The following is a 64,702-nucleotide window of genomic DNA, read 5'->3' on the forward strand; positions in this document are numbered from 1 at the left end:
GCCTCCTGTCTGTGGTAGCTACCGGCGAACCCTAACGGGGAAGGATGCAAGAGCTCGAAGAGAGAGATCGGAGATAGAGAGAGAGAGAAGGTGTAGACGTATTGTACCTGTGCGAGAGAGAAACCGACCGACCGATCGAGAGGAGTGAGCGATAGAAATTAGGTGTGGATAGTTTTTTAAGTTAATCTTAGGAGTAGTTTAGTCATTTAACACAAAAAATGGATAATTCTTTAAATTTTTATTTAAATGGGCAAATTTTAAGTTTAATAAAAAAAAATGACTACTTTCCTACATTGACTCTAGATTAAATGTCAATTGGTTTAAATGACTCTAGATTAAATGTCAATTGGTTTAAATTTCTATGGGCCTCTACAGTAATTTACTACAAGATTTTAGGCCAATAAAAAGAATAAGGCCCAATAGAAACCAAACTTAAATTAATAGAGTATCTTTCTTTTAGAAGATTAATAGCTAGACAACTTATAGACTTGATATATAATAAAATTTTCAACGATTTCACAAATTTAAAATTTAAATAATTCAAAATAAATAATTTCAAATAAACAAATTGACTATCACATAATTTAAGTTTATATGAGGGATATAATACGTAAATTAAATTTTGTAAAACAAAATTGTTTTATTATATATATAGGTATTAATTGAAAATATTGAATACTTCCTACGTCCATTAAGAGTGTGCATCACTTTTGATAACACGAGTTTTAATAAATATTAAGTGAGTGGAGAAAATGATTCATTTTATTGTAGTATTATGTGATGAATCAGTATCCAAAAATAAAAAATATATATTTTTATAAAATATATTAAAATGATAAAGAACTGAAGAAGTATAAAATATTGTTGGAGGCAAGGCTAGCTATCTTAAAAGGAGAATTCTAGATCTAGCTGAAACTAATTTATCCATTCTATAACAGCTCATGTATTTATATATATTCAAATCGGTATTTATATATATTCAAAGAACATAGTAGACGACAGGGACGGATCCAGAATTTTTTTGTTACGGGGGCACAAAATAGTTATATACATAAAAAATACATTCAAAACAATTATTTTTTCGTCCCATTACAAATGCCCCACTTTTTATAATGGGATGTTCATTACAAATGTCTCATTTTATTGTTAGTAATATATTCTCTCACTAAACATAATATTTAAATAATTTTCATTAATCCACTTTATCTACTTTCTAGATAATTCTTAATCTACATGTTAAAAAGTAATGAAACATTTATAATGGAATGCAGGGAGTACTACAAAGTACTTGACGTACTACATAGTACTTCAAGTCTATTACAATTCAAAACTATAAAAAATCTCTTAATTTTCTAATATACTCCCTCCGTCAATGAAAAAGAGTCTCATTTGAAGTTCGGCACGGGTTTTAGGTAAGTCGTTAAAGTAGATGTAAGTGGAATAAAAGTACAATTTGTAGAGATAATATTAGTACAAAAAAGTAGAATAAAAGTACATTTTTATTTAAAAAGTGGAATAAAAGTATAATTTATTGTTAAATGTAAGAGAAAATGTATGATATAATAGTTCAAAAAGTTAAATGAAACTCTTTTTCATAGACAAAAAATAGGGTAAGTAGGGCTCTTTTTCGTGGACGGAAGAAATATATAATTAAACTATCATTGATATATGATCTCCCATCTAATTTGAAAGACGCAATCAAATTAATTTATATTACAAATTTATAACATAAATTATTTTTTGATAATCAAGCTTTGATGACGAATTCCTTATTTGATATGAAAACAATTTTTGATTTGATATAATGATATCCCTTACTATTTGATATAAAAATAATTTTTTATTTGATATAATCATATCACTTTTCAAAGTCTGCACTAGTTTTGAGGTTTTTAGGGGATTAGGAATATTATAAAATAAAAAAGGTTAAAGGGCAGTATTATAGTTTGGACTGAATATGGGCTGTGAATTGAGTTTGGGAACATATATAACTAATAAAAAGAAATTAAGTTGTGGGGGCACGTGCCCCCGTACCAGGAAACGTGAGTCCGTCTCTGGTAGACGACATGCTAATGATGCCAGTTGTAGCTCTGCCAATATGATTTTTCTTTTTTCTTGATGGGTGTGACTGCGAGGTGCCTGCTTCGATGGTCTTTGTTCTTTTTTTTTTTGAAAGTTGCTTCAATGGTCTTTTAACAAATACAGCCCATGCAGGATAGCACGAGGCAATATTTTGATTGATTTAATTCTTCGTGATGATCTGCGCTGATTGAATATAATATTATGTTGAATAAGTCATTTAATGACGTTGATGGCACCACAAGACATGTCGGATGGTGTTCCAGCATCCAGGGAAATGAAAACATAAGAAAAGGGAGAAACAAATAACTGGATCAATGGATGCACCAACCTCGGGACCAATATGGGCGCACATATTTTCGTATTTTAAATTGTATGCTTATTATTATTATCAACACTTCAAATTAAGAGCCAATTTTTGAGATAGCCATATTAAACAATATTACTCAATATTTGATCATTCATCTTTAAAATACAAATTTAATTTGATAGTTTTTTGCAATTTTAGACTGTATTGTCCTTAATTTGAATGGATCGAAACGAGTTGGGCGCGCGAGTTCGGATGATACTTTTGGCACTAATTATTAATTTGTGCCAAAAGTATCAAATTACTTAGAACAAATTATAATATTAGTGTCAAAAGTACAAATAGAATTAAAAAATACTAAGTAATTTGGTACTTTTGGCACAAATGATAATATTAGGGCTAAAAGTATTAAATTATTGAGTATTTTTTTGTTCTAAGTAATTTGATATTTTTGGCACAAATGATAACATTAATGTCAAAAATATCACCCGAACTCGCGTCCAATTTGATCCGACCCGTCCAAATTAAGGGTAATACAGTTCGAAATTATAAATAATAATAATTAAAAAATTATATTTTTAAGATGAAGAACTAAATATTGAGTTTCAATCCCCACATAGCCAAAATATGGCTATGTGAGTGGATATTCTCTAAAATAAATGGTTGCACCTAGGGGTGACACCGGGCCAGGAACCGCCGGTTCCAGGCCCAAAAAATTTTGAACTGGAACCGGCCCGATTGTTCTGTTGAAGGGCCAATTTTCGGGTCCAAAACCGCCAGTTCCGAGCTAGGCTGAAACCTGGCGGTTTTCGGGCCAAAACCGACGGTTTCTAGTTTTTTTTTTTTTATGAAATTAAAATATTTGTGTTGAGAAATTTCAATTTTTTTTATTTTATGAGTGTTGAAATTTTTTGAAATTGCTCAACTTAAATAATATTTTAATTTTAATCAAATGTAGCTTCTCTATTTATAGTGTACTACACATTGTAGAGAATCCTACATTTTTCAATGTGAGATAATTTCAACTAAATGTAGTGGTGAATTATAAATGAATAGGTATGGAATTAATCGATGAATTGTTGTTGAATCGTGAACTATACCTAGTATTTGATCGGAAAAGTGAAAGAAAGTAGTTGAATTGCCGAGAGCACGAGAATAAATTGTTGTAGTATTGAAAGTAAAGATAGCGTGTATTACAGAGTGCGTATGCATGGGTATTTATAGATTACATGATAGGGGTGAAATAGTAATTTCGACTACAAAACATGCTCCCCGCGTGGTCGAGGGCATAATGGTAGATTTGCCTCTAGGCGGGCGATTCCTCTGCTCTTTTGGTGATCTCTCTGACGAAGGCCATTCCTCTGGCAAGGGCCATTCCTCTGGCGAGAGCCATTCCTCTGTCGGGTATGACTTCTCTGACGGAAGCCATTTCTCTGGTGAAGACCATTTCTCTGACGACATCCGTTCCTCTGACGAGGTCCGTTCCTTTGATAAAAGTCACTCCTCTGCTCTGCATATATTACTCCTCATCATGTAGCTTCACTAATCTTACATTTTTCAATTTGGGATCATTTGAACTTAATGTAGCTTCACTATTTATAGTGTACTACACATGGTAGAAAATCTTATATTTTTCAATATGGGATCACTCAACTTAAATAATATAATAACTTATAAATATATGTTGTGTTTTTCAACACTTGTAAGTTATTAAAATTTTAACTCTTGTAGGTTATTATATTATTTAAGATTTTTAAGTTGAGTAATTTCAAAATTATTAAAGTTAAGTATATATATATGCAAAATTTAAAAAACACAACTACATTCACAAATTTATATAAGTTATATATTTATAAGTTTTTTTTTTTTTTTGACATTTGGGGGAGGGGGAGCGATGGGGTTTGATCTCTAGACCTTATAAGTTATATATTTATAAGTTATAAGTTATATATTTATAAGTTATATATGGGGAGAGTTCAATGGAGACCACTCCCTTAGATAAAGAATAAAGATCAAATCATGTGCGTCGATCTTGCTTAATCTAACGGTGATAATTCAACTGATTAAGATTATTAATTTTCGGTTATTTGATTTAATAAAGGTTAAGTATATAATTTTCTATTGTGCATATCCGTTTAATGCACTAAATATATCAAATCAAATCTTTTATTTATGAAATATTCATTTGGAGATAAGTTTGTTACATGAATAACGCATTCACAGAAGAGGCTGCGGTATGTTCGTATAAAAAATAAATGAACATACTAATGTTCGTCGATATGTTCGTATAAAAACAAATGAACATACTAATATTCGTTGACATGTTCATCGATTTGTTCGTATAAAAATAAATGAACATACTAATGTTCGTCCATATGTTCGTAGAAAAATAAATGAACATACTAATGTTCACCTATTATGTTCATTGACGGATCAAGTCCCAGAATGAGAAAAGAGGAATTTCCAAAATTTGTTCAACGTGATCCCAGATTTTAGTGGATTTGAGTGAACATATTTGCCCTTTTCGGATTAAATAAATATAATTAATCAATATTTAATTAAATGAAAAATCAAATCAGGAAATTATATGAACCGTTGATTGGAGTGAGATGAATGGCCTTGATTTGGTCTTTATTATTTATCTAAGGGAGTGGTCTCCATTGAATGCGACCCAGTTATATATTACATGAATATAAGTTATATATTTATAAGTTAAGTTGAGTGATTACACATTGAAAAATGTAGGATTCTTTACAATGTGTAGTACACTATAAATAGTGAAGCTACATTAAGTTGAAATTATCACACATTGAAAAATGTAAGATTCTTTATCATGTGCAGTATACTATAAATAGTGAAGCTAGATGAAGTTGAAATTATCCCACATTGAAAAATGTCAGATTTTCTACCATGTGTAGTACACTATAAATAGTGAAGCTACATTAAGTTCAAATTATCCCACATTGAAAAATGTAAGATTCTCTACCATGTATAGTACAATATAAATAGTGAAGCTACATTTAGTTAAAATTATCCACATTGAAAAATGTAGGAGTTGAATTTGAATTTAAAAAAAATTGAAATTTTGGCCAGAACTGACGGTTCAGGGTCGAACCGGCGGGCCAAGGGTTGAGTTTCCATGAAACTTAACCGGCCCTTCAAGTTTGGCGGTCTGGTTCCAGAATCGGCCCGTGGTTAAAGGTCTGGGTCGGAACCATTGACCACCGGGCCGGTTCTGGGCTGAACCGCCAAACTTGAAGGGCCGGTTAAGGTTCATGGAAACTCGAACCTTGGCCCGCCGGTATTTTTTTGAAATTTATTTTTTTATTTTATTTATTTATTTATTTATACCCATAATTTATTTTCGTATTTATATAGTGTTGCATCAAGTAATTTTTAATTGTTTAATAACAATAGTTATCATTACATTTTATATAAAATTGAAAATTACATTTTCAAATTCAAAAGTTTATTTATTAATTGATGTGAATTATTTTATTTTTAATACATATTTTACATTTAATTATATTTTGATTCAATGTAATATTTATATTTATTAATTTAAATATATTGTTTAATTTCAATGCTCGTCATGCAACGCACGGATGGACGAACTAATTTTATTAAAACACGTGTAATTCACAATATGACAATTTTTTTTATAAATGAATCAATGAGTACTTTTTTTACAATTAAATCTTTATTCATCAATTAGTTTTTCTAAGTAAAATACGTGTCATTCACATTATAAAATTCGTATAAATCTTTTAAGCGTGAATCATAACATCTTTTTATCTACGTGGATAAAACATGCACCCTTTTGCTATATATGGGAAGTGTTATAATGGGATATTATCCCCTTTGTTCTACTATTACTGTCTCAAAATTGTTGGACGCGAAATCAAGGATATATATTTTTAAATTGAGAAAATTATTACTCCCTCCGTCCCGCGAGTCTTGACACGTTTGGGTTCGGCACGAAAATTAAGGAGTTGTAGATTAGTGTTTTAAGTGTGTAATTAATAAAGTATAAAATTAATAAAGTAGGAGAGAAGGTAATAAAAGTGATAAAGTAGGAGAGAGAATATAATAAAGGTGATAAAGTAGGAGAGAGAAGGTAATAATTATTGCCAAAAAAGGAAACGTGTCAAGATTCGTGGGACGGCCCAAAAAGGAAAACGTGTCAAGACTTGTGGGACGGAGGGAGTATTTTTAATGAATAATTTTTTGTTTTAATAGAAAAAATGCTTTATTCCTTAATTTGTATGTTAAAAATGCCATACTTTAGTGTAATTTTTTATGCTCAAATTTAAGTGAATAGCCTATTTTACCCTTTGATGTTGATGGTTTTAATTAGTTTTTTGTAAAAATCTTTAACAATTGACCGATTTGACAACTATCAAATATAAATATGTAAGAAAAATATGAAAAATAGAATAATTTGACAACCATTAATCAAGCGTTCGTCTAACCGGTGGGTGGCTAGATTTTTCTTACACATTTATGACTAATAGTTGTCAAATCGATCAAATATATAAGACTTTCACAAAAAATCAAACAAAACCATCAACATCAGGGATATATTTAAATAAGGGTTAATGGCCTGTAAAATCACGAACTTTGAGCGAATTCTGGTTTTAACCTCTAACAAAAGATTCTGCCTGTAAAATCACGAAGTTTGAAATCTTTCTGATTTTGACTACATGATAAATTTCCAGCCAAAAATAGACTGAGTTGGCAGCCTGAAATCCACAGCATGGCTTAATCAACAATGACACAAAAACGACGTCGTTCTTTTAAAAATACAAAACAACGTCATTTAACTTAAAGACAAGCAAGAAGCAATAAGATGATGTTATTGATTCCACCGAATGCCAAAATAATTTAGAAATAAATAGAGCTATTATAATAATAGGATGAAAGCTAAGAAAGCAATTTGAGGAAATGTCCAAAATGATTCTTACTAATGACCTAAGCAATTGCCCAAGGATTCCACCGAATAGTTGAGGATTTCTTACTTGAATGCTTCCTTCAACTCTGGGGAGATTTTGGGGGAAATTACTAAAGGAAATATATTTTGAGAATAAGGGCATTTAATTAAAAGATTTTGGGGGAAATGACTAAAGAAAATTGATTAAAATGTCACATAAGCCGTTTGAAATTTATCCCGTAGTCAAAATCAAAAAGATTTCAAAGTCCGTGGTTTTATCGGTAGAATCTTTTGTTAAAGGTTAAAACTAGAATTCGCTCAAAGTTCGTGGTTTTACAGGTCATTAACCCTTTAAATAATAGGGCATAGAAAACTTGTATTTATAAAAATAATATTACTATAACTTAAAAAATAAGATATTTTAAATTTTCGCTCTAACTTATTACATGACGTGAATTATACATTGTCATCCAATTCTCTAGAGCGCATCGAGTATCATCGGTGACGGTGAGTGACTTCCACGATGATTTTTGTGACTGAATTACCCGACAACTACCAGAATATCAGCCATAGGAAAACAAGAGGATGCGCACCAATTTAGAGATAGAAAAAACAGAGCCACAACTTCTCATATGTTAGAGCATAGAGTAGTAGCTACACTCAAGTGATAGATTGTAGTGAGTAGGTCTACGTAACCTTCAATAAGCAATTTATTTATATTTTTCATGCCTTTCTCCTGATTATTATATCTTTGAAAGGAAAATACATAAAAAAAAGAGTAAAATTTTGAAGTAGCCAAAATGAAGCATAAAACACAATTTATGACCACACATTGAAAAAATATAAAATTTAGCCATTTTTATTAAATTGGATGTTTTTACCCTTAATGAGGCGGACCGGGTAGGATCAGGCACGCGGGTCACGTGCCGGGTCAGGTTAGACACTTATGGCACTAATAGTGTCATAAGTGCCAAGATTTTACTTTGGTTTTATTTTGGATTTCCGTTGGCACTTATAGCACTAATAGTGTCAAAAAAAAAAAAACAACGGAAATCCAAAATAAAACCAAGTAAAATAGTCATTTTGGCACTTATTGCACTAATAGTGCCATTAGTGTCATACATGCAACAGAAACAATAGCAATAGAATCAAGAAATCATAAATGGATAATCTAAACTCTAAGTGAATAATCTAGACCCTAAATCGAACATCTAAACCCTAAATGGAACATCTAAACCCTACGGGAAAGTATTTAAAATGATCATTTTGACACTTGTGGCACTAATAGTGCCATTGTCAACAAAAATCCAAAATAAAACCAAGTAATAAAATGATGCGTATGACACTTATGGCACTATTAGTGTCATAAGTTCCATACGCGCAGCGAGCGCTGGCTTTTTTCCGCGAGCGCGCAACTTACCCATAAGCTTCCAGCGGCCGCGCAATCATCCAGCAGTCGCGCAATCACCCAGCGGCCGAGTAAAAATGGCAAATTAAGCATACCACCTAATTAATGACCATATTTTGATGTTTTAAGATTAGGGGCTAAAATTGATTTCCAATCTTCATTATGGTCATTTGACTACATTGTTTCTAAAAAAATTCAACAAATTCCTCTACTAAGACTGCTATAGATTGTATTTCACATTTATTGCGACGTTGAAATAAATAAATCAAAAGATTAGAATCAACTCCCATATTTATTATCCATTGTTTGTAAATAAATATAAAAATCAATCAAGGGCCAGTACCCCATTCAAAGATGATAATATGAAAATCAATCGAATAATTCATGTTAAATTAATTAAATATCGAGTCACGTTTATCTCCACCACCAAAGACGCATCAATATTACCTTTCATGTAATATGAAAATCAATCGAATAATTCATGTTAAATTAATTAAATATCGAGTCACGTTTATCTCCACCACCAAAGACGCATCTATATTACCTTTCATGGGACACATATATGTCCCCACAATTTTTTTATTTTTTATTAATATATATATAATTAAAGTATATAATAAATAAGTAAACTTTTAAGTTTTCAATTCCCAATAAGTATATACTCTCCGTCCACTAATTCAAGAACTACTTTTTTTTTTGGTCCGTCCACCAACTCAAGGCCTATCTATTTTTAGAAAGTTTTTATTCATATTTTAATTGGTGGGTCCCAATAATCAATACACTTTTTCTCCACTCAATTAATAAATAATACACTTTGTGGGTCCCTTTCTCCACTCAATCAATAAATAATACATTTTGTGGGTCTCTTTCTCCACTCAATTAATAAAAATACATTTTTTCTTAAAACCCGTGTTTTTTCATGTAGGCCTTGAATTAGTGGACGGAGGGAGTACTTGGTTTGAAGGGTATTTTCTGCAATGAATATCATAAAGAACCGTCTACACAATGAGAGAAAAATAGATAATTGATAAATTATTGTATATATTAAGAAAGACATTTTAAATAGCCGGTCATGAAAATATTTCAATCAATGCAAAAAAAAAAAATCATTCTGTCCAGAATTCGAACGCAAATAATTCATTCATCCATAAAAATGATGCATCCACCGTAGATCTTCATGATTAATTTAAGGGTTAAGATTTTTTTTAAAAAAAGAGGATCAATAATGGTTCCTTATTTCTGGCTATGGTGACCCGAAACCCCGATCTATTAGTTAACGGGAAAACGTCTTATCAATTGAACTGAACTTTGTTGTCCAAGAGTTAAGAATGATTCTTGGTTCTCCTTTTATAATTCATCACTTTACAAACTACATTTTCCTTCCATCACACACAAGGCAGCAAGCTACCGTCGAAATGACGACGATCTCATGCTGAGTCAATACACCATACTTCATTACTAGGGCTGTCTAAACGGTTCGGTTACTCGAATTGAAATTTTTGGTTACCCGAATCTGAAATATGCCCTATTTTACTAACTGTTTTCGAACTATTTTGGGTGATCGGTTACCCAATAATCGATACGGCTACCCAATTCGGTTATTTGGGCATCCGAACAACCGTTTAAAAAATTAAAATTCAAAAAAATCAACTGCTTAAAAAGATCGAACTCTAGTCTTCAACAATACAAAGAGCAACTTATCCACTAAACCAAAGCACATTCTTAAACAACTAATACAACATAATTTTATTTTACCAGAAATTCAATTTTTTTTAATTTTTAAAAAATGATTATAATTAAAATAATTATATAATAATTTTAATTTTTAAAATATATAATAAATTATGTTAATTAAATATTTATCGATTAACCCGAATAACCGATTGGGTTAACCGATACCCAAATTTCTGAAAAATTGATCACCGAACCCAAACCAATACCCAAATTTTTTTATTATTAGATAATTAAAATGATTATAATTAAAATGTTTTCTCCCTCATTGTGTTTGAACGGTATGTGCCTCCCCCTGCTCATTTGTTCCAACACTTGAGACAAAGTCTTCTGTGACCAGTGCTGAAGTGAGTCAAGAAGGCTGCTATATAACGAGTCCTGATGGATCAACCGTGAAGACGGCCGCTATATAACAAGCTAGAAATATCACATCATATTCAAGAAAATAACGCTCCACAACTAAAAAATCTTATAGCCATGTGTATGATCTTTGAGATGAAAATCGCATCAAACTAGAAGAAACTTATCATTCAATAAGTTTTGCAAAAGTAAGCTCCCAAAGAGTAATCATAGAGTAAAGAACTCAATAGGTTAGCCATTGTTGATCATCAATAGCTGACTTTGTCTCAGTGGCCCTAATCGATGCATATCTGCCCAAGAGCTCAAATTCCAGCAGAATTAATCAGCAAGTGAGAAATAAATGGGCCTTCAATTAATCGAGAAACACTACAAAAAAAGGCTAAAATACTGGTGAAAATTGCCGGCGGCAACACCGTCGCCGGTGATTACTGGCGGCCGACCGACGATGTTTGAGGCGACCCGCCTTTTTCAAATTATTAACGACATTACCGGCGGCGGCCGCCGGCGATTGTGCCGTCGGTATTGTCTTAAATTAATGGAAATATGTAATTATATTTATTACCGGTGGCCAAGCCACCAATATTTACCGACGGGAGCAACGCCGCCGGTAATTAAGAAGAAGGGTCGGCATTAGCGGCAGCAAAATGCCGCCCGTATTTTTGAATTAAAATTAGGTCTCTTCTTCCCCATTTCAGCCTACCCCGCGCCTTACCAGCCTCCCCTGCCCCAGCCTAACCAGTCGTCGGAACCGCGCCCCACCTACCGGCAGCTGTCGCCGTCACGCCGCCAGCCAGCCACCGCCCCAGGTCCACTTTCTCTCTTTCACATCTCACACTCTCGTTCTCTCTCTTTCTCGTCTCAGTTCGATTGACGACGCCGCTGCCTAGACGACGCTCCGCCGCCGACCACCATCGTACGCTCTCGCCATTTTATTTATTTACTATTATTTTGTTAGATTAAAATTAATGTTAATTTGATTAATTTTAATTAATTTATAGTATGATTAATTATGAAGTATGATAAATTTGATGATTAATTTTAATTAGTTAGATTAATTTTAAATTTGTTTACTATTATTTTGTTAGATTAAAATTAATGTTAATTAGATTAATTTTAATTATGTTATAGTTTAACTAATTATGAAGCATGATTAATTTTAATTAATTAGATTAATTTGTTAGTTTATAAAGTATGATTAAGTATGAATTTGTTAGATTAATTTATTTATGTTAGATAATTTTGCTAAATTAAGTATGATTAAGGATTTCTCCAAACTTGTGCTCACGTTACCGGCCGCATAAGGCACCGGGTATGCCCAGATTGTATTGGAATCTGGCCTAATGCTTCAGGAACACACATGCACAACTGCTTTGCCCAGATACAACCTCACAATTTCACATGCTCATTACTTAACTGAATTTTGCCCAAAACAGGAAGAAAAACTTAACTAGACATAATAAAGTAAACAAAGGCAAAGGAGATAACTCCTAAGAATGGCTCCCTATGATCCACCTATCTCCGTCAGGTCTCAAGGTTAAAATCATATCATACATTCCTGAATCCGCTAAACAGTTATCTCCGTCAGGTCTCAAACCGAATAGCTACATATGCAAACTATTGATCAAGTAATTCGCAAGACCTTAAGCACCAGGAATTATAAATCATAAACTGGAAGACAAATAGATATTAACAAATTAATCACATGAATCTAATTAACTATTTACAAACCCTAGAAACAGATTAAAAACTTAGCCAAACATAGTAAAAGAAAATATAAACATAATTAATAAGAAAGCAAACGTAAAAACTGAATTATATAAAAACCTATAGTAAAACAAATGTAACAATCTTGAATCTTCAATCCTTGCAGAAATCCAATCCAAGCTCTAAAAACTGGAAAACAATGAAAACTAAAACTAAAGAACTGAAAAACTAAAGTTGGGAACCCTAGATAGGTCAAAAGAAGACCTATATATAGTGTCAGGGTAAAACATAGTACAAAAATCGGAAAATAACTGATAAAAACGTGCATAACTGAAAAAAATGGGGGTATCGGCGCCCTGATCGGCTGTCGTCGATCAGGTCGACGAAAACCACCAAAATCCAGCACAAACTCGGCGACCGCTAAATTTTTCCGTTAAAAGAGTAAAACTCATCTAGGGATTTCGGCGACCTGCTCGGCAGTCGCCGAGTGGCTCGTATAACCCCTTCTTCAAAACAACCTATTTCGGCGACCTACTGGGCCAGGTCACCGTTTCCTTCTTTTCTCGCACTTAGCACCTTTTTGTTCGTCTTTTCTCGATATACGGGCTCATTTCTCTTTCAACTCTTCCCTTAAACACATTCATTTGATTCCCAAATGCTCCAAAAACACTCATTCCTGCATCAAATTAGCTAAAACTATACCCAAGCATGAAATCATGAAATGATATGAAATAAACTCTAAACGATCACACAATGGGCACAAGTTTGACGTAATTCACAAGATACAAGCCATAAAAACTATACAAAATGAGTGTTTATCAGTAAGTAGATATTCACCTTCTTATTTCCTTATGTTGATGGGTGCACCGCTTTGCCCTTGCACGCCTGGTTTTGCCCCAAAGTCGGCATCATATTTCTGCTCAGTTTTTGCTCGACCTCTAACCTGCGGCTTTGCCCTTGAACACCAGTTTTTTCTGCTTTGCCTTTGAACACCAACTTTTGGCTCAAAGTCTGCATCAAGTCTTTGCTCGGTTCCTGCTCAAAGTTTGGCTCGTCACTTTACCCTGGATTTCGCACGATACTTGGGCAAATGAGTACGACTCCTATGCCCATGAATGATCTAAAATCTTTGCCTCTTTTGCGGAATGTTGTCTGCTTTGCTCAAGATCATGTCCACCTATCCTTTTGCCCAAAATGTGTCCTCCCAAACACAAAAGACACAAAACACACAAAAAGAAGACTCGATTTAGACCTAAACAACACACAAAAAGAGCACGAAAAATGGGCTCGTCACCTGCTCATTCGCTTGCTTTGCTGCTGGGGCCGACGCCTAGTGTTGCCAGCGAAGGTGGCGCGCTTAGCTTCTGGCTTTTCTTTGGCAGCGGTATTTCTACAAACATGTGGCGGGCATGCTCTTTTTCCTTAACACGCGCTAATTGTGCTTTTCTTTTAGCTCGGCTTTCCGTTTTCATGTTTCTTTGGGTAGGTGGAAGCCGGGGCTACTTGGGGGTGATGGTATGGCCGGAGCTTCTGAAGTAGTTACAATTCCACTCTCACGCCCTTGTTTTTTGTGTTGTTGTGATTAGACGGGTACTCTTTTTTTCTTTTTAAGTTTTTTTCCCTTTGGGTTTTCCATAAAAAGGTTTTAACGAGGTTAGACTCTTAGTTTGCTAGCTGTGTTCTCAAGGGTTCTTTATGTTTTTTTTCGTCCTTTTTTTTAAAATAAAATTCCAATTAAGTTCTCATACAATTGTGTATATAACACTCTTGATGATCATATTACTGAAAAACCTCTTTCAACTGTAACAATAATAATTGATAAATGGATTAATGCCCAAGACCAAAAGGTTTTGGGTTCGAGTCCCCTGTAGCGCGACCTTCAAATTCTTTATTTAATAGTGTTAATTTACCAAAAAATAAAAAAATAATAATAACTGATAAAGTTAACAACAACTTAACTAAAAAATACACCAATATAAAACATCATGTTTCCTTGCAAGGCTAATTAGCTTTTCAATATCATTCAAGAAAATATCAATTACTCATATTAAACTCATCTCGATATATAGGGTGATTCTAGCATGCATGTAAACCGCGGAGAAGCAAGTGCCTGATAATTATTTATTGCCATCTTACATTGATATTTTATGTTTAGGTAAGAGTTAATGGGCTCAATTAGCCCTTCTTGTATAAAAAAAGGAAAAAGTGTCAACTTAAATAAAAATATGGGAAAACTAGCATTTTTTAATGTAAATGTACAATTATATCCTTAATACAGTTACACACGTAAAAGTGTCTAATTGCTAAAAAGTGTGTAACAGTGTAAAATATACTGTTACATACTTTTCAAAAATCGTGTAATAATCGCAAAAATCGTGTAATAGTGTATGTTATACTGTTACTTTTTTCATAAAAGTGTGTAATAACGTAAAAGTGTGCAACACTTTTTCGCTTCTAAAAAGTGTGTAATAGTGTCCTCAAGGGGACACCAAGCGGTGCGACCTCCTGTCTATGAACAGTGAGGTCTCGGATTCAAACCCCACTGCTCCCCTCCCCAACCCTCCCAAGTCAAAAAACAGAAAAAAAAAAAAAAAAAAAAAAGATTTTGGCTAGTGCTGCCTCTTTAATTAACCCCATTTTTCACCTTGAATATGATGGCGGTGAGGTGTAAAGTTTAAAGTACACAGTCTCTATACTGTACGAAGTGACCACCATACTCGGGACGACCACTGTTAGTAAAGGAAATGATTCCTCGTAGTGGGGAACCGATTTGCCAATCTTATTCACGTAAAGTTTAAAGTACACAGATCAAATTCACGTGGTGGGGAACCGATTTATCAATGGCGGCCTTTATAATTTGGAAATACCAGCCAGAAATGAATCCAACAATTAACAAATAATTATCTCGATTTTCAACAGATCAAATTCACGTATTTGCCAATCTTATTACAAGATTCTACGTTTTAGTAAAGGGTTAATTAATTAGATCGAAACTCAGATTTTTAATACCATGCAGGCAGGCAGGCAATCCTGCGACAGATTTTTAATCTTGATTGGATTTTTATATGTGTACTTATGTGTTTGACTTTGCGGTTTTAATGTTGTTTGGGTTTGAGTATGAACTCAGCAGCATGAGATCGACGGTAGCTTGTTGCCTTGTGTGTGATGGAAGGAAAATGTAGTTTGTTTTTTGTAAAGTCATGAATTATAAAAGGAGAACCAAATCATTCTCAACTCGACAAGTTGATACAATCAAACAATGGATAATAATAATATATGGGAGTTGATTCTTATCTTTTGATTTATTTATTTCAACTTCGCAATCAATGTGAAATACACTATGCTGTTGAAATTTTTTAATGTACGTTTTCCATTCAAAGATATACTAATAATCAGGAGAAAGGCATGACAAATATAAATAAATTGCTATATTTATGAAAAATATTTCTTTCGCAGTAAATATTTATTTAAATATGTTATCCTTTAGACATATGAGAAGTTGGGGCTCCGTTTTTTCTTCGTAAATTGGTGCGCATTTACATGCTTATTGAAGGTTAGGTATACCTACTCACTAATTAAAATCTATCAGTTGAGTATTAATTAGGTGTGGCTACTACTCTATTCTCTAACATATGAGATGTTGGGACTCTATTTTCTAATTCTATAAGGAGGTGATTGGTATGATAGAATGGAATGAGAGTCAAATAGAATGAAAGTAGGACTGAAATGAAGATGAGAATAGAATGATAAACCTTAGGTGATTTCTATGCTTGATAAGGAATACCAAAAGAATGGAAGGGTGATAAAGTTTATGAATGTATGAAATTATTTTATTTTACTAATTTACCTTTTACATCACTTTGAAAGTATAAAAATTATAAATATAATTGAGTAGATAAAAATTTTAAGTTTTATTTTTAAAAAAATATATATTTATTCAAAAAAATACTTTATATATTTTGATCAGTAAAAAAATGAATAAGTAATAATAATAATAATAATAATAATAATAATAATAATAATAATAATAATAATAATAATAATATATGTTTCATACAAATATACATGTCAAAACTTAAATTTAGAAGGATTAAGAATGTAATGGAATGACTAATACCATGGTTGGTGGAAGGAATGGTGATTCTCATGTATGTACAAATGGTGATTCCTACAAAGAAAATATATCAAGCAAATGAATGAAATCAAGGTAAGAATCATGACACGCACCCCTCATGTGGTACGATCAAAGTACTTGTGTTGTCCAAGACGGACAGAACACTCTCCTATGCCCACAACCAAAGATTAGTCTTAGTAGTAAGTATAGGGTCGAATCCCACAGGGAGTGAGAAACCACTTTGTTCTCCAACGACAAACTGAGGTGTCACAAGTCTCAATCTGTATAACCTGCTCAAATAAGATAAACGGAAATCAAATATAACAAGGGGTAAGGTTTTCGGTTAGGTCATAACCATTGTCGATAATTGCATTGGTCATAGGCATACTGATGATCCATCCATGATCCATATAATCTCAAGACGTGGCCCAAAGACATTGGGGCATTGCAAGAGATCATACTTCACACTTACGATGGTTGAGTCCATTGTTATCACTTGGTTCGAAGATCACGGTTTTTCTCCGGTCACAAGGTTGTGCTTCACTTCCCTTTAGATAGTAGTTATACCCGTTATTCACCAAATATGACCCTCACCAACCTTCTCTCCTGAGGTCCACGGTTCCGCACCTTCGGAAGGCGTACCATCATGGAATATTCATTTTCGGAACTGCGTCCAACCAATCATGTGATACTCTTACGGATGCGTTGTGCTTCCATCGATCGATAACCATGGCTTTATGCCTCGTCACAGTTGATGGGTAGTCGCTAGAGAAGCCCAAGATCGAGAAGGGACAATGTATCCCATCAATCATTTCCTCGCCTTCCGGATCTACAACATCTTTTGTTGATGTTGTTCAGCTACTCGGTCATAGGCATATTGGTTGTCACGCCCAAGTATGCCTGGCCTTTGCTTGACATGGACAACCTTTTACCGAACGGAGATCACCCATTAGGCCCTTACTGTCCACGGTTTGGCACAGATCCATTTGGAATTACTAGACTCAACCGAAAGCACAAATGCCTCACAATAGATTTACACATCGACAATAATTATTTACACCCCTTAACCTTTGTTAGGTCCGGGGGGTCTCGAATAGGTGTATGGGGGGGGGAATACACCTATAGGCTATTTTTACAACAATCTACTGACCTCAATCAGAGGGATCTCAGTCAGAGATCAAAACGAAACTTTACACGCAAACAAGGACTCCTGTTTTATTGAAATCAGTTTTGACCAACAGGGTTGATGACTGATACTGAAAGCTCTTCAGTAATGAGTTATCAGTTAAGTTGCTGGAACTTAACTGATCCAAGTAAGGGCTTCAGTCGTGTTTGCTAAGATAGAGATGATATCACTCTTCCTTACTATCAGAGGATAGTTTAGTCAGATTGATATCATACGCAGCGGAAATTAAACTTCGTTTTGTAATAGCCTCGGTGGAGCAGATAGTTTGATTAAGGTTTCTCTTTGCTGTTAGTCAGTGTTCAGTTTTATCAAAAGAAAAAGCACAAGTAAGAATGTAAAACTGAAAGCTGTAAACAACACAGAGATTTTTACGTGGTTCGGAAAAACCCTTTTCTACATCCACGGCTGGTTGATCAGACCAACAATCCACTCCGCAAGTGCTTCACTGGTGCACTGCAAAACCGTACCCGTGTGCTTGCCTAGTGCACAAAACCGTAAACTGAAGAAAACCCTTCTTCAGCACCCACACACCTCGCGTAGGATTTCCCTACTAAGCACACCTCGTGCTCAGACTTTTCACTCAGAGTTCAGAGTACCTTCCTGAACTCCGAACCACTCAAACACTCTTATGTGGGGGAGGTTTGAACGAGTGCCAACTATACTTACAAAGAACAAGTTCTTTGAAGCAAGTTTGACCTTTGGCTTCTGGGTAAACAGATATATGCCTAGGGTCTAAGAGAATGTATGTAATCAGCAGTGATTGATTTTGGCTTTGGAATTCTCTTCTTCGATTCAAGCTTTGGGGCGGTTAAGCTTTGGGCTGAGTAGCAATTTCGGCAGAGCTTCAGCTTATGTCTTTGAATCGGTGAAGGTTGAAGTGATCCTCGAGCGCTATTTGTAGGAGAACTCTTGAATAGATCCGTTGGCGTAAATCGTCCTCAAGATTTCTTCCGTTGGAGAGCAATTCGAATTTGGGCTGAGGCTTCAATCTTCGAGGTTCCTTGTCTGTGTGGAAACGGCTCTCTTTGATGGACATGAGATGTGACATCTCTGAAAAGTAACCACCAGATAGGAATGACCTCTGCAGAGATAAGATATTCTGAGATCTCTGCATTTAATGCGGCTGTACTTGTGCGTACGTGGCTTCCTCTGAACGTTGGAAGATCAGTCCTAGGAGGAATGTTCAACTGATACTTGACTTTAGTATCACTCCTTTGCGCGCATTAAATAATCAGTCTTCAACTGATACTTCAGTTGGTAACTGCAGTCTTCAGTCTTCAGTCTTCAGTCTTCGTTCTTCAGTCTTCAGTCTTCAGTCTTCGACACCGCAACTAAACTAGAAACGAACTCTAACACTTGAGTTCAAAACGATTCTAGTCTATTACATATAAGTCCTATGAATTTTGGTATCATCAAAACAAGGGTTAGGATATTCCACAAGGTTCCCAACAACCTTACCAAAAGGACTACTCACATATATTGATAAACATAAATACGAAATAACATAAACACAATATGAAGTATAAGATAAATACTTGAATTAATAAAAGTACCTAAAGTAAAGGTCTTGTTCGTGTTCCTTGTAACCGATCGAAATACTAAGAAAGCAATAAAATGTTTGAACGAAATTAAAACAACTCAAATGTAAATTGTTTCTGGAACTAAATTGCCACACGTTGGCCAAAAGATTGAAAGTTCTAAGTACGAGCAAAAAGTTCTTGATAGTTGGGGCTTTTTCTTCTTTTATACTTGCGTCTGGTGGAGGGCTAACCCTAGCTGCGCCAGTCTTCAAATCTCCATCAGGATCTTCTTTTCTTTTCTGGCTCCATCCTTGATTGATATGATTGAAGATCCGATTGATCCTTTCCTCTAGCTACAGATTAGGTCAACTCTCCATCCTTCTGGATTCTTCTACCTCTTTCTCTTGTCTTCCACGATCATCCCTCATATATCCCTGCATTAGGTTCTAAATCCTGACAATGGCTGGCTGCTTCTAATTGTAGTGGTTAGACGGATTGCTGCTTTCAGTTTGACTCATACCAGGTGGGTTTCTTCAGGTTTCCATGCCCCAAGTAACATTTGAGAGGTACTGCGCCTAGGCTCCATGCTGGTAAACATAACATTGTAATCTGGGCTGGTAATGTCCATTCCGACCATATTTCTTCCGTTTGCGCTCTACCGGACTGCTTTCTCTTTACAACCTAGTTTTTTCCCAAAACAACCTGAACTGACACAAACAAAAGGGAAAAATACAGCCAAATGGTCCAAAAGTCGAAAACGCATCAAATCACCATTCCATTCGGACGAGCCCATTTTTTGTGCTCTTTTTGCGTCTGTGTTTAGGTTTAAATCGAGTCTTTTTGCATGTTTGTGTGTGTGTTTGTGCCTGGGAGGGCATGTTTTGGGCACAGGAAGCGTGCAGGAGGCATAAAGAGGGAATAAGCTCCATTCAGCGAAAGAGGCAAGTACCCGACTTCAGACAGAGGCACAACCCACGCTATGCCCATATCGAGTACCACGCGGGATCGGGTCGTGTTTGGGCAACAGGCCCAGATGGAAGCCACATGAGCAGAAAACAAAGGATTGAAGGCAAATGAAAGGAGGCCAAGAGAGAAGTTGAAGTTGGGCACAGCTGGAGTGAATAGGCACAGGAGGGAGAATCTGCCCCTCGGGTCCAGAAAAAGAAGGAAATCCACTTACCTTCCACAACTGAGATTCGTTGCCATACCGAAAGCTCTGTAGATCCTAGGGCACGCCATGGAAGGAAAGAACCAACCATGCAAAATCCTAGCCTAGCCGCCGCCTGTTCTGGGCCAAGCCCTAGCCCATGCATTCTCTATAAATATGGATGCACTACATGCCCACAGGGTCGGCAACAATCCTGAGAGTTGAAGTCCGGCGAGTGCACTGATCTAGTTCCACCCCCCTACACGGCTACTTTCCTTTAATAGCTTTCCTTAGTTTATGTTCATGTGTTGAGTGAATGTGAGGCAGATACACGACCACAGGTCACTTTACTTTTATGTTTTATGTTTTGTTTGTCTATGCCCGGAGTTGGTGCCGGCAAGTACTTTGTTTGATTTTCGCCTAGACAATTTTCAATTCAAGTATGTTTTCTTTTACCTTCTTTGCCTTTATTTTTACGTTTATGAGTAGCTAAGTTCCTTTACCCGGTATGGGATAGTCAAGGTTGATATGGGATAATAATAATTTGTGAGGTCAAAACGGGCACAAGATTTGTGTAGTCACATTCCCGAAGCATTTGGCCTGATACCAACACAACATGGGCAAACCCAGCGCTTTATTTCGGCCGGTACTATTCTACGCACGATCAAGTTACAAACAACAAGTGGATCAAAGTTAGGAGAAATCGGGCTCCACATAGTGCGGCAAATGTGGGTGAGTGGTAGTATATCTTCGGACATGCCTGTTGACCATTTGGGTCCGACAACCCTGATGCGGAGAATCTACATGAAGGGCGCAGATGAGGACGGGGTAGGATGCGCACATGACACCTGAAAGGGGCCCATCCTATTGACGACTGTCCATAGCCAAAGATGTGACCACACAAAGAAAATCCTTGAACCTGTGACCGAAAGAATTATCACATATCACACCAAGACTATGCCCAGACTAGGGTCTTTTTATTACTGATTATTTTCTTGTGTCTTATTTTTCAGTATTTACATATTGCCTATAGATAGATTTCAATTCTGTTTTGGCCACAGACTGGAGAGTGACACCTTTGCTCAAAGACGGGCAACCATTATAAAGCTTGTGACACGAGTACTGTGATACACCGATTCCCTGTGGGTTCGACCCTATTACTTGGCATTAAACTAACCTTAATTGCAGGGCATAGGAAAATATAAATATCATTTGCCCGTAGTCTCAACGACGGCCTCCGGCACATTCCCACCTCCATTCCATCATACCAATCACCTCCTAAGTTGTTGCACATTTCTCTTGTTTTCCTATGGGTGGTCGGGTAATTCAACCACAATAATCATTGTAGAAGTCAGTCACCAATGATAATCGATGCGCTCTACAAAATCGGATGACAAATGTATAATTCATCTCATATAATAAGTTAGAGTGAAAATTTAAAATGCTTTATTTCTTAAGTTATATATGAAAAATGTCATTTTTATACATATAAGCTCCCAATGTCTTATTCTTCAAATACTCTTGATCTTGATGGTTTTGCTTGGTTTTTTGTGAAAGTCCTACATATTTGACCGATTTGACAACTATTAATCATAACATGTGTAAGAAAAATCTAAAAAAGAGAACGATTTGATCGCTCGGGCGGCTAGATGATCTAGCCACCCACCGATTAGATGAACCCTTAACTAATAGTTGTCAAATCGTTCTCTTATTCAAAATTTTCTTACACATTTATGACTGATAACTGTCAAATCGATCAAATGTGAAAGACTTTCACTAAAAATCAAGCAAAATCATCAACATCATTGGATAAAATAGGTCTTCACTTAAATTTGGGCATAAAATGCTTAAATTTATAAAGTACGACATTTTTAACATACAACTTAAGGAGTAGGGCATTTTTTCCTATTAACACAAAAAATTATTCATTAAAATAAAAATATTCTCAATTTAAAAATATATATCCTTGATTTCGTGTCCAACAGTTTTGAGACATTAATAGTGGAACGAAGGGTGTAATATCCGATTATAACATTTCCTACATTGCAAAAGGATATTTTATCCATGTAGATAAAAATATGTTATGATTTTAATGAATAAAGATTTAATTGTAAAAAAAGTACTCATTGATCCATTTACAAAAAAAATGATCATATTGTGAATGATACATGTTTTAATAAAACTAGTACGTCCGCCCGTGCGTTGCACGACGAACATTGAAATTGAACAACATACTCTCTCCCTCCGCCAAAAGTATGTCACTTTGGCTGGGCACGAATTTTAATAAAATGTTTGGTGAGTGGATAAATGGTCCCACCATATATATTGTGAGGGTATTACTAATTGAAGTACTTAATCACTAATTAAGTAAGAGAGAGATAGAGAATCGATAAAGACCGCTGCTAAATTCAAATAAATAAAGCAATTAATTAAATTTTGCAATAATTACACCTCAATAAAAAACTGAAAGTGGGAAACAAATTGAGAATAGGTGCCAACACCTTAAAATTTTCAGTATACATGATAACACTTATTTTTCCATGGTTTTTAGTGTTCATATGATGTCAATTTTATAGGAAATTGAGTGTTTGATGATTGTTTTGTGCTTAAATTGATTTATCTTGTGAAATATGTTACTTGGTTGAACTTTGATGATTTTTACAGAAATATGGAGTTCGAATTTGGACTGTTGGTCTTAATGAAAGTTGTAGTTAGTCTCAATACTAGTCCGTAGGCGCAAACGGTTCGCAAATCCGAGTTCGGACGAGAAAGATATGGCCGAAACAAGAAAGTCGCGCGCAGCAGTGAATAGTGTCCGACGGGAATTTCCGAATTTTCGGGAATTTTCGGGATTTTCGGATTTTATCTGTATTTTCGAGTTCTACACTGTATTTATCTCATGTGCCTATATATAGGTCCTTTCCCTGACCTATTAGACACATCTTTTCACATCTCTTCACCTCCTTTCTTTTTCTTTTTCTTTTTCTTTTTTTTTCAGTTTTACATTCAGTTTAGATTTATTTATGCAGATTCAAGCTGTTCATCCAGAATTTCTTCTGGGTTTTATCTATTTCATTTATTTTAATTGCTTTCTTTTTATTTATGCTTTTGATTTATTTTAGTATGTCTGACTAGTTCGTTAATCTGAACCTAGGGTTTGTACATAGCTGATTAATTATGTGTGTATGATTTATTGATATCAATTTGTCTTCCAACTTGTGATTCATGATTCCTGGTGCTTAATTTCTTGTGAATTATTTGGCCAATAATTTACATGTCTAGTTGTTCAATTTGAAGACTTGAATGCGATAATTGTTCAGCCGATTCAGGAATGCATGTTATAGTAGTAGCCTTGACACTTGAATGAGATAGGTGAAACTATAGTGAGCTATTCTTTGTGTACGCTTGGGAGTTAATTTATTCCTTGGAGTCTTGAATGTGAAGGGGGGTAAATTAATCTACTTTCATAGATGTTTGTTAGAGAAGCTTGTGAATAGTTCTGTGATCTCTCATCAGGGTTGGATTAAATTGGTAATTGAATCAATAGATTAAATGCATGTAATTAATTAGTAAAAGTACACACCTAGGGTCAGAGTCTTTTAATATTTGATTTATTTATCATTGTTTTTCAGCTGTTTAGATTTTTTATTAAGTTTAGTATTTGATTCACCGTCTTATTTACTTTGCCTGTCTACTGTGAGTGTCTGTTTTGGGAATAGCTAAAGTAATTTCGGTTTTACAGTCTCTGTGGATACGATACTCGATTGCTTATTATTTGCTACAATTGCCTGTGTTAGTTGTAGTTTTTGTTGCTAAGAAATTAGTGATCAATACATTTACGAAAAAGTATAAGGAGGGAAATTAATTCCCACCAAATTCAGACTCCTACTGCACCTGTTCTAGACTTCATAAGTTATTAACTTCAAAAAAACTTCAGTTCATAAAAAATCTACAAAATGACCAACCGAAACAGGCCCGATTTTATGTTGGATGAGAAAAACAAAGTTCTTCAATAGTTGTTACAACACTTGAAGAATGGAGTTCTTACGAGAGGGGCACCAAAGGATGCAGCTGCATTTTTCAGAATCTTAGTGAGGCCAGTCCGAATAATCTGGGCAACTGCAAAACAACAAATAGAGAAAGGTGAAGTTGTGCATTTTGAAAATAAACGAATAGGTAAACAACATGTTGAGAAGATGATGCCTGATGAAGAAAGGATTAAAGCAGTTCCTGTTAGAGAAAAAATGTATAATTAGGAAGATGGCAGCCAAATTAGGAATTTTCAAATCTCTGCTTGGAGAGTGGATTAAAGAGAAACAACTAAGAGCTCACACAAGTGCTGTGAAACCTTTTCTTACTGATGATAATAAGATTGCAAGGCTTAGATTCAGTTTATGCTAACTCAATTGTGCAACAATATTGGATGACAAAATTACATTTAAGAGTATGCATAATGTAGTCCACATTGATGAAAAATGATTTTACATGTCAAACACATCGGAGAGGTATTACTTGTTGCCTGAAGAAGAAGATCCATATAGAAGCTGTAAATCCAAGAGATTTATAAGCAAAGTTATGTTTTTGTGTGTTGTCACCATACCACAAATAAAATCAACAGAGGAGGTTGATTTTGATGGCAAGATAGAGATTTTCCCTTTCACTGAAGTTGTACTGGCACAAAGAAACTCAAAAAATAAAGTTAAAGGCACAATGAAGACTAAGCCTATAAATTCAATTACCAAGTCAGTCGTTAAAGACTGCATTACTAATCGGGTAACATCTTTTAACTGTAATGCATGCATGACTATCAGAATTTGTTTCATCATTTAGTGTTATTGTCCTCTAATGAACAAGTTATACCAGCAATCAAAAGAAAATGGCCAGAGGGTGTGTTAGGTCCGGAGGGTCTTGAATAGGTGTATGGGGGAGGAGAATACATCTATAGGCTATTTTCGATCTTTGCAAGAGATCAAAATGAAACTTCAAACACAAACTCAAACACCTGTTTACTGAAAAGAGTTTTGACCAAAACAGGGTTGACGACTGATACTGAATACTCTTCAGTAAGGAGTTATCAGTTAAGTCATTTTGACTTAACTGATGCACGTAAGACTTCAGTCGAGTTTGATAAAAAGAGATGTTATGAGTCTTACTGACTATCAGAGGATAGATCAGTCAAACTGATAACACATGCAGTGAAAAACTTTTGTTTCGCAATTGCCTGTGAGTTGAGCACGTTGTTAGTCTTAGGTTTCTCTTTGCTATTAAACAGTTTTCAGTTAACGAAAGGAAGAGCACAAATAAGAAAGTAAATACTGAAAGCTGTAAATAACACAGAGATTTTTACGTGGTTCGAAAAATACTTCCTACATCCAGGGTCGGTTGATCAGAGCAACAACTTCACTGAGCAAGTGCTTACGGGTGCACTGCAAACCTGAACATGTGCTTACAGGTGCACACAATCGAAACAACCGAAGATCCAATCTTCAGTACCAACACACCTTGTTGGATTTCTCACTCCTAGCACGCACTGGGCACTAGGATCTCACGGAGACAGAACACCTTTCTGAACACCTTAGCAACACAAACACTCGATTCAAAGACAAACGCACTGGGTACTAGGATCTCAGTCGGTTGAAGGGAGGTTTGAAAACTTGCCAACTAAACTTCAAAGAACAAGTTCTTTGGAGTTAGTTTGACCTAGGCTTTGGATAAACAAGGTTTGCCTAAGGTCTAAAAGAATGTATGTAATCAGCAGTGACTGATTTTTAACTTTGAAATTCTCTTCTTCGATTCAAACTTGGGAGAATCTGGGCTTTAGCTGAGAAACAATTTTGACAGAAGTTCAGCTTATGTCGTTGAATCGGTGAATATTGAAGTGATCCTCGAGCGCTATTTATAGGAGAAGTCTTGAATAGATCCGTTGGCGGAGAAGGTCTTCAAGATTTCTTCTGTTAGAGAGTAATTTGAACTTCGGCTGAGGCTTCAATCTTCGAGGTTCCTTGTTTGGTGAGAACGGCTATGTTGAAGAGTAGGAGATGTGACATCTCTGAAAAGGTAATCACCAAAGAGGAATGACCTCTGCTGAGAAAGGACGATCCTGAGATCTCTGCATTTAATGCGGTTGTACTTCTGGAGTGTGTGGCTTCCTTTGAACATTGGAGGTTCAGTCCGATGAAGAATGTTTAACTGATACTTGACTTTAGTATCAGTCCGCTGATTCCACGTGGCTCGCATTAAGTAATCAGTTAAAAACTGATTCTTCGACTGATGCTTCAGTCGGCAACTTCAGTCTTCAGTCTTCAGAACAACAACTAAACTAGAAAAAGAACTCTAACACTTGAGTTCAAACAGTTCTAGTCTATTACAAACGAAACCTATTGATTTTGGTATCATCAAAACAAGGATTAGGATATTCCATTAAGTTCACAACAAGGTGTAAGTAAGCAAATTCTCATTCAACATGATAATGCAAAACCGCATCTGAAAGCAGATGACACAAATTTATTAGAAGTTGTAAATTCAGATGGTTTTAGCTTTATCTTAATGAGTCAACCACCGAATTCCCCTGACACCAACACAAATGATTTGGATTTTTTTAGAGTGATTCGGTCTTTGAAGGATGAGAAAAGTGCACGTAATGTGGACCAACTAGTGGAGCATGTTCTGATTGCATATGAAGAGCTAAGTACAAATACTTTGAACAACGTATTTCTCACATTGCAGTCTTGTTTGAAAGAAATAATGAAGGACAATGGAGGCAACAACTACAAGATCTCGCACATGAACAAGAATAACTTGCAAAGGATGAGAAGACTTCTAGAATGCATTCATGTAGAGTGGGAGCTTGTGAAAGATTCATTGAAACTTGATGCAAAAAGAACTTGAATCATGCACAAGTTATGATATCAGGCATCTTAAGAATGTTTTTGGATATTAATGGTTTTAGATCCTACATAGTTTTTGCTTGGTTTACAACGTATCCAGCACCGTAGAAATTTCCACTTGTTGTTTAACATGTAAACTTATTTTGCAGATACTTGTGTTAATATTTTGTCTCAACTCTTTATTTATCCAATCTTATTTTGCATCATTGACAAAACTTGCTTATACCTCCAAAACTAGGACAATAAATCCTAGTGGTGGCTCAACCTCTACAAACCAACACATCAAGAATCAGCCCACAATTATTCCAACACAGTAAGAACCAGCCCATAATTAAACTTACACACCAAGATCCAGCCAATATCAAAGAATTAGCCAAAAACTATACCAACACAGCAAGAATCAGCCAAAACTATACCAACACAGCAAGAATTAGCCCAGATTTAACCAACACAGCCAAGAACCAGCCAATATCAAAGAATCAACCAAAATTATACCAACACAACAAGAATCAGAGAAAACCTCATACATGCAACACACAAATCGCATGAGAGAGAATGTATGCACCTGATCAAAGCAATGATAAAACACTGGGACACTAGATCTGTAAGGTTGTAATGTAACTTCACCTCATCTCGGCACAAAGTGGGCAGATCGGAGAATTTGGTCCTTCGTACCATTTCATATGATTGCCTCCCACCAAGAAAGGGATTCCATCAGTTTGTAAAGCCTCGCTGTCAACGCTGTCAACTGAGGTCATCAGAGTTGCGTCGTTCATCCAAGTGGCTGCTTCGTATGTTGACATTTGGAGAATGACGCCGTCAACCGAGATACTCAGAGTTGCGCCAGCGACTACCTTTTTTAGAAAGGCGACTTCAAATGAAGAGATCGAAGGAATTTCCAAATCAATGGCCAGTATGTTGGAATCAGAGTAACCAGTGCCCAGTGAGATGGACAAACATGAGGGAGTATGGATCGATTCAATGTGAGTAGCTATAGGTATGGGTTCCAACTTATCGAGGAACCAAGCCTCGGCTGAATTGAGAGATTCACCCATTTTGGGGGAAGAATTAGGGTGACAGATATGAGCGAAAGATCTAGGGTGAGAGACAGAAGAGAGTGACGCTGTCAATCGAGGTACTCAGAGTTGCTCCAACGACTACCTTTTCGAGAGTGACGGCTTCAAATGAAGATCGAAGGAATTTCCAAATCAGTGGCCAGTATGTTGGAATCAGAGTAACCAGTGCCCAGTGAGATGGACAAACATGAAGGAGTATGGATCGATTCAGTGTGAGTAGCTATAGGTATGGGTTCCAACTCATCGAGGAACCAAGCCTCGACTGAATTGAGAGATTCACCCTTTTGGGGGAAGAATTAGGGCGACAGAGATGAGCGACAGATCTAGGGTGTGAGAGACAGAAGAGATGATTCTTCAATTGGTGCGGCGCCAATTGAAAAAAAAAAGACGAAACTCTAGGGTTTGAGTTCAGCCATGGCGGCGCAAGCAATGAGAATCAGGGTTTCACTCGAAGATGGTAGATATAGGGAGGGTTGCCAATTCATTTAATTCTATGAGTAATTAGATGGCAGGAAGTTTACGATAGGTATTTAATTAAGTTAGTGTTTTGATTAGGTATTTAATTAAGTTAGTGATTTGAAAAATAAATGATGAGTCACCATGGTTTTTTTGTAAATAATTTTAATAGTAGGGATTAAATTAATTTAAAAGTTGATGGTGGGACCATTGCCTAAAAAGAAAAGTGACACAATCTTTGCGAACGTCCAATATGGAACTTGTGACATACTTTTAGCGGACGGAGGGAGTATTTAAATAAATAAAAATTAAATTGAATCAAAATATAATCAAATGTAAAATACTCCCCCGTCCCTGAAATAAGTTCCTCTTTTTTCTTTTTGGGACGTCCCCCAAATAAGTTCCTCTTTCTTTTTTTCTATTTTTGGACAACTATCCCACCACTAATAATACTTTATTTATTCTTACTTTTCGCTTTTTCACCACTCTCAATACTAATTATAACACTTTTTCACATTTTCACCACTCTCAATACTAATTATAACATATTTTTCTCCACTATCAATACACTTTACCACTTTTCCTTAAAACCCGTGCCGTCCCCAAAGAAGAACTTATTTTGGGGACGGAGGGAGTATGTATTTAAAATATAATAATTCGCATTAATTGCTAAATAAAATTTGTAATTTGAAAATGTAAATTAGCATTACACATTTTTATTATAGAGTATTACGTATCATAATAAATAAAGAGATTTTTATACACAAACATAAATAAAAAGTCGTGTTTGAAATTATATTTTTATTATATATAATTAATTAGTCATCTATAAAGTTATCTTAAAATTAATATATATATATATATATATATATATATATATTTTCAAGAAGAGTTATCAAATGAGCCAAAATATTTTTCTTCACCTTTATTACAATCTAAACTTTTATAATTAAAAAAACATGGTATCTAATAATTTTTCATTTAGAATCACACAAAATAAATAAATATATAGAAAAAAGATATAAAATTAATAGTAGAAAAAAAAAAGTAAACATGTCCTTAGAAAGAGAGGACATTTAAAATATATATATATATTAAAGAGAATAGAGAGGAAGGAGAAAAACATTATTTTAAAATTTTAAATTACCACAACTTATTCATTATATGGGAAAATTGCACCTAAATACACAAACTTTGCCAAAAATCCATATTTGACGCGAAGTTAGGATTTTACATTTTAATACACCAACTTTTGTTGTTGTCCAAATTTGACACGACGTAATTCTTAAAAATTCAAAAAACAACACATTTTTGTAAATAATTATACAAAGACCCACTTATGTTATAATTTGAGAAATTTAAACCAAAACAAGATATTTCCTTATGATGTTTTCTTTTAAACCATTTTAGGCGCGGATCAAAGACTAAAAGAAAACATCATAAGGAAATATCTTGTTTTGGTTTAAATGTCCCAAATAAAAACATAAGTGGGTCTTTGTATAATTATTTACAAAGAGGGGCTGTTTTTTTGAAATTTTAAGAATTAAGTCGTGTCAAATTTGGACAACAACGAAAGTTGGTGTATTAAAATGTAAAATCCTAACTTCGCGTCAAATATGGATTTTTGGCAAAGTTTGTGTATTTTCACGCAATTATCCCTTATAAATTTAATTTTTATGATTTTTAAAATTAAAGAATTCTAAAATGAATCAATATAGTTTCTTTTTCTTCAATTGCACTAAAAACTATTGTAATTACAAGAGGCATATCTAATATATAATCAAATAAACAGCCACACAAAGGTGGGAAAACAACCGCATGCAGGCGGAACACTACCCACACAAAAGTGGGAAAATTACTCGCATACAAGCGGGATTTGAACCAAGACCTCTCACAAATGAGAGTTTTTTAGTGCCTCAACTTTGCCACTTGAACTAGGCATTATCAGCAAATAAATGATTGCACTCGATTAATATATGTGATAATTCAAAATTTGACATCAATTTAGCGAGAAATAAATGATTGAAAATTTGTGTTTATATATTATAATATATAGATATAAATTATCAACACAATTAGTATACTTTAAATTTAATGAGTATCGTATCGTATGTAATAGTTAAACTATAAAGATAAATTAGAACATATTTCATTTTTAATATATATAAATGTCAATCTAAAATAAATTTAATTGAAAAAAGATAATAGCAAATATATTTATATAAGTAATAAATAATTTATAGATAACATAAATAACTATTAAAAAAAATTAAACCAAACAAAAAAATTGTTCATTAGAAATTCTACCTTTCTAAATTTAATCTTACTTATCTTAATTGAATTAAATTTTATTATAATTAAAATATAAAAAAAATTAATACGTAACAAACATATAGAAAATGAAGTAAAATCAATTAAAAGAAAATAAAAATAAAAAAAGTCTTATGCTGAACATTAATAGGAAGGAGGGAAAAAATAAAAAATTTAACGAAGAGATAGAAAATAAGATATTATAAATTTTAAATTTTTCATAACTTATTCATTTTAAATTCATTTTCAATATTTTTTATGTAACATTAAAGATCTTGTCACGAACATAAATTTAAAAGAGTCAATATATGAAAGTAATAATTTCCTTTTAGTAAACTTAAAATTTATCCACTTAAATAAAAACTTTAAAAATTACCCACTTTTTGTGTTAAATGACTAAACTACCGTAAGATTCAAAAAACTACTAAATCCCTATATCTCTCTTCTCGGTCTCTCTCTCTCTTTCTCTCCTTCCTCCCCCACCCACGCTCTCACTCTGTCTCTCGTCCTCGTCGCCTTCGTCGTCATTGTCGTCGGCAATAGAGTTGGGCGATTCCGACGACGTGGTGGTTGCAACACCACCGCTGGAGAAGATCTCCCACTTTCTCTCTCTGGCGGACAGATCGAAGCTGCACCGATTCAGAGTGGGGGTGCCATGAGCGAGGGAGATGAGATAGCTCAATGCTTCTTCTCTTTGGTTTTTCCCCCACTTTTTGAAGCTCATAAAGTATCCCCCATGTATATGGAGATGAACCATACTGTGAATGGAAGGATGCTTGAATCCTCCAATTTTCGGATGTCCATTGGAGTGTTAGAGAGAGAGAGACACAGAGAGAGAGAGAATTGTTTGGAGGTTTTGAATCATAAAATCCAGCTTTGTCGATGTCTCAACTTGAGACTCTCAAGTAAAAATTATATATCGATGTTGGTTTTTTATTTTGATTTGGATTTGGATTGATTATATATTGATTTAATTTTCTATTGTGGGGGTAATTGGTTTATGGTGAATGATGGCACATCGAAAATATGATTTTTGAGTTTTTTTACTTTGGTTCAGTCATTTCGTCGAACATGTGGCTTGGAAATTATGGTGAAGCAATGTTTGTGTATATTGTTAAATATGTGACTATGAATTGTGTAATAGTACGTGATTACAAAGTTAGATGTAAATTTATCCTCAATCATTGATTTTACTTTGCGTGCTGATTTGTTCAGCAATAGGGGGATATGAAAATCGAGAATTGTGTGAAAATTGAATTAGTTTGTCTGGTTAATGTTCTTAAATTCACAACTAACTCGATGAATTCACAATTGAATTATGAATTCATAATTGAATTACCAGCATTGGCTGTGAATTCACAACCAACACTATTTATAGTTGTGAATTCACGACTAACACTATTTTTAGTTGTGAATTTAAACTTTAAAATTTGAATTCACAACCAATACTAGCTATTCAGTTGTGAATTCGAGTTTCGAAGCTTGAATTCACAACCAAAATTAATGACAGATGTGAATTTGACTGGTTGTGTTTTTAAAATTTTTATATGCAAGGGTAAAATGGTAAGTGTGGCTAATTTTTAATTTTTTTATCTTAGTGGGTATTTTTTAAATTTACAATTCCAAAGTGGCTATTTTCAAAATTCACACAATTTAAAATGTATATTGAATATTTTTTCATGAATCAAATTTGGCAATACGATTAAAATAAAAAAGAATAATTGACTTGAATTATTTTGTTTTTAAAATATATTTTATATTTATTTAAATATAATGTCAATTTCGATATTCGTGGACGTTTCGTGGACGTTCTAGTGTTAATTAACTTTTACACTGCTTTAAGTGTTGACACCTATCTAAACTATGCATTTTCTTACTATTATATTGTGTTAAATGCCAAAAACACTAGAAAGTGAGCCTTTTTTCTTGGGGTTAATAATCATCCCAACTAAAATATTCGGGGTCGTGACTCGTAATATTGACACGATGCGCGCACACGTGAATCACGTTTCAGAAATAAATGAGAGGAAATGGAAAGATGTAAGCTAGAATCAACATTATAAATACGGAAAAGAGAAAAAGGAAATTCTCCTATCTAAGTAATACATACCAGAAGAGTAGTGGAAAAAATGTTTTCTTATAGGAAGCTTAACGTTTTCATCCTATGCTTCTTAGGTATTATTATGCTCGGAGGCATGGGTCCAGTCCATGCTTTAGTTCATAAGTTTGAGGTATGTTCCCCATCATATCACTAATAATATCAATTGATTTTGTAATTTTCTTATATGTTTTTTAATTTTAGAAAAGCTAGCTAATTGGAAGCCTGGATTTGCAGGTGAGAAGATCTTCACACACCAGGCTATGCAGCACCAAAAGCATGCTAACAGTAAACGGGCAGTTCCCAGGGCCAACTATATATGCTAGAAGGGGAGAATTGGTGGTAATCGATGTTATCAATCGCGCCGATGCAAATATAAGTATCCATTGGTACGTGAAATTAAAGCATATTAGTAGTATATATATGATCATATATAATATAGCATTGTGATTTCAGGCATGGAGTAAAAATGCCGAGATATCCATGGACAGACGGCGTCACCCAAGTGACGCAGTGTCCTATTAGTCCCGGCAAGAGGTTTAGACAACGGATGTTGCTCTCCAACGAAGAAGGCACTTTATTTTGGCACGCACACATCGATTGGACTCGAGCTACTGTGTATGGCGCCATCATCATTCTACCGCCCAAGACACACACTTATCCTTTCCCTAAGCCTCATGCTCAACTTCCCATCTTACTAGGTAGCTTGAATTAAGATTCTCGACCAATGTTAATTGTGTTGGATTTTTATAATTAAATTGGGAATAACATTTCAGGAGAGTGGTGGAATGCTGATGTGCAACAAGTTTTCGAGAAGTCTATAGCCGAAGGAGTAGCTGCCGATTTTTCTGATGCTTTCCTCATGAATGGTCAACCTGGCGACCTGTATCCCTGCTCAAAACAAGGTAGGCTCTCCAGATAAAATCCAAACAAATAGGAAGTTTTAGTAATTGTTTGATATGATGCAGATACATTGAAGTTGAGTGTGGAGCCGGGCAAGACTTACCTGATCAGAATGGTTAACGCAATGATGAACTACATTATGTACTTCAAAATCAAGGACCACAACGTGACGGTGGTGGGCATGGACGGCGCCTACACGAAGCCGCTGAACACCGATCACATTGCGATTGCCCCCGGCCAGACCATGGATTTCCTGCTGGAAGCCAACCAGCCGCCCAGCCGTTATTACATGGCCGGCAGAGTATGGGCCAGCCCCTATTGGCATACTTACATCCCCACCACAGGAATCGTCGAGTACGTTGGTAACTACACCCCCCCCTCGACACCGGTGCTTCCCTCTTTCCCTGGATTCCAAGGCTGGGCGGAGTCCACCCATTTCAGCAAGAGGCTCAGAAGCCTGGCCAACGACAACTATCCCATCAAACTTCCTATGAACATCACACACAACCTCTTCTTCACTCTCACCATTAATGTGGGGCCCTGTTTCTCAAATTCTTGCAAGAATAGCGGCAGGCTGCTGGCCAGCATCAACAACATCTCCATGCTCTACCCGGAAACCCAAACTATTCTTGAGGCCTATTACAAAGGGATCGGAGGAGTTTTCACGACCGATTTCCCGGCCAAGCCATCAACAATATTCGACTTCACGCAAGGTTATAAGCCCGAGGATGAGGGGCACACCCAATTCGGAACGGCTGTGTATATGTTGGACTATAACTCGGAAGTTGAGATCGTGCTTCAAGGCACCAACTTCGGCATCGGAATCGATCATCCCATACATTTACATGGACACAACTTCTACGTTATCGGAACTGGATTCGGGAACTTCGACCCAACCACCGATCCGCCACGCTATAATCTCATTGACCCGCCGTTGATGGACACGGTTTCCGTTCCAAAAAATGGATGGAGCACTATCAGATTTAAGGCTAACAATCCAGGTTTTTTTTATTTTCTCTTTTCATCTCCTTTGTAAAGTTAAGCAAAGAGTCTGATAACTAAGTAAATAAAGTTGCAATATATATCGCAGGAGTGTGGTACATGCACTGCCATTTCGAACGTCATTACACTTGGGGAATGAAGATGGTGTTCATCGTTAAGGACGGAGAAGCCCCCAATGAGAAGATGTTGCCTCCGCCCCCAGATATGCCCCGCTGTGAAGCACCATCTCAACAATTATTGTTTAGGATTTAATTATATCATTTATTAATTTGCTTGGGATTTTATTAGTATTAGTAGTACTTATCTATCAAATAAAAAAAGTCTAGCTTGTCGGCAAAGGGAAAATTCTCCTACTCCCTGTGTTCACTTTCAATTTATCAGTTTAATTAAATTTAAGTGCTATTAAAAGTTAACTTTATTATCTTCTGTTTATGTAATCATTGAAGTCATTTCAATTTTCAATTTTTATCTGCTCAGGATGCAATTATCATTCAATTTACGAGTTTTCATGACATCAGCAAGGGTTTGGCAACATAATTTTTATGCCGACAAATTATATATTTGTCTACGACAGAGATTATTTAAATTTAAATATATATTTAAACTTATAATTATGAGAAATGTTATTTTTAAATTTATGTCTATTAGATGAAATTAATATCGGCACATTCTATTGAATAATTTTCATTATTTTAAAAAAATAATTTTAAGAGTATTTGTCATTCAATTTTCGAGTTTTCATGATATCGGTAGGGAGTTTTGGCAACACAATTTTTATGCTTGGCAAATAATATTTTTGGTCGACAGAGATATATTTAAATATAAATATATACTCCCTTCGTCCCGCCCAAGATGCTACATATTCCTTTCCGGGCCGTCACAACGAAGATGCTACATTTCTATATTTGGCAAAAATAAGAAATTTTAAACACTTAACTAACACTAATTAAGTATTTCTTTATTACTTTCTCTCTCTTACTTTATCACTTTATTATTACACACTTAAAACATTAATCTACAACTCCTTAAATCTCGTGCCGAAAAGCAAATGTAGCGTCTTGGCCGGGACGGAGGGAGTATTTAAATTTATAATTGTGGGAAATATTATTTTTAAAGTTATGTCTACTAGGTAAAATCACATTTCTTTATTAAATTATCATTATTCTAAGTAAAATAATACTCCATCCGTCTCAGCCCAATAGGCTCAGTCTTAAAATAGAAATAATTAGGGGTTGTTTATATTATGATAAGGGCCTAATTTCAGATTAGATGGGGCGGCTAATTAAATATTTCTTCCGATTTTTTTTTACATTTCACTTTTGAAAGTGGCATCTCTCATCTCTCTCTTGCGAAAACCCTAAATCCTCTATTCTCTCTCTAGCGGCGTGAACTGATTCTCCAACCTCCGCCTCTCTCACCTTCGTCGATCAACTGCAACCCACCCTCGTGATTCCCCGTCGTGATGTATACTAAAAAACCCTCGCCGATTCCTGCGGAGTTCGACCGATCCTTGGTCGATTTTGTCGACCAAGAGTCTCTGAGCGGCGGATACGCTTTCGACTCCCAATTTTCTGATGGGGATTCGTCTACTCTCTAGATCTAAGTTTCTCCATTCCATGTCTACCTCGGGAGGTTCGAAGGAAGGCGGTTCGAGAGGCTCGAAGGAAGGTGGTTCGAAAGGGATTAAGAACTCTTGTATCCGATCTGTCGGAGACCTTTGTCCCTGAGACAGAACCACCGAAGGTGGTGGTGGCTGAAGAAGAGGAGGAGGTGGTGCTTGTCCCTGAGACGGGTGAGGACTTTCCTTTTACTATTGTGATGGCATATGTGATGCCCTAATTTCTTTTGTTGGTGATTGTTGGCGGTGATTGTTGTTGCATCTGTGATGCCCTAATTTCGATTGTTGGTGATTTTTGGTGGTGATTGTTGTTGCATCTGTGATGCCCTAATTTCTATTGTTGGTGATTGTTGGTGGTGATTGTTGTTGCATCTGTGATGCCCTAATTTCAGTTTTATTTTTATTCATCCGTCTTTTTCAATTCAGTTTATTTTAATAATTGAGTTAAATTAAATGAAAATGGTATAAATGAGATAAGGAAGCAAATATGATTAACAAAAAATAAAGGAATACTTAAAAGCTTAATCTTTGGTGGACTACACTACTTATCCCTTATAAAGTGAATTTCTTAATCTCCGTGCCTGGTGAATCGTAATTAAGTGGGTAGTGTCTTAACCGGTGAATCATGATCGGATTGTGAATTTTACCTAGTGTCGAACGTGAGAATTGAAAGAGAGTTGAGTGGAATTGAATTGCCAAGAACAAAGAAGAGTTTTTCCGTTGTATTGAGGAAGTGTGCACGTCAAAATACATGGTACAAGTGCATGGGTATTTATAGAATACACTTTAGAGGCAAAATAGTAATTTCAGTCTTGAAGACACGTTCCCCGCGTGGTCAGGGGTACTATGGTAATTTTGCCTGCCTTCGCTCATTCCTCTGTTCAGGGACAGAGAACCGTGTGTAACAGGGAGTTTTGGATTCCTCTACGAACAGATGATTCTTCTGCTCTGACGCTTTTCGGGTAAAGTGGTCATTTCTGCCGTTGACTGTCTGTGAGTGGAGCATTCCTCTGACCTCAGCGATTCCTCTGACCCTAGTGATTCCTCTGTCCAAGCTCATTCCTCTGCTCTGCATATATTACTCCTCATCAGTGTCAAAAGCAACTGAGCATGTTGGGCTTGGACGGAGGGAATAATAGAAATTTCACTTTTTTGAGAATACGATTTTTTTTTTTTTTTATAATTTTGCAGTTTTCTTCATTTGAATCTACGTACAAACGAAAGAAAAGCCGCGTAGTTAGTGTCCTTCATCATTTTCCTGTTCCTCTCGTAATATGTAATGGTTGGCCCTATCCAACAGAGCTATTTTCCTGAATTTTGGAATTCTTAATGTAATATCTAATGGTTGGCCCGTATCTAGGATGAGATTCAGTGTCCCACAATTTTATGTGTGTTACTGTGTTCCATTCTTATATCTATTATTTTAAAAATAATTTTTATAAAAATAAAATTTATTATGATACTATGAATTATATTTAATTTTTATTTTAAAAAATTAAAATTTTTAAAAAGTATATACCATGACTTTGAATTTATTAACCTATTATTAACTAATAAAAGTGAAATTAAATGATAAAAAATAATTATATATCCTAGATTGATGGAATAAACCCTAGTTAATAATCACAAAATTAAACTAAAGCATATAAAGTTGAAATTGAAGAAAAAAATATATAAGAAAATAAATAAAATTGAAAGTGGAACATAAAGTGTGGTACACTGAATCTCATTCCCGATCGAGGTATTCCACAAAACTATCCCTCACAACTAATTTGTATTTTTTTTTAATTAAAGAAAAAGAATTAATCGAGATGGCTTTTGGTGTTTTTGTGTGCGGTTTGATTTGGGATAATTGATCGCAGAAAGGGATTAAGTACCAGTTCGGCGGCTTTTGGTGGCAATTCAGATGAGTTTTAGCTGTCTTCGCAAGCAAGTTCGATGGTTATGTGATGTAATTTTCCTTTTTAATTCCTTCTTTATTGTTCTTTATGGGGGTTAATTGCATAAAATGTTACCAAACTATGCTACTTCTATCAAATTTGTTACCAAACTTTAAAGTTTCAAAACAAATACTAAACTTGTATTTTGTAGTATCATTTAAGTTTTTTAATTCAAGTTTTCAAATAAATTTATTCCACGTGGCAATTTAAATCTACATAGTCATTCCATTTAAGTCAATTAATTAAAATATTTGCCACATCGTTTTTTTATGTAAAATAGAGTTAATAAAAGAAAACCTAATCTCAACCTACGTAAACTTAAACTCCTACTCCTACTCCTACTGCACACTACAACATATTAGCATTGTGGAAACCAGAGCCATTTTCTTCTCCCAAATATCAGAAGTTTTCTTTTGCTAAATTGTCTTCTCTTCTATGCTTCCGATCACAAGGTTTATTTCTCTCTTTTCTTTAGTTATAATATTTCTTCCTTATACTTCATATTAATCCTGCATGCTTTAGAGTCTACAATAGTATTGTTTTCATAATTATCAAGTTTGTCTTATTTTTGGCCTTGTTGATTATACGCTGACATGAAGATGAGTATCATTTATGAGATCATACTTTTATAAGAAAACTTAAAATTTCTTAATACATTACTTGATGAATTGTTTATTGAGAAGATAACATAGGTGATATGTTCTAATGGTTAACGGATGGATGATTTTTTTTCGGTAATATTGTCAGAAAATACTCATAGTTTGCCAATTTTTTGGTTTATAACATGACCTTATAATTTGACCAGAAAATATATCAATTTTCAATTTAATCGTAATTATAACATGACTTTATAACCTGACCAGAAAATATACCAATATGGCAATATTCAACTGTTAAGGTACAAAGAATAGTCAATCAAAGCCACCAACATCCTTCTTTATACAATTCATCTAGCAATCCCTTGTTCCTCCCTTAGTGCGCTAGAATCAGAGAGGAGAATTCATTCATTCTGCCAAACTTCAAGGTAAGCCTATCTTGAATTTCAACCTTCTTCCATAATTTAAGCCTACCAATATTTAAGAGATACAACAATGATTCTATTTCAGTTCCAGCTCATTTTATTCAACAACAACAAACCAACAAAGCATTCAAGGTATTCAAGTTCTTACATGCTTTGCATCCTATCAGCCTATCTTCAGTTTATAAGAAAATGTTAAGAATAAGAGGAAAAGCATGACCATATTATCCACACAGAATCCACAAACTAGATATATGATTTGAACCACATGCTTAGCCTTGAGGGAAGCATGAACTGTGTTAAGAAATAGAACACTTTTAGCAAAAGAGTAGATTTTCTAATATGCGCTAGCCATAGGAATCGAACCTAGATTTCTGTACGCGACTACCCTGTTCCGTCGAACCAGGGGGAGACGTTGAACGATGGCCTCGTCGACTCCGGAGAGGCAGCAATGTCGAACCCACGCGCAGGGCCGGTCCTGACAAAAATGGGGCTCTGGGCGAAACAAAAAAAATGGACCCTCAATATATTATTGTGTGCAATATATTAAAAAATAAAAATATTTCATTACTTATAAAAATGACTTCGTCTAGATGACTTCGTCTAGCGTTTTTGCTTGCAAATTCATCCACAACATCGTCTAAATCTATATTATCTAAAATCTCTTTTTCTATACATAATATTGCCAAGCCATGTGACTATAATCTAATATTTGCCGAAGCCAAAGATATTGAAAATCAACATTAAACGGAACGAAACAAACAAGCTTACTAGAATCCAGAAGACAATGATGGCACATCAACAATTTTTCCCACAAATCCAAACGAAGACAATCTGTAAATTGCAGTGTGAATTTTTTTGCTCAAGAAGGACAATAATCAAAGAGTAAATTGGTGAGAAGAATTAATTCGCCTCATTCTATTTATACAACTACATATGTGACTGATTCAACAGTAAAAATTGAGAAATTGAAGAGATTAATATCTTCCCCATGAAATTGGTGTTTGCAACGGCTTGAAGAAGAAGACGAAGCATGTTTTTTTTTTTTTCCCTAGAAATACGTCTGGCATTGAAACATATGAGATTTATTGTTTGATTTTAGATATTTAAGGATTTGGTATTTATTTGATAACAGAGTCTGGGCCCAAAATTAACAAGGTTAATATTTTTATTGCAGTTGGGCCTATAATTACTAATGAAATATAATAAAACTTTTGGGCCCTCAGATTTTTGGGGCCTTGGGCCGTCGCCCAGGCCCACCCGCCCCAGGGCCGGCCCTGCCCACGCGTGACGACCCTCCTCACCGAATCGAGAGCAACAGCCGCGGCGGCAGCTTTCGCAGAGGGGGGAAATAAGGCGGCGGCTTCGTCTTTGCTTCCAGAAAGAGAGGGACGGCGCCGAACGCCGGCCTCACTGAGTTTCCGACGCCAGAGGTGGCGCGGCGAGTTTCACGAATTTTGAAAAGGGGGGAATGGACTTTTTTTTTTCTTTTCGTCTGGGCATACCAGCGAGAGATCTAGAGGAACAGAGACACGACCATGGTGAGGACCGTGGCGACCGTCGGCCTCACCGGAGGAGGAATACCGGCTGAGCTTGTAAGCGTGTTTCCTGAAATTGGGGGTTGAGGAAGTGAGAGCATGTTCAGCTAAGAAGAGAAATAGAGGAGAGTGGCTAAGGCAGGGCGACGCCGGCATGGATGGTGGCGGCCACGCCGGCCTCGCCGTTAACGAAAGTAGAGCAAGAGATGAGCGTGCGCGTGTGTTTCTGAATAAGAGGCAGCCGTGAGTTTTGAGGATGAGAGATTGGGCCAAATATTTGGGCTCAACACTTTTTTTAGTGGCCGAATTTATGTGGTTATTTGGGCTGGAGTTATTTAGAGTTGGGCTATTTTCATTTTATTATTTTGGGCCCATTTCCCTTATAATTCAGATGGGCCGAATAATGTGGATCCTTATTAATGTTTGGGTTGTCATTGTTATTATTTAAGACCGACTAAAGACTAGTCCTAGATTAATTGAGTGATTAATTGGACTTGGAAGTTTTGATTATGAATTAATTTAGAAAGAAACTTGTTTAATTAGTAAGCGGGTCAAAAGACTCTAAGACGAGTAGATTAATTAAGATTATTAATCTGATCTCATAAGACGAGTTTATTTTATTATTTAATCCTATAGTTTGGGTTATTAATAGAAATTCTTGGATTATTATTTTAGAATAATAATTCTTGAATAAGAGAGTCATGCATAGTTAAATTACGCATTCTCATTAATTAAGAATTTTACTCGAGCAATGTCTTATTTTATATTTTCGCAATTAAGGTCAAGCGCGAGAGTGAAAGCTACTCAAGGAATCACAACACCTTAACAAGCTTTGCTATCAGGTGGGCTTTTCTTACGCATAAAATAAAATGTTAATGAAGAACTAGGAAAGTTTTTATGCTTCAAATGCGAGTTAGGATTTTAAGTGAATAGGCTATGCTATTTACGTTTATTTATGCCTAAATATTTTACGCTTATTTATTTACGCTTTGTTACGCCCAAGTGATCTATGCTTTATGACGCTTAAGTGATTACGCATTGTTACGCTTTATTGTTTACGCAATGATAACGCTTAAATGATTTATGTTATGCTACTTACGTTTTGTTATGCTTAAGTGATTTATGCTTTGTTACGCCTATGTGATTTATGCTTTGTTGCGCTTGAATGCTTTGCACATATTATTAATGCCTATGTGAGTTTGAATCCTGAGAGGATAGCTATCCCTGTCAGGATTTGTATACACAAAGCGACCGTGAGTCAATGAGAGGGTTGGCCGGTCAAACGTCCGTTGAGGAGGCCTCCTTCAACGGTACGATGCTAGCATCTATTGAGGGAGGCCTCACTCAACAGTACGATATGCCGTGTCCGCTGAGGGAGGCCTCCCTGACGGCGCGATGCCTTTGTTCGATGAGGAAGGCCTTCCTCACGACACGATGCTTACTTATATGACTATTAATGATGAAACGCATGCACGCTATCTATGAATATGAAAATGCTTAGTAAGCACAGGATTTGAAAGAAGGCTCCCGTGTCTTGCAGATGCTATAGTTTGTCAATAAAATGTTAAGCTTAAATTTAAGTTTTTGGCAACTGCCCACTAAGTACTTTTGTACTTAGCCCATTATATATTTAATTGTGCAGGTTGAGCTGTGATGGACAATGAAGAGTTGCTGAGCGGAGCTTTTGTCCAACTTAGAATAGGCTCAAAGAGGATACATGTCTTCATACATGTATCCCGGTTATGCCTTCTGCTGCAAACACTGATTATGTTTTAGGTGAGTCTATAACTATTCCAAATACTCTTCAAGAAATATTTAACGTTTACTTGGGTTCATCGAGTATCTTTTTTAATTATATGCGTCGATTCATTAATGTCTTTATTTTTATTTCAGTAATTAATGCTAGTTATTCATGTCTATTATCGAGTAACAAACAAGTCAAACATGCCCCCCTTTCTAACCCTGCTCCTTAATTTCCTTCCCTAGTCACGATTTCTCATATTAGCTATCTTTAGCTAAGTCCGGTCGTGACAAAACACTTCTTAACATATAAAAGTGGAGCTATTTATCTCTCCACTAGGACCACTACACACAAATTCAACATTTTCTTATATCCTCCAAATTAAATCCTCCCATATAGTTATTTATTTCCAACAGTGGAGTTAGACTTTTAATTTAGGGAGATCCATTTTTTTTCAATAAAAATTAAAAATAAATTCCGTCCCAACGAAAGTGGTGCGCTTCTTTTCGACACGGGATTTAAGGAGAATAAGATTGTAGTACTGTAAAAGTGTGTAAAGGCGTGTGGGGCCACATTGTTTGTAGTGTAAAATTATTACCAAAAAAAGAAATGCACCACTTTCGTTGGAACGGCTCAAAAAGGAATACGCACCACTTGACGGAGGGAGTAATTATTAAAAGGGATAATTGCGTGAAAATACACAAACTTTGCCAAAAATCCATATTTGACGCGAAGTTAGGATTTTACATTTTAATACACCAACTTTCGTTGTTGTCCAAATTTGACACGGCTTAATTCTTAAAAATTCAAAAAACAACCACTTTTTGTAAATAATTATACAAAGACCCACTTATGTTATTATTGGGACATTTAAACCAAAACAAGATATTTCTTTATGATGTTTTCTTTTAATCTTTGATCCGCACCTAAAATGGTTTAAAAGAAAACATCATAAGGAAATATCTTGTTTTGGTTTAAATGTCTCAATAATAACATAAGTGGGTCTTTGTATAATTATTTACAAAAAGGGGTTATTTTTTGAATTTTTAAGAATTAAGTCGTGTCAAATTTGGACAACAACGAAAGTTGGTGTATTAAAATGTAAAATCCTAACTTCGCGTCAAATATGGATTTTTGGCAAAGTTTGTGTATTTAGGTGCAATTTTCCCTTATTAAAATAATTATAATATTATTTAAATTACATAAAAATTAAAACAAAATACTCTCTTATTTTTTATATTTTGTAACCTCTGCATCGTAACATTTATAAAGTACATCATTTTCGATGTAAGATGCTAAACAATCATTCAAAAGATTGTCTCTCACACGATTGTGAATAACACTTTTGATCGATGATCATATAGCTGAAAAACTTCTTTCAATTGTAACTGGGACAACTGGTAAAGTCAACGACAACTTAACTAACAAATACACCAATGAGAAAATGTCATGTTTTCTTGCAAGACGAAGTAACTTTTTTATATCATTTTAAAAAATAAAACTCTAGGATCCAAACACGACATACATAAAATTAATTATGTTTTCACTTCATTAAAATGTTGATTCGATTCTAAAGCTTGAACGTCAATCACAATGTAAAATAGCTCAACTTGATATATACTCCCTCTGTCTCATTAGTAGTGTCTCACTTTCCTTTTTGGGTTGTCCCATTAGTAATGTCTCATTCCCTTTATGGCAATATTATCTCTTTCTATACCTAATATTTAAATAATTTTCACCAATCCACTTTGTCTACTTTTTACACACTCCATAATCTCCGTGCCCAAAAAAAATGGGACACTACTAATGGGACGGAGGGAGTAATAATTAAGATTTTTCATTTTCTCCGCTCTACGTCTTCCTCTTCCTCAAGGAGTATATTCATCTTTCAAATAACATTTTTATCCCACTCTATTAACATCATCTCCATATATAGGTGATTCTAGCATGCATGTAAACCGCCGAGCAAAGGTACCGGATAATTATTTATTGCATTCGTAAATTGATATTTTATGTGTAACCCTATTTTTCACCTTGAATGGGTCGTCAAACGAAAATCTGATGTTGGTATATGTTTTGAAGGCCTAAAGTTTAAACGTGAATGTCTCTAAGTGGTCGTTTGGTTCGAGTAGAGGAATGAAAAGGGAATGGAATCAAATAAAGGGGTGGAATGGTAACAATAAGCATTACTTTTAGTGTTGGTTTAACAATGGAAATGAATCATTAGTAAGAGATTCTCTTTCTTTTGTTTCCTTTCTATTTTGAGGGGTAATATATTAGGTGATTGGATTATCCCTAACTCTAAGTAAGGGTAATTGTTATCTTATTATCCAAATCAAACAATGAGCAATGAATTCAATTAATTGATTCTCTTTCCAACCTTCAAAAACACTCAACCAGACATGGGCTAAATATTGAGAGTTTATTTGAACTGTACGAGTGACACCATCTCGATGGGGACCAGTGTTAGTAAATGATTCGTAGCCACTTGATGCACAATAATTAATCATACGTACACATTTGAAAATATCATACCGACGGCTGCATAGTAGAAATATGGGACCGAAAAATCTCAAAACAGATCGGCAGCGATTTCTATACGCTTAATTAAAGTCAGAGAAATACAAGAGATGAGCGAGTTACATTCAAAAGATAACCAAAATTCAACAAAACACGCTTGATTAAAGTCAGAAAATTAAAATACAAGAGCATATCGGATGAGAGTTTTCAGCAGGTCGCGGCAGCGTCTTGTAGTGAAGAGGACTTCTCTTTAATTTTATCAATGGCCTTAATAATTTCGAAATACCAGCCAAAACTATATCCAACAATTAACAAATAATTATCTCGATTTTCAACACATCAAATTCACGTGTAAACAGGGGCGTAGCCAGGGGGCCTAGAGCCCCCCCAAATTTTGATTTTTTTTTTTTTATAATATGTCTAAAAATGTTGTTATTATTATTATTATATTTGTATTTTAGTAAAAAAATGTCTAAAATGTATTGAATGCCCCCAAAAATTTTTTTAGTAAATGTTGAACTATATTATCTATGAAAATGTTGTTATTATTATTATAATATTTGTATTTTAGTAAAAAATGTCTAAATGTATTGAATGCCCCCAAAAAAAAATTTAGTAAATGTTTTGAACTATATTATCTATGAAAATGTTGTTATTATTATTATTATTATATTTGTATTTTAGTAAAAAAATGTCTAAAATGTATTGAATGCCCCCAAAAAAAATTTTAGTAAATGTTTTGAACTATATTATCTATAAAAATGTTGTTATTATTATGATTATATTTGTATTTTAGTAAAAAATGTCTAAAATGTATTGAATGCCCCCAAAAAAAAATTCCCGGGGGCGGCCGTAACAGTTCAGCCCCCCCCAAAAAAATTCCTGGCTCCGCCACTGCGTGTAAAACTCATAGTGGGGAACCGTTTTGGAGTCGTCGTCATATTGACGAGGAACCTACTCTCTGATACCAAAATTGTTGGGGATATTAATTGAAACAATGGTGTCAAATGGCCACATTGAACATGCAAACACAATATTTGGCCACTAATTGAAAAAACACAAATTATGGCCATTAATTAGGCAATATGCCTAATATACCCCTAATTGGGCGGACTGGGTAGGGTCAGGATCGCGGGTCGCGTGCCGGATAGGATCAGGCACGCGGGTCGGGTTAGGCACTTATGGCACTATTAGTGCCATAATGCCAACGAATTTTTTTTTACTCCCCCTGCCCTGCCGGCCCCCCAGACCCCCGACCCCACGCACCCCCAAGCCAAAAGGAACTTTTTAAACACTTCCCCTAGGGTTTAGATATTTCATTTAGGGTTTAGATTATCCATTTAGGGTTTAAATGTTCCATTTAGGGTTTAGATGATGCTGTTTGTAGTAGCCCGCTCTTTTAATTATGATTAAAACTAGTAAATGCAAAAAAAAAAAATTTATAAATGAATCCAGTTTATGGTCCTGATTTTTTTTTTTTTATCAGAAACGGAGTTATTATTTTAGCTTTATACTTTATAACGTATGAGAAAAATGCGACGAGGATTATTTAGTCATTCAATAATTTATTATCCAGTTTAATAACTGACTTAGCAAAGTCAAGTTATTAATTTATATGCGATAGAAATATTATTTCTATTATTTACTAGAAGTCGAGGAATTATTCCGACTGCAACACAGATTAAATCTACGGATTTAATTTAAGTTATATTACAGTTTATCAAGTTAGCAGGCAAGGAAAAAGATATCAAGCAGATACAGAAATGCGATGATTTAAAATCGAAGCCAGTATTTATTTACAGTTCACAGATTACAGTCTAGTTCCCAGCTTGGGGAAAATCGTCTAGTATATTACAAAAGCAAAAGCTCTTCGATCAATTAAAGTTTAGATAAAATTTTTATTTTCATATTTTGCTAATGATGTACACGTATTTACTCCACCAACACCACTCCAACCTTTTGCTTTCCTCCCTCAGCCAACCACCACCACTATCTCCAATATCTCCAATGATTTAACTATCAACTCCACCACCACTTGCTCCCCACCCAACAAATACAATATTCACTCTCATTTCAATTTCATCCAAAAGTTCAGAGGATCAATTCCAGTTCGTTTCAGCCGAAGCTCTCAAGGTAATGCTTGGTTTCAATGCTTTCTTCTCCTTTGATTAAGTTCATCCTGCAATTGTTAAGCAAATAAGCAATTTATTTCAGTTTCTATCCACTGATTCAAACACCACAGCAGCCAACATCAATTACAAGCCTAAATTTCTCATTGAATTCAATAGCAACAAACAGCCACCAACACCAAGCATAGCAGGTATATACTTAGCTCAGCTCCAGTTCATACATCATATCATCAAGCATATGTTTAAAAGGAAATACATAGTATACAGGTGTGTATATATATGCATAGATGGATTAAGAAATCACGAAATCAATTTTTACCTATGTTTCCTTCACAAGGCACTAAGAAACTCTTGATACAGAAACAAGCCACTATAGCTAGTAGAACCCTTGCATAATCGACATAGAACAAAAGCTTCAGGAAATGGGTGTATATTACACTTTGATAGCTATAGTTCTTCAAGAGATTCACGAACGAGGATTTATAATAGCATAGAAGTTAAACTTAGCTTTGGAGAATAAGGGCCGACTGCCCAAGCAACTGCCAAACCCCGACGCCGGACGGAGCTGGCGGAAGCTGAACGACGCCGGGAAAGAAAAGGGCTGACTGCCTCGTCCGGTGGGGACTGAGTGACGATAACGGTGACTCGGGATTTCAGAAGCGGCGCCTACGGTCGCCTCGACCTCGCTGGATTCAAGAGCAGCGGCGGACGTAGCCCAGCAGAGCGGCGATTCTGCTTGAATCGGCAGAGAGCTAAGGCTCAGGCGGCGACTCCAGGCGAAGCAGCACCCGCTCCAGACGGCGGCGATGGCTCCAGACAACGGCGGCAGCAACCTGGTAGTTGACTCTAGGGCACGATTTTGGGGGCTCTGCGCTGAGGAGAGAGAACGACGATGAGGTTTGAAGTGTCGGAAATCGAAGCCAACCAGAGCCGACGGCCGCTCCACGGCCGGGGTAGGAGGAGCCGACCTGTGCGGAGGAGGAGCCGACCTGTGCGGAGGATGGAGCCGAGCGAAAGAGTTTTCGTGAGAGAATGAGAGAGTGAATAGAATAGGAGAAGACGAGAGACATGGATGAGGACGCCGACTCGCCGGAGTTCAGAGGCGAGGCGCGGCCTCGTCAGTGACTGGACTATTCAGGGGCGGCAGAACTCGCGAGATGGCGCAGAGACATTTCAGAGAGAGGGAGAAACCGTGTTTGAGCAAATGAGGGACCTCACTTGGGGCTGAAGTTTATTCTTAGAGATGGGCTTCTGATTGGGCCGATGTATTGTTTTTAATTAGTTGGGCTTGATTAATTTAAGAGTTGGGCTGATGCATATTTTATGATGGGCTATTAGTCTAGTCCCATTTATATTTCGTTGGGCCAGTTTAATTCATCATTTGGGCCGATTAAATTGCCTTTTTGGGCTAAGATTAATTCTTTTCAGTCCACATTAATTATTATTTGGACCCCTATTTTAATTGTTTTGGGTCGAAGACTTTTTAAGTTGGGCTTTAATTCTTTTGAAGCTTGAGCTGAAGTTACTCCTTTGAGCTAAGCCTAGCAGTATCAATTTTTGATGGAGCCCAATTATTTATCAGTGGGTGAGCCGATTCGTATTCAGTAATGAGCCGCCCAGTTTATTAATTAATGTTTTTGGACTTCGGACTTTAAAACGAGCTATTATCATTTATTTCTTTAAAGCCATTGGTTTATTTAATTAATTGACTACTCTCTTTTGAGCCTATTAATTATTTGAGGTTACGCTAGTAATGATGTTTATATCGAAAAGCCCGATAATTTCTACAAGGTCACACTTCGTTTAAAGCCGAGTTAGTCATTTTTCAATCAAGTACAAATGCGAGGTTTATTTCACGACTAGAATATTCCGATGAGGAAGGAAGAATCACAGTTTTATTCGACCGCGCTAGACGAGAATTAGCTAAATCTATTAATGAGGATTAATAGTAGAATTCCCAATTATCGCTCAGAAGATTAGTTCATGCATACCAGATTCATGCATAGTTAATTACGCTTTCTCATTAATTGAGAATTTTCCTCGAGGCAATGTCTTATTTTACATTCTCATGATTAAGGTCAAGCGCGAGAGTAAGAACTATTCAAGAAGTCACAGTACCTTAGCAAAACTTTGCTATCAGGTGGGCAATTTCTTACGCGTAAATAAAATGCTATGCATGTGTTATGCTTTAAAAGGCAAATTGGATCTTCAAGTGTGGTATGCTTTATTACGCTTAAATGAGTTAAGCTTTATTATGCTGCACGTTAAATAATTTACGCCCTATTAATTTACGCTTGATTAAGCTTATTTACGCTTGAATGCTTTACGCTGATAAGTTTATGCTTATGTTTGATGCTTGCGTCTGTTGGGGGAGGCCTCCCTCAACAGTACGATGCCGTGTCCGCTGAGGAGGGCCTTCCTCACGGCGCGATGCCCGTGTCCGCTTAGGGAGGCCTCCCTAGCGGCGCGATGCCAGTATGCAGTATGCCAGTATTACAGCGTCTATTGGGGGAGGCCTCCCTCAATAGTACGATGCCGTGACCGCTGAGGGAGGCCCCCTTCACGGTGCGATGCCCGTGTTCGTTGGGGAAGGCCTTTTCCACGACACGATGTTTGTTAATGAAGATTGATGATGAAGAATGCCCTTATGCTATTTATGAATTTGGAAATGTTTAATGAGCAAAGGATATGAAAGAAACTCATGCCTCTTATGCGATATTGTGAAATTGTTAATGATGTTATGTTATATGCTTGGCAACTGCCCACTAAGTACTCTTGTACTTAGCCTTTCGATGTTTATGTTTGTGCAGGTTGAGCTGTGATGGGCGATGAAGTGTTGTTGCTGAGTAGAGCTTTTGTCGAACTTAAAGTAGGCTCAGAAAGGATACATGTCTTCATACATGTATCTCAGTTATGCATTCTGCTGTAAACACTGATTATTTCAGTTACACCTTCCGTTGCAAACTTTGATAATGTTTTAGCCAAGCCCTAACGATGCCTTTTTCCTTTTAAGGAATATAACGCGTATACAAGTTCTTTGAGTACCCTTTTTATGCGAACTATGCCTTTTTCCTTTTTAAGGAATATTTCACGCGTATCCAAGCTCTTTGAGTATTCTTTTATGCACCCCTTTCTAAACCCGCTTCGTAATTTCCCTTCCCCAGTCATGGTTTTCCCGGATTAATTATCCTTAATTAAGGCCGGTCGTGACTACAGAGTGGTATCAGAGCAGTTCGTTTGCTCTGAGCCTAAGAGTTTATTTAAGCCAAACTTAGAATGGATCACTAAAGTGTCTAGAGTTCAATCGACAAAGCTCAGCACTTCATCGCATCACACTCAACGAAGCAGAATGGTATGCTCTTCCAAGCTTGAGTTAATGTTCACAAAAAGTGAGAATTATCGTAATAGCAAAGTTAGTAACTGTCAATAGCTTTGTTATGTTGTTATTGAATGAAATGATTTACGCAAGTGCGATTAAGTATGCCTATGGAATAAATCCCTATGAACATAGAGCTATTAAGTTATGAGATCACCACTACGACAGAACATAGAAGCAAACGTAGAAGAACTTCGACTGTATCTTTTGGTGGCTATAGTGAAAGAAGCAAGATAAGTGATGCGTATAGAATAATTTTTAAGCTCGTGATTTTATAGCCCCTATGAATCTCCATGACTTATGCCTAAGTATCCAATTTAGATGATGAGATATTATATGTTTAAGAATTGATATGACTCATGGATATGAGATGCTAAGGACCCTTAGAGCTTACTACATCAATGTTGTCATTGGAGTTATGACTTGTTTACAAGTTAGAATAAGTTAACCTGTACAAGAATTCTTTAGAGGCTTGTATTAGATTATGCTAGAGTCTACTAATTGGCACATCTTTGCTACCAGAATGCCGCCTAAGAGAGGACGCCCTGTGAGAAACAATAACAATCGCAGAAATCGTAACGTTGTACCCGAAGAACCACAAGATGCTCCAGGACATAACCCACTCCCTTCGCCCCCGACTAGGAGAGTCGAAGAACTCTTTTTAAGGCAGAACCCACCTACGTTTGACGGAACGAGTGAACCAGCTGAAGCTGAGATTTGGGTGCGTGCAAATGAACGCATCTTCAACTTTCTACATTGTACTGATGAGGAGCGCCTATCTTGCGTCTCATTCCAGCTAACAGGATCAGCGAATTTCTGGTGGGAAGCACGACGAAAAATTCTGACACCTGAACAATGGGCAAGTTATACTTGGGAAGATTTTAAGACAGGATTATATGATAAATATATTCCGAAAAGCTATAGGAAGAAGAAAGAAGCTGAGTTCTACGAGTTAAAGCAAGGAAAGAAATCTGTGGTTGAATACGACAAGGAATTCTGCAACCTGTCTAGGTTTGCTCCGCAACAAGTGGACACAGATGAGAAGATGGCAGAGAAATTTTGTACCGGTCTGCGACACGAAATTAAGATGGCACTAGCAAGCCACGGAGGACTCTCATACACGGAGTCTCTGAACAGGGCACTTGACGTTGAAGCTGCAATGCCGTCAGACAAGTCAGCCCCACCATTTATCCCAATGCCAAATGATCCACCAGTAGCCTCACATACTCTCAAAGGGAAGCGCAAGTGGGACAACAACGAAGACAATATCAATCAGAATAGTAAGAAAGTGTGGCAAGAAAAGGAACGGGCCGAACAGTTTATTCAACCAAGGTACGAGGCACAGACTAACCTTGAGTCAACTGGGGGTAGCCAAAGTCAGAGAGGAATTTCACCTTGCCCAAATTGCGGTAAGATGCATAGGGGTATCTGTCGGGCTGGAACTAACGGTTGTTACAATTGTGGCCAAAAAGGTCACTACTCCACGCAATGCCCCAACAAACAACGAGGTTCAACAATTGAGAACACCCACACCCCCTTGCCAGCAATACGTGGACACTTGCGAAATCAGCCTCAATCACATCAGTGAAAATCTTATGGAAACACCGCAGACAAGAGAAGCTACGCGGGAACTTGAAGACAAGATAAAAAAAAAAACCCCCGAACTGTTTTAGTAGAGATATGCAAATTTCGGGACGAAATTTTTGTTAAGAGGGGTAGTATGTAGTAGCCCGCTCTTTTAATTATGATTAAAACTAGTAAATGCAAAAAAAAAAAATTTATGAATGAATCCAGTTTATGGTCCTGATTTTTTTTTTATCAGAAACGGAGTTATTATTTTAGCTTTATACTTTATAACGTATGAGAAAAATGCGACGAGGATTATTCAGTCATTCAATAATTTATTATCCAGTTTAATAACTGACTTAGCAAAGTCAAGTTATTAATTTATATGCGATAGAAATATTATTTCTATTATTTACTAGAAGTCGAGGAATTATTCCGACTGCAACACAGATTAAATCTACGGATTTAATTTAAGTTATATTACAGTTTATCAAGTTAGCAGGCAAGGAAAAAGATATCAAGCAGATACAGAAATGCGATGATTTAAAATCGAAGCCAGTATTTATTTACAGTTCACAGATTACAGTCTAGTTCCCAGCTTGGGGAAAATCGTCTAGTATATTACAAAAGCAAAAGCTCTTCAATCAATTAAAGTTTAGATAAAATTTTTATTTCCATATTTTGCTAATGATGTACACGTATTTACTCCACCAACACCACTCCAACCTTTTGCTTTCCTCCCTCAGCCAACCACCACCACTATCTCCAATATCTCCAATGATTTAACTATCAACTCCACCACCACTTGCTCCCCACCCAACAAATACAATATTCACTCTCATTTCAATTTCATCCAAAAGTTCAGAGGATCAATTCCAGTTCGTTTCAGCCGAAGCTCTCAAGGTAATGCTTGGTTTCAATGCTTTCTTCTCCTTTGATTAAGTTCATCCTGCAATTGTTAAGCAAATAAGCAATTTATTTCAGTTTCTATCCACTGATTCAAACACCACAGCAGCCAACATCAATTACAAGCCTAAATTTCTCATTGAATTCAATAGCAACAAACAGCCACCAACACCAAGCATAGCAGGTATATACTTAGCTCAGCTCCAGTTCATACATCATATCATCAAGCATATGTTTAAAAGGAAATACATAGTATACAGGTGTGTATATATATGCATAGATGGATTAAGAAATCACGAAATCAATTTTTACCTATGTTTCCTTCACAAGGCACTAAGAAACTCTTGATACAGAAACAAGCCACTATAGCTAGTAGAACCCTTGCATAATCGACATAGAACAAAAGCTTCAGGAAATGGGTGTATATTACACTTTGATAGCTATAGTTCTTCAAGAGATTCACGAACGAGGATTTATAATAGCATAGAAGTTAAACTTAGCTTTGGAGAATAAGGGCCGACTGCCCAAGCAACTGCCAAACCCCGACGCCGGACGGAGCTGGCGGAAGCTGAACGACGCCGGGAAAGAAAAGGGCCGACTGCCTCGTCCGGTGGGGACTGAGTGACGATAACGGTGACTCGGGATTTCAGAAGCGGCGCCTACGGTCGCCTCGACCTCGCTGGATTCAAGAGCAGCGGCGGACGTAGCCCAGCAGAGCGGCGATTCTGCCTGAATCGGCAGAGAGCTAAGGCTCAGGCGGCGACTCCAGGCGAAGTAGCACCCGCTCCAGACGGCGGCGATGGCTCCAGACAACGGCGGCAGCAACCTGGTAGTTGACTCTAGGGCACGATTTTGGGGGCTCTGCGCTGAGGAGAGAGAACGACGATGAGGTTTGAAGTGTCGGAAATCGAAGCCAACCAGAGCCGACGGCCGCTCCACGGCCGGGGTAGGAGGAGCCGACCTGTGCGGAGGATGGAGCCGAGCGAAAGAGTTTTCGTGAGAGAATGAGAGAGTGAATAGAATAGGAGAAGACGAGAGACATGGATGAGGACGCCGACTCGCCGGAGTTCAGAGGCGAGGCGCGGCCTCGTCAGTGACTGGACTATTCAGGGGCGGCAGAACTCGCGAGATGGCGCAGAGACATTTCAGAGAGAGGGAGAAACCGTGTTTGAGCAAATGAGGGACCTCACTTGGGGCTGAAGTTTATTCTTAGAGATGGGCTTCTGATTGGGCCGATGTATTGTTTTTAATTAGTTGGGCTTGATTAATTTAAGAGTTGGACTGATGCATATTTTATGATGGGCTATTATTCTAGTCCCATTTATATTTCGTTGGGCCAGTTTAATTCATCATTTGGGCCGATTAAATTGCCTTTTTGGGCTAAGATTAATTCTTTTCAGTCCACATTAATTATTATTTGGACCCCTATTTTAATTGTTTTGGGTCGAAGACTTTTTAAGTTGGGCTTTAATTCTTTTGAAGCTTGAGCTGAAGTTACTCCTTTGAGCTAAGCCTAGCAGTATCAATTTTTGATGGAGCCCAATTATTTATCAGTGGGTGAGCCGATTCGTATTCAGTAATGAGCCGCCCAGTTTATTAATTAATGTTTTTGGACTTCGGACTTTAAAACGAGCTATTATCATTTATTTCTTTAAAGCCATTGGTTTATTTAATTAATTGACTACTCTCTTTTGAGCCTATTAATTATTTGAGGTTACGCTAGTAATGATGTTTCTATCGAAAAGCCCGATAATTTCTACAAGGTCACACTTCGTTTAAAGCCGAGTTAGTCATTTTTCAATCAAGTACAAATGCGAGGTTTATTTCACGACTAGAATATTCCGATGAGGAAGAAAGAATCACAGTTTTATTCGACCGCGCTAGACGAGAATTAGCTAAATCTATTAATGAGGATTAATAGTAGAATTCCCAATTATCGCTCAGAAGATTAGTTCATGCATACCAGATTCATGCATAGTTAATTACACTTTCTCATTAATTGAGAATTTTCCTCGAGGCAATGTCTTATTTTACATTCTCACGATTAAGGTCAAGCGCGAGAGTAAGAACTATTCAAGAAGTCACAGTACCTTAGCAAAACTTTGCTATCAGGTGGGCAATTTCTTACGCGTAAATAAAATGCTATGCATGTGTTATGCTTTAAAAGGCAAATTGGATCTTCAAGTGTGGTATGCTTTATTACGCTTAAATGAGTTAAGCTTTATTATGCTGCACGTAAAATAATTTACGCCCTATTAATTTACGCTTGATTACGCTTATTTACGCTTGAATGCTTTACGCTGATAAGTTTATGCTTATGTTTGATGCTTGCGTCTGTTGGGGGAGGCCTCCCTCAACAGTACGATGCCGTGTCCGCTGAGGAGGGCCTTCCTCACGGCGCGATGCCCGTGTCCGCTTAGGGAGGCCTCCTTAGCGGCGCGATGCCAGTATGCAGTATGCCAGTATGCCAGTATTACAGCGTCTATTGGGGGAGGCCTCCCTCAATAGTACGATGCCGTGACCGCTGAGGGAGGCCCCCTTCACGGTGCGATGCCCGTGTTCGTTGGGGAAGGCCTTTTCCACGACACGATGTTTGTTAATGAAGATTGATGATGAAGAATGCCCTTATGCTATTTATGAATTTGGAAATGTTTAATGAGCAAAGGATATGAAAGAAACTCATGCCTCTTATGCGATATTGTGAAATTGTTAATGATGTTATGTTATATGCTTGGCAACTGCCCACTAAGTACTCTTGTACTTAGCCTTTCGATGTTTATGTTTGTGCAGGTTGAGCTGTGATGGGCGATGAAGTGTTGTTGCTGAGTAGAGCTTTTGTCGAACTTAAAGTAGGCTCAGAAAGGATACATGTCTTCATACATATATCTCAGTTATGCATTCCGCTGTAAACACTGATTATTTCAGTTACACCTTCCGTTGCAAACTTTGATAATGTTTTAGCCAAGCCCTAACGATGCCTTTTTCCTTTTAAGGAATATAACGCGTATACAAGTTCTTTGAGTACCCTTTTTATGCGAACTATGCCTTTTTCCTTTTTAAGGAATATTTCACGCGTATCCAAGCTCTTTGAGTATTCTTTTATGCACCCCTTTCTAAACCCGCTTCGTAATTTCCCTTCCCCAGTCATGGTTTTCCCGGATTAATTATCCTTAATTAAGACCGGTCGTGACACTGTTGTTTCTATATTTGTTCTGCATGTTTGGCACTTATGGCACTAATAGTGCCATAAGTGCTAAAAAGACCATTTTACTTTATTTTATTTTGGATTTTCGTTGGCACTTATGGCACTATTAGTGCCATAAAATAAAATAACAAAAGTAAAATTTGATTTATTTTTATCTAGGGGGAGTAATTTTTTTTTTGTTTTTGGCTTGGGGGTGGGTGGGGTCGGGGGTCTGGGGGGGTAGACAGGGCAGGGGGAGTAAAAAAAAAATTCGTTGGCACTTATGGCACTAATAGTGCCATAAGTGCCTAACCCGACCCGCGTGCCTGATCCTACCCGGCACGCGACCTGCGCTCCTGACCCTACCCAGTCCGCCCAATTAAGGGCAAAAACGTCCCAAAGCTATAAAAATGGCCAAAATTTATGTTTTTTCAATGAGTGGCCATAATTTGTATTTTATGATCCATTTTGGCTATTCCAAAATTTTACTCATATTAATTTATATGAAAGAATTGAAGGAGATTATGAAGATATAATAGATGGCAAAGCTACGTACGGCTCTGGCCTTTATTTGGATTATATTGATAATACTTGATATAATGATGATCCATCTACATACCAAGGTATTAATTTATAGGTGATGGATACATGAAGAGGAATACATAATGGTGCTGACACACAATAAATATAGGTAGAGATAGTAGGAGACACTCTATAAACTGATCAAGAGACATTCATGTACAGTACGTAGCTATTACAAATTAAGCTTTAATTAACAACAATTAAATCCTAAATAATAATTGTTGAGGGGGCGGTTGACAGCGGGGCATATCTGGGGGCGGAGGCAACATCTTCTCATTGGGGGCTTCCCCGTCCTTAACGATGAACACCATCTTCATTCCCCATGTCTGATGACGATCGAAATGGCAGTGCATGTACTGCAACCGATATTAATTGCAACTTTCAATTACTTAGTTGTTAATTAACTCTATAAAGGAGATGGAAAGAGAAAATAAAAGAACCTGGATTGTTAGCCTTAAATCTGATAGCGCTCCATCCATTTCTTGGAACGGTAACAGCGTTCATCAAGAGCGGGTCAATGAGATTAAAGTTTTGCATGGGATGATCGCTTCCCTCGCCAAAGTTGGTGCCTTGAAACACGATCTCCACTTCTGAGTTATAGTCCAACATATACACAGCCGTTCCGAATTCGGTGAGCCCCTCATAAATGACAGCATGGAGATGTTGTTCATGCTGGCCAGCACCCTGTTGTTCCTCTCGCAAGAATTTGTCTCACAGGGCCACATATTGATGGTGAGAGTGAAGAAGAGGTTGTGGGTGATGTTCATAGGAACTTTGATGGGGTGCTTGTCGTTGGCGAGGCTTCTGAGCTTGCTGCTGAAATGGATGGACTCGGCCCAGCCATAGCCACCGAATTTAGGGAAATATGGAAAGTCCAGTGATGAGGGGGGGATGTAGTTACCAACGTACTCAAGGATTCCGGTGGTGGGGACGTAAGTATGCCACCAGGGGCTGGCGTATACTTTGGTGGCCATGTAATAACGGCTGGGCGGCTGGTTGGCTTCCAGAAGGAAATCTATGGTCTGGCCGGGGGCAATCGCAATGTGATCGGTGTTCAGCGGTTTCGTGTAGGCCCCGTCCATGCCCACCACCGTCATGTTGTGGTCCTTGATTTTGAAGTACATAATGTAGCTCAACATTGCGTTAATCATTCTGATCAGGTAAGTCTTGCCCGGCTCCACACTCAGCTTGAATGTATCTGCATCAAACAAATTACTAAGTATATATATATATATATATATATATATATATATATATATATATATATAGCTACAGTAAAAACACTTCTTAAAATATAAATATAAACGTTTTTTAATGTACGAATTTTATTCAACAGGGTTACGAATTCATCCAACATGGTTACGAATTGTGAAAAATAAATTTTTGCTACCTTTGGGATTCGAACCCAGGACCACGAATTCATCCAAAAGGGTTACGAATCAACCGTAGATCTTGATGATCTAAGAGTTGAAAATCATTTATATTTTATACACTTAAGAATGTTTTTATTCTAGCCCTACCTTGTTTGGAGCAAGGGTACATGTCGTCAGGTTGACCATTCATGAGGAAAGCATCAGAAAAATTGGCATCGATTCCTTGGGCTATAGCATCCTCGTAAACTTGTTGCACATCAGCATTCCACCACTCTCCTGCATGCTATACATTTATTAATTATTCCGAATTTAATTATACAAACTCACAATTAAGAATTTTAATTCGAGCTACTATATAAACCTAGTAAGATGGGCACTTCAGCATGAGGCTTAGGGAAAGGATAAGTGTGTGTCTTGGGCGGTAGAATGATGATGGCGCCATACACAGTAGCTCGAGACCAATCGCTGTGGGCGTGCCAAAATAAAGAGTCTTCTTCGTTGGAGAGCAACATCCGTTGTCTAAACCTCTTGCCGGGACTAATAGGACACTGCGTCACTTGGGTGACGCCGTCTGTCCATGGATATCTCGGCATTTTTACTCCATGCCTGAAATCACAATGCTACGTACATTACTACTAAATTAATTAATAATAGTATATCAGTTTCAAATATATGCTTTAATTTTACGTACCAATGGATACTTATATTTTGATCGGCGCGATTAATAACATCGATTACCACCAATTCTCCCCTTCTAGCATATATAGTTGGCCCTGGGAACTGCCCGTTTATCGTTAGGATGCTTTTGGTGGTGCATAGCCTGGTGTGTGAAGATCTTCTCACCTGCAAACTTACACTTCCAATTAGCTAGGTTTTCTATTATTAGAAAACAAAATCAATTAATATTACTGCATGCCCAACATACTTCAAACTTATGAACTAAAGCATGGACTGGACCCATGCCTCCGAGCAAAAACATAATAATACCAATGTACCACAGGATGAAAACCTTAATCTTCCTATAAGAAACCATTTTTTTCTATTTTTTCAGCTGCTATGTATTGTTGAGACAGGAGAATGCTTTTTCTTTTCCGTATTTATAATGTTGATCCTAGCTTACATCGTCTTTCTATTTTCTCTCATTTATTTCCGAAACGTGAGTATTTATTTCACCACACGTGCATGACTTTCGCTTTCTAGTTCTAGATTATATTGGACTTGATAAGTAATTTGGAAATAATACTACATGAGCCAACTAGCTATAAGAAAATGGATGGCTAAAATTTGAGCAGAAGAGATGACTCATTACAAGACTCTTGGTTGTAATAAAAGTTTGCCGCTTCCACTCAGTGTATAACCATCAAAATTCGACCGGACTTTAAATTTTTATTTAAATTATTTATATTATTTTTGATTAATTTAACTTGATGTAATAGAGTTTACGTTATATTAATTTCAATTATCTTCGTCAATTAAATATTCATTTTTTGCTAGAATAATAAAAATACTTTTTTATATAAATTTTGTACAATTTTTTTATATTAACGGATAAAAATTAATTTAAGATCACATATGCTATATAAGCATCATCTCATCTCAACTCTATAAGACCAGAGGATCATCAAAAACTCGAAAGACAATATTTAACTTTTGAACGTCAAACTTTTGAGGATTATATCGTCTGGACCCTGAAACAATATATCTGATTTTTATGCGTCAATCGTTTGAACATTACTATTTGATACTTTAAATATCATAACTTACTTCTAAACATTATTTTCATTAGGAGCTTGAAAGACCAGGACTGACTTGTGAGACTATACAATCTGAAGCTTATAAGATCATAACTAACTTTTAAATATCATCTTGTATGGAGCTTGAAAAATCATAACATGATTATGTGCATCATCTCATTTGGAGTTTAAAATACCATAACTAACTTCTAAGATCATAACTAACTTCTAAACATCATCTTGTGTGGAGCTTAAAAAATCATAACAGAGTGCATCATCTCATTTGGAGCTTAAAATAGAATAACTGAGTTTCAAGCATCATTTCGTTTGGAGTTTGAAAGAATAAAGCTGGCTAGTAAGCATCATCTTGTTTGAAGTTTGAAAGACCATAACTAAGTTTTGAGAATCATCTCGTCTAAGGCTTAAAAAAATTGATACGAGATTCAAATTATTTACTTAGTATTTCAATTGGTAAATTTTCATAAAAAAATTAATGTGTATTCTAACTTTTTAGAAAGAAAAAAAATTGTGCAAAATATCTTTTTATGACCAAATTAAAATGAAGAAATAATTTATTTAATTACAAGTATTTATTTTTAAAAAATTAAAATTAAATAATTTTTATTTAACCAAATAAATTTGATCAACTTAAATTGACAAAGCAATTCAAATTGTTCTAATCTCAATCATTCCACCAATTAAATGTGAGTTTTTGGTTTAGAAAGTAAGAGTATCCTTTTCTATAGGTTTTATTTTGGTGAAATGTCATAAAAAATCAATGTGGGATGAGAAGATTTAGATAAATAAGAATTAATAAAGTATCAAATGACACTACTATATTTCATTTGAATGTTGTAGTGTCATTTGAATGTCATAGTGTCATTTGAAATCTTGTAGTGTCTTTTACTTGTAGATGATATTATTCTTAAGTATAATAACACTTTAGATATAGTTTCATTTACATATATTCTTGAAAACAGTAAATGACACTATGTTACTTGTTAAGTAACACTATTAAAACATTGAATTGATACTATAATCTTGTAAATGACACTTTTCTATAATTGACACTATTCGGAGATGTAAATTACACTACTTATAATAATTAACACTATCACATTTCAAAGAAACTTTAACATTTCAAAGACACAACTCCGATATAAAAATGACACTACAAGATTTCAAAAAACACTTTAAAATTTCAAAAGACACTATAACATTTGAAATGACACTTTAAGATTTAGAGGCACATAGACATTTCGAATGACACTACAAGATTTCAAAAGGCACTAAAAGATTTCAAATGACACTTAGACATTTCAAATGACACTACTAGATTTCAAATAACATTATAACATTTCTTAAGAAACTATAAAATATCAAATGATACTATAACATTTCAAAATTTCAAAGTGTCATTTTAAGTGTTGAAGTGTCATTTGAATTCTTTGAGTGTCATTTTAAGTGTTGAAGTGTCATTTGAATTCGTCGAGTGTCATATGAAATGTCAAAGTGTCATTTTAAGTGTTGAAGTGTCATTCGAAATTTCAAAGTGTCATTTTAAGTGTTGAAGTGTCATTTGAATTCTTCAAGTGTTATTTGAAGTGTTGAAGTGTCACTTTAAATGTTATAGTGTCATTTGAAATGTTATAGTGTCATTTCAAATGTCATAGTGTCATTCGAAATGCCATAATGTCATTTTAAGTGTTGAAGTGTCATTTAAATTCTTCAAGTGTCATTTCAATTGTTGAAGTTTCATTTTAAATGTCATAGTGTCATTTGAAATGTTATAGTGTCATTTTTCGAGTATCATTTTAATTCTTCAAGTGTCATTTCAATTCTTCAAGTGTTATTTGATTTGTTGAAGTGTCATTTGAAATGTCATAGTGTCATTTGAATTCTTCAAGTGTCATATGAAATGTCATTGTATCATTTGAATTATTCAAGTGTCATTTGAAGTATTGAAGTGTCATTCAAAATGTCATAGTGTCATTTTAAGTGCTGAAGTGTTATTTGAATTCTTCAAGTGTCATTTAAATTCTTCGAGTGCCATTTGAATTCTTTGAGTGTCATTTGAAGTGTTGAAGCATCATTCAAAATTTCAAAGTGTCATTTTAAGTGTTGAAGTGTCATTTGAATTCTTCAAGCGTTATTTGAAGTGTTGAAGTGTCACTTGAATTCTTTGAGTGTCATTTTAAGTATTGAAGTGTCATTTGAATTCTTCGAGTGTCATATTAAATGTCAAAGTGTCATTTGAATTCTTCAAATGTTATTTCAGGTTTAATGTTTGGGTTTTAGGTTTAGGGTTTCAGGTTTCAGGTTTAGGTTTCAGGTTTAGGGTTTCAGGTTTAGGGTTTAGGGTTTAAGGTTTAAGGTTTAGATTTCAGATTTAGGGTTTAGGGTTTAAGTTTTAGGTTCAGGGTTTAGGGTTTAGGGTTTAAGGTTTAGTGTCATTTGAATTCTCAAGTGGAGTTTAGGGTTTAGGATTTAAGGTTTCAGGTTTAGGTTGAATAGTTGAAGTGTCATTTGATATTTCTTGTAGTGTCATTGAAAATATTATAGTGTCATTTAAAATCTTGTAGTGTCATTTGTATGTTAGAGTAGTGTCATTTGAAATGTTAAAGTGACATTTGAAATCTTGTAGTGTCATTTTAGGATATATTAAAAGTGTTATTTGAATATGAATGTAATATCATTTCTTAATGATATTAAAACTAAATAAAATAAAATAAATAATTAAAAATTTGAAAGAAAAAGAAAAAAGAAACTAAAAGTATTAAAAGAAAGAAACTATAGAAAAAAGAAAAAAAAAACTACAAGTATTAAAAGAAAGAAATTACAAAAAAAAACTACAAGTATTATTTTAATAAAGAAACTACATACGAAAGAAACTACAAGTATTATTTTAATAAAGAAACTACAAAAAAAGAAAAAGAAACTACAAGTGTTATGAAAAGAAACTACAAAAAAAAAATTCAAAATTTCACTCCTTAATGAGTTTCGAATCCAGGACCTGGCAGATTACAAAGTAGTGCCTGAACCAACTGATCTAGGTGCTCTGTTATTATTTATTTCAGTAAACGACTACAATATAGTAAAACCGTTGTATCCTTTTTTTTTTTTAATTTACATATTTACTCGGATCCGGGTCGGGTCAGTGGAAGGATCCGCGCGCACACAGTGAGCGCTCGATTTGCACTGCGCTCACGTAAGTGTCCCTCAAATGAAATGGGTATTCAATTTTTTACAAAAATAAGTTAGACACAATAAAGACAATTCTACCTACTTGTTTGTGCCTAATAAATTCCAACCTGACACGCATGGATACTCCCTGCAACTGTTGGAGTCATTGTACCTTTTATTAATTTTTTAATAGGAATAGTTATGGGCTGAATGAGTTTGTTTGAGAGTAATGCTAAATAGCCACATTGTGGCTGCCCACAATTTACTTAAGTAAAAAATAATTTAATTTATTTAACTTATTTTTTAAAATAAAAATAAGATTTAGTCATTTTATCATATTCTCTACATTATAGTAATTTTTTTGCAATTTTTTGGTAACTTTTTTATTTTTATTATAAAATAAATTAAAAATAAAAAATGCAAAAAAAATTTAAAAAAATAAGTACAATATAGAGAATATAATAAAATAACTAAATCTTATTTTTATTTTAAAAAATAAATTAAATAAATCAAGATTATCCTTATTATATTAGTGTGTGGGTGGCCACAATGTGGCTCCATAGATTTATTGTTTGAAAAGAGTAATGCTAAATAGCCACATTGTGGCTGCCCACAATTTACTTAAGTAAAAAATAATTTAATTTATTTAACTTATTTTTTAAAATAAAAATAAGATTTAGTCATTTTATCATATTCTCTACATTATAGTAATTTTTTTGCAATTTTTTGGTAACTTTTTTATTTTTATTATAAAATAAATTAAAAATAAAAAATGCAAAAAAAATTTAAAAAAATAAGTACAATATAGAGAATATAATAAAATAACTAAATCTTATTTTTATTTTAAAAAATAAATTAAATAAATCAAGATTATCCTTATTATATTAGTGTGTGGGTGGCCACAATGTGGCTCCATAGATTTATTGTTTGAAAAGAGTAATGCTAAATAGCCACATTGTGGCTGCCCACAATTTACTTAAGTAAAAAATAATTTAATTTATTTAACTTATTTTTTAAAATAAAAATAAGATTTAGTCATTTTATCATATTCTCTACATTATAGTAATTTTTTTGCAA

General features: G+C 35.6%; 1 protein-coding gene, 3 long non-coding RNA genes and 1 pseudogene across 4 annotated transcripts; 3 read left to right on the forward strand and 2 right to left on the reverse strand.

Moving 5' to 3' along the window:
• The first annotated feature begins 33,106 nt into the window (after positions 1-33,106).
• On the forward strand, positions 33,107-35,639 carry LOC131003534 (laccase-14-like). Its single transcript, XM_057930042.1, has 6 exons — positions 33,107-33,446; positions 33,551-33,702; positions 33,770-34,014; positions 34,090-34,218; positions 34,282-35,217; positions 35,307-35,639. The coding sequence occupies exons 1-6, from the start codon at positions 33,345-33,347 to the stop codon at positions 35,468-35,470; spliced, it is 1,728 nt and encodes a 575-aa protein (XP_057786025.1). The 5' UTR covers positions 33,107-33,344; the 3' UTR covers positions 35,471-35,639.
• A 3,913-nt stretch (positions 35,640-39,552) lies between these two features.
• Positions 39,553-41,626, reverse strand: LOC131003551 (uncharacterized). Its single transcript, XR_009094715.1, has 3 exons — positions 40,566-41,626; positions 40,161-40,289; positions 39,553-39,842 (listed from the first exon to the last, which is right to left on the reverse strand). It is a non-coding gene; the product is annotated as an uncharacterized LOC131003551 (long non-coding RNA).
• A 7,870-nt stretch (positions 41,627-49,496) lies between these two features.
• On the forward strand, positions 49,497-50,766 carry LOC131003553 (uncharacterized). The gene is made up of 2 exons (XR_009094716.1): positions 49,497-49,862; positions 50,533-50,766. It is a non-coding gene; the product is annotated as an uncharacterized LOC131003553 (long non-coding RNA).
• A 4,851-nt stretch (positions 50,767-55,617) lies between these two features.
• On the forward strand, positions 55,618-56,594 carry LOC131003549 (uncharacterized). The gene is made up of 2 exons (XR_009094714.1): positions 55,618-55,682; positions 56,361-56,594. It is a non-coding gene; the product is annotated as an uncharacterized LOC131003549 (long non-coding RNA).
• A 726-nt stretch (positions 56,595-57,320) lies between these two features.
• Positions 57,321-59,809, reverse strand: LOC131003546 (putative laccase-9; annotated as a pseudogene).
• Between the last annotated feature and the right edge of the window lie 4,893 nt (positions 59,810-64,702).

This window comes from Salvia miltiorrhiza, unplaced genomic scaffold (assembly GCF_028751815.1).
Source record: "Salvia miltiorrhiza cultivar Shanhuang (shh) unplaced genomic scaffold, IMPLAD_Smil_shh original_scaffold_220:::fragment_1, whole genome shotgun sequence".
Taxonomy (NCBI): domain Eukaryota; kingdom Viridiplantae; phylum Streptophyta; class Magnoliopsida; order Lamiales; family Lamiaceae; genus Salvia; species Salvia miltiorrhiza.

What these genes read in the sequence shown, in the direction of transcription:
- LOC131003534 (XM_057930042.1), top strand. Translation starts at nt 33,345, where the DNA reads ATGTTTTCTTATAGGAAGCTTAACGTTTTCATCCTATGCTTCTTAGGT. An exon ending in GCAAATATAAGTATCCATTG is followed by an intron (nt 33,703 to 33,769) that starts GTACGTGAAATT and finishes TTGTGATTTCAG; the next exon opens with GCATGGAGTAAAAATGCCGA. An exon ending in ATTTAAGGCTAACAATCCAG is followed by an intron (nt 35,218 to 35,306) that starts GTTTTTTTTATT and finishes TATATATCGCAG; the next exon opens with GAGTGTGGTACATGCACTGC.